This window comes from Vigna unguiculata, chromosome 1, assembly GCF_004118075.2.
Source record: "Vigna unguiculata cultivar IT97K-499-35 chromosome 1, ASM411807v1, whole genome shotgun sequence".
NCBI lineage: Eukaryota > Viridiplantae > Streptophyta > Magnoliopsida > Fabales > Fabaceae > Vigna > Vigna unguiculata.
The window spans coordinates 36,180,393-36,231,491 of record NC_040279.1 but is presented as its reverse complement, the minus strand read 5'-3'; the positions used below and the strand labels follow the sequence as shown (position 1 = coordinate 36,231,491).

The following is a 51,099-nucleotide window of genomic DNA, read 5'->3' as shown; positions in this document are numbered from 1 at the left end:
GAATTATTCTAAATCTTTTACTTACCAAATAAAGAAACCATTAATTAACTTTAAAATATTTGAGTCATTAAATATATTTATTTTTATAAATAAAATAATGAAAATATATTTAATGTTCCGATTCTACATATTTTTGAATTAATTAAGGATAATCCAATTATAATCCAATACGATAATGGAAGATAAAAAAGGAAATTAAAATCTCGATTATTATTTAATCGCAGACCAAGACAACGCTTATTATGTTATCATGCGATACATGTATGGGAAGCGAAGGAAACGAGCTAAAGAGAATACAAACCCGAGTTTTTTCAAGAATTAAACTATTACTCAGAAAAAGGAAAAAAGGAGATCAAAGAGGTATGTGAACTTATATTTGAACAAACAAAATAGTAAACTTTTGAATCATGAAAAAGTTAATGTTATTTATGTTGTACGCATTTATACAAAAACTTTGAATTTCTTTTGCTGTATATCTTCAGCCCAACATTGTCATCACAACAAGAACTAATACTCAGCTTATTTCTATTCTGATGCAAAGAAACAATAATTGTTATATATTACTATTTGCATATAAAGGTTTGTGCATAGCAGAAAATGGGCGTGGAAGGATACCTATGGATCTGATCGAGAAAGAGAAGGCTCGAAAGACAACATTTCAGAAGAGAAAGAACGGATTAATGAAGAAAGTTTACGAGTTTTCGACTCTTTGTTCAGTTGACGTTGGTGTGATTATCTTTGCCTCAAAGTTTCTCGATGAACCTGAAACATGGCCACAAGACCCAAGAGAGTTGAAACGTGTGATTCAGAAATATCTGAACACCACCAGTGATAGGCGTCCAAAGGTGTATGATGTGGAAGAGTATTTCAGTGAAAGGATGAAAAGGATTGAAGGTGAGATTTCCAAAGTGCACAAAGGGAACATCCAACTCAAGTACCCAACCTGGGATGAATCTTACAATGTTCTTGAAGAGGAACAATTGAGGATGTTTGTTGGCATTCTGGATGCTAAGCTTGATGCTTGTAATCAAAGGATGAACATGTTCAAGCGTGATTCGAAGGGAAAAGCAATAGCAGAATCAGACTATGATGGTAGTCACCTCAGTTTTATGCAGAACATGTCTCAAACACAGAACATGTCTCAAACACAGGTTTTTCCTACTAATGATAACAGTCAAGTAACATCATATTCATGTCATCAGAGTCAAAGTTCTCTACCTACTTTGTTTCAACTAGGTCAAAACTGTACCCAATTGATTGAAAAAAGTACAGTAGTGGATTGGAGTAATCAAGTTGGTGCAAGTGATCACAGAATGAGTACACAAGAAGATGGATTAGACAAAAACCAAAACTCCTTACCATGTTTTTACAATGCAAATATTCAAACAATGCATCCATATAATAATGTTGCTTTGCAAACTCTCCCTTCTCAATTGCAGTACGATGCAACATTTCAGACCCTGTCAAATCGACCAGGTCCATCACAGGGATTTACGCCTAATGGCTATGATCATTCTACTATACTTCAACCTCATTTTTTAGACCATATACACAGAAGAAAGTAGGTTCTATTTATTATAGTGTAGTATGTTGGAGTTTTAGTTTTTTTTCTCTATTTTTTAGCATTTCTTGCTTACAACAGTTACCACAATAATTTTGTGACAGATTTTTTTTATTTGTTCATTTAGAAATATTTGCCGCAATGATTATTGCATGAAGATTGTGTCAAATTTGCTTAATGAATTCCTATAGTTAAATCAGTGAGAATAATATATTATTAGACAGAATAAATATGGAAAAAATTCTTTGAAAAAAAAAATCATTTAACATTACTCATAGGGATAAATAGTCATGAAAAAAAAACTTTTGTATTTGTAAAAATTTATTGTACGTTAAAATTCAAAATAATATTTTCCATCTTGTTCCTATATAAGAAAAATTATTGACGAAAATTCGCTGGTAGTAAGTTTAGGTATAATTTTTTGTACAAAATAAAAATTTATAGTAATATGTTCAAGGATAAACAGATTTTACAAAGTTAGAATTTCAATATTTTATAAATTTTGAAGTTACTTAATCTCTTTTTTGAATTAAGATGGTAAAAAAAAAACCCTTTATACTTTTTTTAACCATGCTTTTTATACTCTTTGTGCTTTTAAAAATAAAAACAGTGCTTCTTAACAAAACGCTCTTGAAAAATTAAACTACATAACCAAGAGTTTCACAATTACTGTGAACGATGGAACATGTTATATTATAAGTTTGTCAAATACATAAAAAAGAAACACTTCAAACAAATACATATTCATGAAGATAATTGTTGTTGTTGACATAAAATAGAATATAATTTTCCTTCTCAACAACATCAAGCATTTTTATACGATATAGTATTTAAAATATGTTATTATTCTTTACTTCTATTACTCATATTTGAAATTCTTTGAAAGTGATTGGTCAATTGACAACTTTTCATTTTTTTCATATATATTTTTTTCTAAATATAGAAAATGAGTGATAGGTTGCAAATGAGTGGTAAATTGAAAACTTATCATTTTTGCAAATCTCCTTCCTAAATATTTAAAAATAAGTGATCAATTAAAAACTTATTTTTTTCATAACTTTTTCAAGATAACTATCTTTACTATGATGTTGGGAGTTTAACTCTAGAAGTCAAACTCTAGTACCAACTAAAATACAAAAACACATTAGAAGATAATTTATTAGTATGACATTGAAAATCTTAAATCAATTTTGACATTTCTTCAAAAAGAAATATGATACAAATAGCGGGGAAAAAGAAAAAAAAAACAAAATTAATTATGCAAAGACAAAAAATTATTAGGATAATTTTATAAAAATAATATATATTCATGTTGGGAATAGTCCAAGTATGAGTCAAAGTCTCACATTTAATATAATAGATAAAGTTAAACACTATATAATAATAGAAACTCATAAAACTGGTGTCAAATACTTTATATGTGTAAGACTAATGTCATATAACCATAGAACCACAATCTCTCAATGACTATAACCATATATGAAAGAATACATAACCCAACAATTCATATCAATGCACTCACTAAAGTTATTAATTTATTTTATTTAACAAATTCAATAAGTATAATACGTTTATATAAATCTTAATATGATGGCATGAATTAAGAACGTACATTTGCACACAAATATAATGAATAAATGGATGAAATAAGAGTTTTTTTACTGCAAAAAAATTATAAAAATACAAAAAAGAATAATTTTTATTTGAAAAGTAAAGACTAAAAAGTTATATACATAGTTGGAGCAATAATAGTTTATTTAATTAATAACTTAGGATAGAAAACAATAAGTAAATGATTGCATTTATATATTCCAAATTTATATATTAAATTATTAGTAATTAATTAATTTTTATTTAATAACTTATTTGACTATGTATTTATTCACAATGAAATTTTTATATTTAATAAACATAAATTACATTTATTAAATATCTTAAATATATTATAATTTATAAATATAACTATTATTAGTACTTAAATGTTATATATATATATATAGATATCATAATTTATAGTTTTTCAAAGTATGGTCACTACTAAAAAAACTTATATTTTTTATCCATTTTGTTTTGAAATTTTTTTTTAGGAAATACTTGCAAATTTTGTTGTGAAAAAAAAAATTGTAAGAAATTGTTACCAATTTTTTTGCTAAATATTTTGTATAAAACACTTTTTGCAACAAATTTTGTAAAAAATACTTGCAAATTTTATAATTTTGTAGAAAATAATTACCCACGAAAAAATTACCTATCAATTAAGATTTTCAATAAAAATGACAAAAAAAAAATTTCTTGTAAATATTTTTAATAGAATTACAAGAAAATTATCATATAATATAAAAATTTCTAGTATTGGATATACTCACATGAAAATTACACTAATATCACTAAATACACATCCACGTTATGTTATATGTTTAATAAGTTGAATAAATATATATATATATATATATATATATATATATATATATATATATAGATATACAAATATTAATTATACGTACAATACACATATATATTGTGAAAAACAGAATAATAAAAATATAAATTATTAAATTTTAATAAGTAAATTCTAATGATATTTTCTGCTATTTTTTCAGTAGCATTTTTTCACCATCACTATGGTCTGCTATACTAGATGTACAAGTATAATGTTTTTAAACTTAAGAGAATTATATGTGTAATGTAATAATGTAATTTAAAACAAAGGAAAAGGTTGTAGAAAAAAAATCCGGAATGTCAGTCCTGAATGTTAATGTAATTTAAAATTAAAAATTAAAATATATTTTTAGTAATAATGTATTTAATTAATAATTTAGGATGGAAAATAATAAATAAGTCATTGTATTTATGTATTTAAATTTATTAAATTATTAGTAATGAATTAAAATTTATTTAATACAATATTTGAATATGTATTAATTTTTCATGAAGAATTATGTCTTTAGTAAACATATAGTTACATTTATGAATTATTTTAAATACATTGCATTCAATAACTATAATAATGCATATTAAAAATATTATTTATATGTTATATTTAATAATTTCTATAAATACAATATACTCATATGAATATTACAGTAATACATGGAATGCTGACGCATACAACTTGCTTTGCTTGTATATGTTATATATATATATATATATATATATATATATATATATATATATATATATATATATATATATATATATATATATATATATATAAAGGTAAAATAAAAGTTTTTTTTTTCAATCTTGATTGAAATATAGTCTTCACTTAAATAAAATGTGTTTTTTTAACAATATTGAAAAAGTGTGATGAAGTTATTGAATCTTGTTAATATATTTTTTATACATGATTGAATAGTCTTATTAAAGACTATTGACAATATTTTAATATTATATATTATAATATCAATCTTATATTTCATAACATTTTATAAATATTGTCAAATTATTGTAACATTATAAAAATATCAAAGTGAATTACACACTATAAAAACTTCCACATATTATTAGAAGATAAAATATCCATACAAAACGAATAATCAGTATTCCATGATGAATAAGAAGGTTGAAGATGTAACTTCCAATCAATGATGAATATTTGTATAGAAATGTAGACTGAATGACCATGGCATGACCAAAATGAGAGTCATAATTATGATCTCCATGCCCATAATCAATAACAACAACGAACCATATCACAGAAATATGTTTTTGAGAAGATTAAAGACTCTTGAAAAAATGAACTTCATAATCAAGAGTTTCACAATTACTGTGAAAGAAAGATGAAAGATATTATATCATACGTTTGTTAATGGACACACACCTTGATTTTCAACCTCTGCTCCCATCAAAGTTTCATTAATGTTGTCTTGAACATCATAGTTGAAGGGAAACATCATATAACTCTCACTTATGTCTCCAAAACTTTCATAAGATGACTATATGTCATTGCCTGTAATTTCACCTGAAGAACTCCCATGTAAAAGTCCTAAATCACCATTATCACAAAGATCTATAAAATTATCTTGAGGCAATATCATCCCAAATGCCAAGTCATTATCATCAATCACATCATTAAAATTTCCAGAAGGTAACACCACATCAGTATCATCCAAATTCAAACTTTCAACACTGACTTGAGACAACCCCTTATTATCAGAATCACTGTTCATTGGACCAGTTTCTTTCGTTGAATCTAATGATGATTGTTGTTGAAAAACTTGTTCATCTATGTTCGCACAAGAATCAATGTCATTCTGCAGAGGAAAAGAAACCAGTGGTGTCGGAGGTTTATAAGTTGATAACTGTTGTTTAGAAATGTCAACTTTTACTCCACCACACTTCAACTTTCCCTCCACATAACAAAGTAAACGAGATATATCGCTAGCATCAAGATCCGATAAAGACTTACCCTCATGTATTTTGTACAAGAAATTTGACATGTCTCTCTCATCGTTCTTCTTCTTCAGTTTCATGACTTGTCTTTCAATCTTTCTGTTCATCTGCTCGATATAAACTTGTGGAGTAACATTTTTTTTTACCCTTTCTGGCAATGGAGCATTCTCAAACTTGTGGAGCAACTCTTTAGCAATATCATGGGATGGCCACACAGTTGGCACGTTGTCCCCTGGGCCATAGATGATTGCACATGCATTCACATCACAAAGGGTGGTAATATCTTCCATCTTCTTCAATAAATTTTCTCGAATTTTTCTGTAACGAGCTTTTCTTGCCACAAAATTCTCTATCAGTTTTAGTGTCACTTTCTTTCTCCTTGGCATGCTTTATGGCTTGGACTGGCGATGGTTCTCTCCTCTTTATCAAATGCACCTTTTTTGGCACTAAACTTATATATAGATTACATAACAAATGTTCACTGAATAGGAAAAACAAAAAGAGAGAAAGATGAAAGAATACATGTTAAAACAAAAATGACTAAATTAATCCCAGTCTCTCACGTTTCTGGAAATTGCACGTAACCCTCCATTTTTTAACGGGTTTATAACTATCTCCTTATAGAGATACAATATAACATAATGTTTTCCGTACAAACCAAGGGGTTTTGTGTAATATATGAAAAATGTAGGTGGAGAAATGTTAAAAGAAAAACAATTAAGAGGTTTATTGTAGGTCTTAGAAGGGGATATAGCAAGGCGAGGAAAAATTAAAATGGAAAGCAGAAAAGGAAATGTACTAAAACTAATAAATAAATATTAATAATCAAATTTTAATTATTTGGTAAGTCATAAAGAAATTCTTTAAATGCAAGATGCACCGAATTTTTATCAAGATACATGAAATATCGGATTTTGGCAAAAAATGTAAAACTAATATTAATTTGTCCAAATCACTACTACTGCTACTTTTATCTCTACGTCCGAATTAGTAGCACTAAATGGACCCATATTAAGGGCTGTGAAATATCAACTTCGCATGCCATTTATTAAAAATATTGCTCCAATGCTAATCAAGTTTCCTCATCAATATTATCAATCAAATTAGTAAAGTATATCTGAAATTAACCGATATAAAGATATTATTTAATCTCAGAAGTTCCTTCCATTTATCTTTCTATTTGCATTGTTTGATTTCTTAATTAGTAAAATCCTTTTCCAAACATTTTTCCTAGATAGTTAGGATTCTGTCACAACCTAATAAACACAGAATAATGGACTTTTTAGATTATATGAAGCCCAATGTATATTTAGTACTATGGAGGCTTTTCCCTGCACCTCCAATGATTTCTCCTGTACTCTCAAAATTTACTTTAATTTCATCTTTGGCCATGGTTAAAAAATGAGTTACTATTCTTTTTACTGCAGTGCACCCCAAATACCCCGCGCCTCACCGCACTGCATCCCCAAAAGCAGATTCCCTGCACTCTCTGCACCCCCTACCCTTGGAATCTTTGACCTTAAGCTTTTTTAAGGTGCAGGGCCTCCATCCTCCACACACTATCCCCCTTCTCCCTCTTCTCCCTCTTCTCCTGACGCCATGCTTTTTTTTTTTTTTGGAAACGGATTGTGTAATCCGTTTCCTTTTTTTTTTATTTTTTTTTCAAAACGGATTGTGAAATCCGTTTTGGCTTTTTTTGGAAACGGATTGTGTAATCCGTTTCTTTTTTTTTATTTTTTTTTAAAAACGGATTGTGAAATCCGTTTGTTTTTTTTTTTTGGAAACAGATTATGTAATCCGTTTCCTTTAATTTTTTTTTCAAAAACGGTTTCCTTTTTTTATTTTAGGTGAAACGGATTGTGGAAGTCGTTTCCCATACTGCTGAAACGGAACCTAGAATCCGTTTTGGCTGTGTTTTTGGTTTTGGAGTGAAATGTGAAATCGGTTTTATCATTTGATTTACTTCTTTAATTTTTATTTAAATTGTTCTTCAATTTGTGAAATTCAACCTACACTTACTTACAGTTCTTGTTTTGTTTTTGTTTTTACGAGTACAAAAAAAATGGAAGATAAGGGCGAGTATTTCTTATTTAATAATATAATTTGTATTTTATTTTATTATAGCTATGGTTAGGACACGAGGAAATTTATCTAGACGTGGTTCAAATGATACCCGAGAGTTCCACACAAGGTGGTGCACGCACATTTATGGGAAACGGATTACAGAATCCGTTTCATACACTGTGAAACGGATTCTGTAATCCGTTTCTTAAAAAAATTTGCAAATTTTTTTAGGAAACGGATTACAGAATCCGTCTCATACACTGTGAAACGGATTCTGTAATCCGTTTCCTAAAAAAATTTACAAATTTTTTTAAGAAACGGATTACAGAATCCGTTTCACAGTGTATGAGACGGATTATGTAATCCGTTTCCAATAAATTTTGCTTTTTTCGTCAAACGGGTTTTCTAGTTTATGAAACGGAAAACACAAGCAAACAGAAAAAACTCTAAGGGACCACGGAGAAGAGAATGAGAGCAAAAGCACTGGGATGGAGAACAACGAAACGCGAGAAAAATACTAAGAGTGAAGTTTTGGGGGTGCAGGAGGTTGGTGACGCAGTAAATGAAATTTACTGCGTCCCAACGAATTTCACCCACTCACGCGAATGATAAATAAGGGTATAAAGGTCTTTTTTGGGGGTACAGAAGAACTGTTGGAGGTGCAGGGAGAAGGCCCCTAGTACTATTTCATAACGAGCCCAGACGATGTACCTTAATAACTAAAATAATGGGCCTGATATTTTTTTAAGATGTTAAAATATTATTTTTCTTTTTTAACATGTTTGAGATGTCCTATTACTATAATCAAGATGTGGGTAGTTTTCTTCCTTCTTTTAGGAGTACAATCTTCTATTTATGATGAGTTTATGAGGTTCATTTATGTTTTGAAACGTGTTTGGAGGGAGATCTTTCAAAAGTTTTGGTTGGAGAGTATTTCTACTTTACTTCTCATGGTTTGTTGGATCAACGAGCAGTTTTAGAATCTTAAAAGAATGACGTCAGTGTTTGTATTTTTGTAAACATATAGAGTTTAAAGTTACTCATGTTTTTTTATGAAAGGAATCATTATACTGATAAGTTAGCTAATTTAACTTTGATTCATAGTGAATAATATAAATAGTCTAATATTTTACTTCCATGTATTTATTTAGATTTGTCTTTTCATAATATGTATAATTTGTCTATGTTCTTGAAGTATAATCTTTATCATAAATTTTGTGTGATATCCCTCATATTTTTGTATTATTTTATTTTATTTTTCTAATAAATTTGTATGTAATGACAAATGATTAATGAAATTTGAGGTATCAGAATATGTCAAAGTTCATAGCAATAGTTAAAATGACCTTATTTGGTGAATTGAGAATAACAAAAATAGCTTAATTATTTATCAATGAAGTAACATGATCAATCATGTAGAAATAATTATAAATTCTACCGTAATGTTTAGAAAACAAAACAAAATGGTTTTTTGTGACAAAACTTTAAGAAAACGTAATAAAATAAGCTAAAAATTAATATAAGAAAACACAATTCATTTGTATAAGTTTAAATAAATTATAATCCATGAATTTTTTTAAAAATGATTTTCCTTCCTAAATTTCGCATGCTCATATGTGAAATTTAGTTGGGCAGTCAGGAACGATCATTTCAAACTTTCACTTAAAATCAGTGTCAAAAATTGACTTAGTTTGTGTTCCTTTGTACCTGTTCCAGCCTTGCTAGGGTTTTTATTCCAAACTCCACTGCCTCTTTACATTTTTTTTTATAACAAAAAAAATATATTAATTAATGAGCATACACAAGAGTTACTTTCACCTTCTTATTATACAATCATTAATCACATGACATGATCTTTGCATCAACATGTCCCCTTTTATTATGGACTTGAAAATTAACTTGTCAGTAATATCTATATATCAATCACATGATATCATGTTTGGTAACCAAGTGAATAGTTCTAAACTCAAACCACTTATGGCATTATAATTATTATAAATTTGGTAATGGTGTGGATATTTCTTGTGTAGTTTAACTTTATAGGTATTCATGCATGCATTTTTTGAAAGAACTTTACTTAAAAACGGAAAGAAAAAGTTGAACCTATTCACTTTTGCATTATGACCTCATCCGAGTAGCATTATTTGTTTCAAAACGTAGACCAACGAACACCAGAAACCATGGTTAGGGAGAAAAAGGTTTTCAAGGTTACAAATTTGGGTTGTGCTTTTCGTATATGATCACTTTTAGTAGAAAAGGAAACCAAACAATTTCATATTTACCCTTAAAATATTATCCAGGGTAATCTTTTTTCCCTTCTGACGTCTCAAGATAATCTTTGAGTGCAACCAAAGGTTGATGTTAGACCACAACGTAATAAAAGTAGAAAATGATTTCACAATATCGTGCTAAATGCACTTAATTTTTTTTGGATATATTTGTTGAAAACATCGATGAGATCTAAGTTCAACCACATAAGATATTGACACCACTTTTAATCTAAAATTTTAAAACAATAGATTTATGTGTCTTTATCTAGTGTTCTACCTTCTCATTTCTATTTAACATAGGACTTAGACTTACACTTAGATTTTTAACAATATTAATATTTCTCGTTGTGAAATATATAATTTAATTTAATAATAATAGCTAAACAATAATATATTGCAATAATTAAACATTCTTTTTGTTATAAAGTCAGTTTTCTCACACACCCATTGAGTCAAGGACTAGTTAAAGAATAATTTCATTTGTGGTGCTTGTGATTATCCTTGATTCTTTTTGTATATATGATGAGAAGTGAATATGAAGATTGTACTATATGAAACATGTAGACATTTCACTCACATACAATTAGTAAAATTAATTAGACTTATGTGATTTGCATATAATATTTATATATGACAAACTTTGTTCATCTCATCATCAATCTTATCATGTATTACTATGCTTTTCTCTTCTTTTAAACGTTATACAAAAGTAAAGCACAACCAACATTAAATGTTGCGCAATATAAGATAACATATGTAAAGCAACAAAAACTGTTATACATTCAATACAAGGTATGATTCTAGGGATAGAATCAAAAGAAACAAACCAAAAACAAAATGTCTTACGCATAAGTAGTATAAGTAAATAGTTTTATACAAGCAACATTATCCATTTTGCTTAAACAACAAGAGAGATGAATGGTGTAACCCAACTGTTTTCATCTCCGTATATTAAAATTATTTATTATAGATGGTTGATTAAATAAAAAATTGTGAATGGTGAAAATAATAATATTATTACTTTTGCATATATATAAAAGTTGAAAAGTGAGAAGTACGGGTAGGGACAAATTAAAGGTAGAAACAAAATGTTATATATATTTCCACTTGAAGCGAAAACTTTTAGGAATGGAAGTCTCTTTCTTTCTCCACAACACAATCTGTTTTGGATTTTATTTGAAGAGAAAAAAGAAAGTAAGAAAAGTTGTGTTGGGGTATTGATAGTGGAAGTGTGGTGAATGGTAATCTTTTTAGGAAGTGCAATAGCTGTGGATCACTTCCCACGTGGAATGCAAATGTAACACCAAAATACAAACACTAATCTCTTTTTTCTACGTGCCATTACATTAGATTTCCACTTGGAACTTCATTGTGCTTTTCTCTCACAACACTTCATTTTGATTACGCTTTTCTTTTTTCCGTAATAAAGCGTAGAGCTTAAAAAATGGGTTGGAATCTGTGAGCTGATTTATCACGGATTTAGATCAGGTTGAGTTGAAATTTTTTACAAATTTCAATATGGGTTGACTTTTGACCCGGCTTATCTGGGTTAAATCCGTGATATGTCGGGTTGGCACACCAACCTGCAGATAAAAGGATCACACAAGTGTCTTTTACTAAGTTGAGTTTTATATTCAGATCATGTTAGGTTTTTTTTTTAGCATAAATAATTTGTACTTTTTTTTATTTTGGATTGTATTAAAATTTATTTAGATTTTAATTAGAATTATAATTTAATTTTGACTTAAGAAAATAAAAAAAATTGTATTTTATTTAATTAAGTGAATCTGTGAGCTAACCTGTTTAACCCGCCAACCTGTGGTGGGCTGAACTTGGATTCGAATTTTTTTGACTCATTAAAAAGTAAGTCGAATTGGATTGATTCACTAAATGATCAACTCATAATAAATCAAGTCAAAATAAACCGAATTAGACCAGATTATCCATTTTGACGGTTGTAATACAGTGTTAAGTGTGAATAATACATTATTTACGAGAGTTTAAATACTTACTTTATAATAAATGAAAAGGTTGAGGTTAAGGCGGATTTGGATTCCTCTAATTACTGGATTGATGAATATTCGTTTTTTGTCGTGGGGCACTTGGGATACTGTGATTGGGTGTTGTACTCTATAATTGCCTTTTCATCATAAGTAAAAGATCTACTAGATCTTCCTAAATAATCAAAATATAATAATATATTCATGCAAATGTTCTTGGTTTGGTTCAGTATTGGATTTATTGGATCTAACAACGCAATCACTTCTTTCTCTAAACTTATTGCACACACATCTCTACTTCATCAACTCTTCTTCTCCTATCCACGCCCATTTTTTTTTATTCCACACTTTTCTTTCCTATTATCATTTTCTCACTTATAAATATTTAAATTTTTAACAATATACATTAAAAGCAGCATCGTTTTAGTGCTTTTGAAATTAAATGATAAAATATGTAATTAGGTTTATTTGTTTTGGACAAATTCAACTTTGAGTGTAGTGATATTATAATAACCCGTACACACTAGCGTTTTGTCTTCTTTTTTTTTTTGGGTAAAACACTATTTAAACGTTCCAAAAGACGATTACACTAATATGGAAAAGGGGAACAGCATTTTGATCAATTCCACGAGTGTTGTATTTTAATTATGTGCATAACACCACAAATCCTATCCAAAAGCTATCCAACTCCAGTGATAATCATAAGAACTCATCCAAAATAAATAAATAAAAATCACAAGCATGCATCTTAATTTTCTTAAGCTTTTTCCCATTATTAAATCCCGTATTAAAAGAAAATAAAATTTCTTTCAAACGATGCTTGCAGAAAATTATTAGCAACGACGTGATTGGACTATTTTTTTTTCGTAAAGTGCATTTTATTAGTGATTGAAAGCAGAGCATGCATGGTTGTTTCTGTCCCAGTTTTTGTTTGGTTAGATCTTCTTACATTTTCACGATTGTGTAGATAGGTATTGTGTTGTGATGTAATTTGTTTTTATTTTTATTTTTATTATTATTGGACATTAAGTTCCCGAGGTTTCATCATTGGCTCGTTGGATCTTATCTTCAACTATATATGTACGGTGAATGGATTATTTGAGATTTTATCTTTGATATAATCATTTTTTTTTCGTGTGATACACAAGTTATTTCTTAATTAAAGGATCAATTCAAAAATAAATAAATAATGATTGGGTTGATGAAATAATTCTTTTGATAATGATTGTTATTTGACAGGTTTAGTTTAGTAGAATATTGATAATGTCTCTCTGTATGTTTTTTTTATTGTAAATTTACAAGAGAAATAGTGAGATAATGAGTCTAAAGAACTGAATCATCTATTTAATGTTAAAATTTTAAATTTAAGTCTAAGTGAATAAAAATTAAAAAAAAGTTAAATATTATACAAGAAAAAAAATTATAAATTTATTATTTTAAAATTTTGGATTAATTCTTTATGTTTTTATATATTATGTTTTGAAGTAATTTTTTGAAAAACTGATCAATGAGGTTCTGCGTATTAAAGGATAAAGTCTAAAGAAAATATACATATTCTTCCCTTATATGATTAACCATAATTCTAAGATGTTATTTAAGATATTATATAATTGTTAATTATAATAATTTTACATTTATATTACGCAATATAAACAATTTCTTTTATTAGCACAAATAAAGTCACCCAAAAAAATCTAAAATTTATAAGTGATATATTTTAAATATTCAACATAAATATTTTATTTTATTCAATATATAACAAAATTATAAATCTTACCATAAAATTTTACAAGAATAAATTTACAACTTCCTTAAAATGATATATAAGTATCCCAATTTTTTATTCCCACAAAAAGTCTTATTAAATTAAAAATAATAACGCTTAAATTAACTTTTCATTTTTTATAATGATTTCTTACATTTTCTTTTCAAATATGTAGCATAATATCGACTTAATCGAAAACAAGTTAACTATAGAACATGATAAAACCTTGTCTGATTATCATTGTATTTTGTAAATATATTTGAATATCATAGATGTAATGAATCACTCTAAAGTCATATTTCGAATATAGAGGTTAAGATATTTATCTCTCCTCTCGTTTTATAACACTATTCCATTAAGATAAACTAATTAAAGTAATATGAATTTGAATCTGGAACATAAAAGCATAAACAGGATGGTCAAGAAAAAAAAGAAGAAAAGAAAGAGCGTGTAAAATGTAATATGTTGACTTTATATAAGAGTTGGGTAAAACTTATGATATTTTTTGTAATGATTAATAAATTGCTTAATCCTTAATATTCGAGAAAGAGAAAAACGACAATAAATTTAAACTAATTTACCATAAAGTTTAGATCGTGTCTAGTTGTTCTTTAATATAATAATATGGGAATGACAATAATGCATCAAGTTATTCTTAAATAAATTTACTCATGATTATATGGTCATTATTCTTTAAGAATTACATGTATTATACATGTTCAGTTAGTTACAAAGTAAAGATAAGGTGAAGTTAATGGAAAATCTCTTATAAAAAAAATAATAATGACATGTTCTTAAGAGAAGTATTACTTTACAAGTGAAGATAATTACAAATTAATCTTCAAAAAGGAACACTCCTAAGTTTATTTGTGAAGATTGATTTAGGGCCTGTTCGTTTGTGAGGATGGTACTACTAAAATGAATTAGGGAGCGTGGATTGTTAAATTTATTGTGTTCCATTGTATGAATTGAAACTGATTAGAGAGCCCATATTTAAGAGATGTGCGGGTTTTTCCATCCACCCTTTTATGAGAAGATTACAGAATAAAGAGGGTTATTTCTCCATTTTGCCCTCGCTTTTGACATGCACGCACATGACAATATTCGTTTTGCTGAAATGATTCCTGAAAGATTCCTGCACCTCCTGAAAGATTCCCGAATTTATTCTTCTTCCAGCACGATTTAAACTGGTGCACACAACGAACTGCTCCAAGGCTCCAAGGGCTGTTTGGTTTGGCTGTTTGGTTTTGTGAAGCAGAGGTTTTGTGAAGCTCCGACATGTGAGTTATTTGGGGTGTGGTGGTGTGTTGTCTTGCGGGAGGGCGGTCAGCAGGGTGGTGGAGTGAGTGGTGTTGTAGGTGGAGTGAGTGGTGATAATGGTTGTGAGGGTGGTGAGGGAGGCACCGGTGCCCTCGCAGCTTGGAGTTTCTGAATGCATCGGTGTGGGCACCGGTGTTGGCAGTGTTGGTGCAGCCTGGGTGGTGAGCGGATGGCACAAGTGAGGGTGGTGAGTGAGGTGTTCAGTGGCGGTGCGGTGGTGGTGAGGTGTTCTGCTGTGGGTTGGCACCGGTGGCACCGGTGTGGTGCTGTGTTCATGGAGTGATGGCACCGGTTACGTAACCGGTGCCTTGTTTCTAAAAGGGCGACACCGGTTACAACACCGGTGTCGTTGGTTTTTTTTTTTTTTTTTTTTTTTACCTTTTTCTTAACTTCTTTTGACTTTTCTTTTAAATTTTTTTTAACTTTTTTAACATTATTTAACTTTAGTTTAAAATTTAATTATATAATTTCTTAAAAAGTTTAATTATATATTTTTTTTACATTCATAAAAATTTAATTTTTATTTTATTTTAAAATTTTATATAATTTTAATATTTTTTTAATTCGTATTAATTAATTATAATTATTTTTATAACATCAAATTACAAAATCATTCTCTTTTTTACACAAGAGTATTATGGTAACTTAATAAATATATCTATTTTAACATATAATTTTATCTATCACATCAATCAAATCTTTCACTAACTTTTATAAAAATTATCTCCAAATTCACTCACTTTACCCTCTAAATCCACTCAAAAAAACACAAATATCCATCCACCTAAATCTACACAAATTCATCTTCACACTCTCCCCTATATCCATCTACACAAAGGAACACACCCTTAGGGAGGAAATATGATAGATTTGAGTGAATTAGAGATAAGGGTTGTGTTGTTTTTTTGAAGGAATTTAAAAATGAAAGTGAGTAAATTTAGAAGGAAAGACTATAAGTGATTTGATTGATGTGATAAATTAAAAATTAAGTTTAATTGAAAGAAAACAAGATTATCAAATTGTCCTTGATATTGAAGGTGATCTAAAATTATATTTAGATGAGTTGGATTTATTTTATAAAAATATTTAAATGAATAAATATGAAAAAAATAATTATTTTAATAAAAACATAATAAAATACAATATATTTAAATTTTTTTTGTAAACAATTTAGAAATTTGGAATATTAATTATTGTTGTAAGCATAATTTTAAAAGTTATATTTTTATATTATTATCATAATTATGCAAATTATTAGTGATGATTTGCGTCATTAATGTACATAAACTAAGAAAACATGGGCGCGAATCCACTTGAGTTAAAAAAACAAAAAAACAAATAATGGAGGGTATATTATGATAATCTTACACAAATTACTTTCAAATATTTGTATGTGAGAGAAAATGAAAAAATAATGGAATCTCTGAATCCCTTAATTTCTTTCTATCTCTCAAAAACTTAAGTTACTCTCAAATCATTCCTCTCTCATACCTTTAAATAGTAAATACTTTCAAATGAACACAGTATAAATTTATAACACTTCCTACATTATCGAACTTTCACAGCATATTTTTGAAAAATAAGTCACCTCTAAACTTTTATGAAAGCTTATTTGATAAAAAAATAGTTAAATTTTATACTATTAAAAAAATAAATAATCAAACTATTCTATTTAAGTAAATATAAATAATAAAATATTGATATTATTATTTTAAATTTTCTGTAATGCGTTAACGTTACTTATTTATTTATTTTTCTTAATCATTGAGTATGATGAGCTAACGTAGAATTTGCAAAATTATTAAAAGATAAAATTTATCTTAATTAAAAAGTTTATAGAAATAGGTTTCGAAATATGGAATTTATTATATTATAAATACATGCATAATTATACATATATATATATATATATATATATATATATATATAGGGATGACAATTAGGCTTGGCCCGCAGAAAAAACGCGGGCTGGGCCAAGGTAGTGATCCCGCAGGCCCGTGCGGGTCCGGCCTGCATAAGCCGGCTCGGGCTAGCTCGCGCGGGATGGCCCTAAGCCTGCATAAAATTAAAAAAAAAAACTTGCACTTGTATATATTAATTACTTCTTTTATGGACTCTTGCATTAACGTTTCAAATTCTTGTATAACTGAAAAAGACAAGTATTATGTAATTTTTCATGTGCTAAAATTTAAAGAATACATTGTGGATGTCATAGTATGAATATGATGAAAATGTTAAATTATCAATTTATCATCTAATTTCCCAAAGTCTTTACTTAATTTTGTGAACTTCTTAAAGTTTCTCAATTTTTAAACATTGAAAGTTTTATCATAAAAATAAAAAAAAATAAAAAAGCGGGCCGCCCCGCGGACCCGCGGACCCGCGGACCCGCGGACCCGCGGACCAAGGAGTATGCGGGCCAGGTCGGGCCTAAACGGGGCAGGCAGCCCGCATTGCCACCCGTAATATATATATATATAATATTATGCTTACTTTACATTATAATATTAGAAAAAGTTAACTATTAATGAGCTTATTTAGACCAATAATACTACAATAAACTCACTTGTTTTTTAAACATGATAATAATAAAAAAAAATAATGTAGACTAATCATATTTTTAAGAATGACTTACGACAATTCAATCTTTCTTAATTAAACAAAAGTTATGTTTAAATATATCAAAATCATTCATTTTGACGGGTTATATCTTTTCATATATATGGTTTACAGTCATAGTTATTGAGAGATTGTGATTCTATAGAATTATATGACATTAGTCTTACACATATACAAGACCTTTAACACTAATTTTACACAAAAACCTTAAGACAATAATGTTATAGACATTTATTCTTATACAGTGTTTAACTTTGTCTATTATATCTAATGTAGGACTTTTGACTCACATTTAGACTATTTTCGATAATCTCTCCTCAAGATTGAGTCCCTTGTTTTTTTTCTTTAGATACTCTAACGTGTACATATTTTGTAAAAATAGTTTTTGGACTCCTTGAGCACTTTCATTCTAAAACAGCAAACAAAAACAAATCAGAAACAATCGACATAGTAATAAGTGAATATTCTTATAGGGAGGGGAAGTGAGAGAAGCCCCAACAAAAGGTATTAATTTGTGGTCCTTTCCTATGTACTTGTTTTCTCTATGGTTTTTCCCTCCTTTCCGCTTCTCTTAACATGTGTCTTTTTAGTGAGTGGTGCACTTAAATAGTGTGCAATTATTTGTTGACAAGGCTCTTATCATAAAAGAAGGGGAAAAGTAAGAAAGGGAGATGAAAAAGAAGGTCTTGCTAAGTAACAGTTACCTTAAATAGAAAACATGTTTTCATGAAACATGTTAAAAACAAAAAAATATAGCCGGCTAATGAAAATGAAGTTGAATAAGGTGCAGGGAACAGAATCTACACATGTGCCTAAGATTCAAATGGCTTCTTCACACAACTCTTCACTATTTATAAACCCTTTATTTTCCCTTTAACATATTTTAATACTATAAAACTTCATGTACTTAAACAAAAGGAGATTACGGATTGAGTGTTTTAAGAACTAACAGTGGCAATAGTCAAATATTCATCATCACCACTTAATCATGAAATCCTGATAAGAACGTCAACAAAATCAAATATGAATAATTGGTGGTTTTTTTCAGCAGTGCCAGCTAAGCAAATTGCAATAGTTTCTATCTAAAAATCTATTGAAAATGTAACAATGCTGGTACGAAGTTGTTATGGTGAAAGCTAAATCCAAAGAGACGAGAAAAGTGGAAGAATATTCAGTATAAATAGGATTATGCCTTGTTCGCGTTGTAGGTGGATTTCTAGATGTGTGAATGTTTTCTTTTTTTAATGTACACACTCTTTGTACCATGCCATTTCTGAACCATCTGGTTTCATCGCTGAAATCGAAGTTTTATCCACTCATCTCTATGTTATTTCTAAAAACATAGACCAAGATTTTGTCAAATCAGTAAAAGAAAAGCTTAGATTGAACCAATGTTTTTAAACTTAATTCATTTTTTTCTAAGATAAAGATAAAAATGAGATATTTCGAGATATGCTAGCATGATGCACTGTCAAATGCAAAATCATAGAACATAATATTTTAAAAGTGATAAGAAACTCAATTATTTAAATATTAAAATATTTTAGTATAAATAGTTTTGTTATAAACGAGTTTTATTGTTTTAAAACATATAATTTTCTTAAACTACTTTTTTAGAGTTATTTGACTTCTCTCTAAGGATTCTCATCACACTTGATTTTATATCTGAGACCGTATGAGTGTTCCTTGTGGCGAACTCTTCAATTTGGACCAATCAGTTTCTCTGTTCGTGTAAGTAAGTTTCAATCCCTTTTTCTCAGTTTTCTTCTGTTTTCTGTTGCATATGAGACTTTTTTCACTTGCATGTGTGCTTTTAGTCTTTTATATTAGACTTTGTTGATCAGTGACACAATAGTATGTCCTGATCGTTCTTGTGATGTTTCTATGTGTAGATAGAACATCCAGTCGAGTTTGAAACAGTTTGGTGTTTTTAAATTTGTTTAAGCTAGATAATAGGTAAGGGAAGCTTGTTGTTACCTATATGCATGAATTTGATATGTTTTGATATTTTTGCATGCCTGTGTTTGATGGTGATTTGGTGATGAAAATGAGTTGTATGGTAAAACTTGTTGGTATGTATGATTTCAGTATTTTAGATTGTTTGATAAATGATGAAATGTTGTTGTTTGATTTAGTGATGATCGGGAGAAATTAGAATTTTGAATCTTTAATCAAATTGGTACCAACTATAATGTTTTAAAACCATTTTGAACCAAGATCATAAGAGAAGAGTACCAATTTGAATAAGGAAAGAAGATTATAAGAGAAGAGTACCATTTTGAATAAGGAAACAGGTCTAAAATCCCCAAATTCACAAAAAGTGTTGTCATATAATGTGGCGTTGAGCGACAGATTCACTGTTGAGTGCCACATTTTTTCGAGGTGATTGACATTGAGCGTTGGCCAAGTGGCATTGAGCGTTGGTGACCACTATAGGTATGGGAGCATTTTAGCTTTAAGACGCTCAGCGGTGGCATGCTGATGTTCGTTTTTACGAGACAAATGCCAGATGCCCTTAATTGTTTGTTTTCATGTTTAGTTAGTTTAAATGATCTATCGTTTGGTTATAAGCATATTCTATGACTTTTATTATTATAATTTGAGGTGAAAACATTGTTGTGGGTATGAATGATGATAATTGGTATGGAATGATGTGTGAACATGTGAAGTTATGATGCTTGAAGGGAATTCTTGGTTATGATATTGATAGTGTATGCCTTGATATAGTAGATGTCAGTAAGGAATATACCTTAAACTCTAATAATCATTCACACTCATAGAGTAGAATGAGTTATGTGGTGAGAGTAGCAGGAGATCCTAGTCTTGGGACGTATTAGGCCTTAGGTGTGAACATGATTAACCTTGTGTATTGAGGCTAGACTTTGAAGAGTCTACGAACCATCACCGGTGCACATTTTTAATGAATTTTATATCAAGAACATGTATCCAGATAATTGAGTTTCTTGTCAACTATTGGATGAATTTAGGTAGTGATATGATTTATACTGTGTTTGAATGCTTTTGGCATGAGTTAATTATATATATATATATATATGAATATTTTTATATATGAATATTTTTTTGATACATTAGCTTATCTTGTTTTGTGATTGTGTTATTTGGTTTTGTTTTCTTCTTTTGCGATGATCACCTTATTGATGTGAGCATATGAAGATATAGGTTTAGAGACACATATGGAAGATGAGGAGTTATCAGTTAGAGTAGTGAGAGATCTCAGAAAATTTTAGTATTGGTTAGTTTTTATATAAAGCTTGTTGGTTTAATTTGAGTATATCAATGATATATTTTCATAGTCCTAATTTTTGGTAAGATTCTATTAATATATTTTATACACTGAATTAACTATTTTGAATATTATGGAAAAACGTTTTATTTTATTAATTTTAAAATGTTAAAATGAGATGTTATAACTGATATTACTGTGTCAATAACTTTAATTCAAAAGTATCATAAATAAATTTACATATTTAATAAATATTTGGTATAAAAATCTCATTATTTTTTGTAAAGTACCAATTAGCATTGGTAACTTTAAGAGATTTTAGAAACTTATTTGACTTGTTCATTTATATGGACTTGTTAATATTAATAAATATTATTATTTAATAACAATAAAATTTAAATCGAAGTAATAGAATACAAAAACTCAAATTACATTGATATAACTTCTATCAAATATTATATTATTAATAATGTTATATAAAAAGTAAATTTTGTTAACCTAACTATTTAATTATAATTTTTATATTAACATGACTATTCACGCTAAATTATAAAATTGATCGATAATAACAAAATATTAAAATTATCAATTTTTTAGTGTATTTTGAAAAGTATACATTATGTTGATTTTAATACACAAAAGCGAAATATAAAAGAATATTATATTAACATAGTTTACTGTAAATAAGATTTATGTGGAGGGAATTTATAATCTAAGAGTTAGTTTTGGAAAAGAAAAATCCAATTAAACATTTAAACAACGTAAGATTTAATAAAAGTTACATAAATGTTATATGATTTCTTCCATCACGTATATTTTAATATTTTAATATAATAAATATTTTATTTAACTTTGAATGTTGTGAAATCATGAAAACATATTTATGTATCATTTATTTAAGTTGCTTCACTGGCACCATTAAATTTTGAATTAGATTCTTAATATTTTGAAGTGATTCTAGAAAGATGACCAACATTTAAGAAAATACGACAGAGTGCATGTATGAGTAAAATAATGGTTATGTTATAAAGAAAACAAGTGTTTTTAAGAGCAGAAAAGGGTGATTGAGAGTGTCCCACAGATATGCATAAAAGTAGTGCAAGAAACGAAAGTGATAGATAACTTTAAGGTAGTTAAGTCAATTTGATTTTCAAAGGGCGTGAACGGTTAAACTTTTTGAGTGTTGGAAACAACAATTCTGTTCACTCTAGACAATTTTCTTGAGCAACCAAATTTTGTGAATACGAAAATGGTGCAATCAAAGGGTATGTATGTGTGTGTGTAACTAAAATAGTATAATGCTACCCACCCCTCTCATCATCTAATGGGCCAAACCACACCCTAATTCACAACTCAAGACACTCAACAAACAGGACCACATTGCCTCCTCAACTTGCATTACTCAGAATATTAAATGAAGGGACATTGCCACAAATGGAGAGGGTGGTGCTTAAAATATTGCCACCATCTTCTTGATTTGCACCATTCTATTTTGGGTTTTGGAAACTGAGAGATGAAGAGGAGAGTGAGGTAGAAAAGCATGTATAATCAATGTAAGATACTACAAAAGATCAGTGGCAGTTAGTGATGTTATAATTCATTGAAAAATATAATAATATTAAAGAAGGGGTCACATAGTACTAAAAGGAGGTGGTGGAGGGACCTTGGTGTGCATGAAAACCGAAGCTCATTGGCGTCTTATTTTCCATTACACTTGTACGCTTTCATCTCCTTTCTTTCCCTTCACTTCCACTTTCTCTCTCCTTTCTGTGCTTTTCTGCTTCATATTCTGCCGACATCGCTCCAACCTAATGGGGTTGCCTCTATTTCTGCGTAGGATTCCCTGTTGTTACTCCCTCTTCACTCTCTATAACCACTGAGTTTCACACGTTAGTCTCTCCCTTTTCTTTCTTCTACTTCTTGGACTTAACGGTTATTGTCAACTTCACTTTTCTGTTTCTTGGTCTGTCTCTGTCTTTTGTTTTTGCTTCTTCTTGTGGGAAACTCAGAACTTCGGTTTCTGGGTCTGTTGGTTTATGTATATACTTCGTATGTATGCTCATATCTGGTTTATTGTTTGTACTTTTCTGTTGGGATAGTTGTTGGGATGTGCTTTTCTTGATTGTAATTCCCATCTTACTTTTGTCTTCTTCTAATTATCTTCACTTTTGTGTCCCCTTTCAACCTCTAAAGTCTTCTGTTATTATTGCCATGGCTTTCTAGAATACTCTGATTAACTCTTTTTTTTTTTGTGTTATTAGTATTATACTTGATTATTGGTAAGGCATGGAAATTGAAATTGTTTTTTGATGTATATTTCAATTCAGCTCCTCTCTCTGTTGATGTTTATGCTGAAGACTGAATATAACTCTGAGGTACATGCTATTTATGTACTGATTCTCCCTCTTTTTCGATTTCTCTCTTGGAAAATTTGAGATTTTTGGAAACTGTATATTTGTATCTTCCCCTTGGCCTTATTATTGGTTGTTGTTCCATCCTTGCTTACAGGAAGTTTTTGTTTTTTTTGTTTTTTTCTACACACCAATACGATTAACTTAGAAATCATCTTGTGGGGGCGCATATGGCGATGCAAACTGTTTATCTGAAAGAACATGAAGGAAATGCCGCGAATTTTGTGGGGGCCTTGTCATCTGCAGGTTCAGGACCCTGGTGGGGTGGTTTTGGATCTCAAGGTGTTCATGGGGTGAGTCTTGTGGCCAAATGAAACCCTTTTCATTGGAGCTTCCGAACTGCATAAACCATCATGCTGCCAATAAGCCTTCTGCAAGAGGAGCTGAACAAGTGTTGGGCAAAGGACACACAACTCAGTTTACCATCTTTCCAGGTATTTAATTGTGGCTGTAATTTAGTTACATGTGTTTTCACCAAAATAGTAATTCGAATTATTAACTGTTGATGGAGTTCTGAGTAACACACAGAGATATATATATATATCACTACAGCTAGTTCCTGTGCATCTTTTTGCGATAACATTTTGGGAGATGATTGTCATGATAAAGGAAAAGTTAATGATATCATAACTATGCTGGGAAAATCTAAAGGGAGAGGAGCTGCATATATCAGTTTAGGAGAGTGTTTATGAAAAATGTTGAAAATTCATTCAACGTGTCAATCTACCAAATATTTCTAATAAGGTTTGATTCCTCAAAATGTACAAACACATACTTTATTGCACATAGTCTGAGAAATCAAAGAAAAAGCAAAAAGTTATTCTTTTCTTCTTAGACTTTGGATGCAAACAAAGGAAGCTTGATGTTCAGAATGGTGGGTCAGGATCACCACAAGGAAATAAATTATACATTTGAAAGATCTAAGGACTTCAACTTAATTTTTCTTCTTGATTTACTAACGTTAGAGTGTGGTGAGTTTTGCTTATTGATTTGAACTGGTGAAATTAAAATAGAAAATTGCTTCACTGAAAACATTGCAGACGAGACTTTAGAGTTTACCCCTATTCTCAATGAAATAAAAAGGTTAACGTACTCACACCGTCTCCGTAGTATAGTATATAGTATCTCTCCGAACTCAATTAAGCTTTTTACAGTCCAAATTCCTTTAAAAAGCCCCTTATAATATTCTAATAATGCAAAATGGTTCACACTGCAGTTCAATAGTTTCACTCGAAATAAGGAATAAACCCAATTGACATGGTTGATTACCATTGTTGGAAAACTGTAGGGATTTTCTCAAATGGTTTTAACATTTAACAGTGGGAACAAACCATTGATTTGAAAAAGATTGTGTACAGTATTTCAGTACTTAATTAGCTTCAATTTTGAGTAAACCGCTTTCCACAGGAACCTCAAGAGATTGCTGTTGTATTTCGTAAGCTAAGATAGTCAATATGTTTAGCTGATATGGGTTGAAAAGGAAGACCATCAATAAGATATATCAACTCAGACTTTTCATACACCGTTGGAAGTCCCACATCGACTAGAGAAAAATCCAATTTACAATATATAAGTGGGTACAATCTCACCTTACAAGCTGGTTCTGTGGGGTTGAGTTAGGCTTAAAACCCACTTCTAATATGGTATCAAAGCCAAGTTAGATCCTAACGAGTTTTCTTTAAATATTTTGTTTCACCGGATATCAGGTCGCTAACAGACTACCCCATGTACAATTCTCACCTTATAAGTCCGTATCCTTTTAGGTGCATGTGCTAGCTTCCAACGCGCTTGAAACTGGATTTTTGTGGCTTAAATTCTGAAACTAAAATTATATCACGGACTCCAGTGATTGTTTAGAAAACTACTCTGCTTTTTGTTTTTCATTTGTTAGAAGTGACAGTGTTTTGTGTACTTGACACATAAACTTTCCTTTGGGTAACCATTAAGACGTTTCTTCCTCAGATGATTGTAAAATGTCAGATGATGCGCAAACGCTTCAGACAACCATATCACTGCAGCCATCACTAGCTGACTCTCACTCTCGTTTTGAGATAGGATTTAGTCAGCCCATGGTAAAATCTTCTCTCACTTTGATATTTTAGCATTTCTTATTTGTGTGATTAAACATATTTTGCTTCTGCTTGGTATCCTTCCCTTTGTAGATATGTGCAAAATATCCTTATACGGATCAATTTTATGGGCTCTTCTCAGCTTATGCACCTCAAATTTCGGTCTGTCTTTTACTTCAGCAACCTTCTTTATACTCTCATCTTGATCTTGCCTTTAGTTTTCATTTGGTAGTATAGTGTAATCTTTCTCTGTTTTCTAAATCATCTGCAACAATTCAGGGACGTATAATGCTGCCACTTAACATGACATCTGATGATGGACCAATTTACGTAAATGCTAAGCAGTACCATGGAATCATTAGGCGTAGGCAGTCCCGTGCCAAAGCTGTACTTCATCACAAATTGACTAAACGTCGCAAGGTAACACAAATATTTTTTCATCTTATACTAATAATCAACATTTTTTAGCCTCAGCCTCACTGGCCTTGAAACAAAGTAGATATGACTTATGATAGGGTCGCTGGCCTAACTTTTGTAGAAAGTGATGAATTGTTTCTTTTAAGTAACAAAGGCCATATATAGAGCATTTGTTAGGTACATTCTGCAGCTATCATAATTTTTCAAATGTTATGATTCACAGTTCAAAACCTACCATTCGATTGGATTTGACTATTTATCAGTTTATATCATAAGATGAACCTTACGTGACTTTGTATCACAGTAACCCTTAAGGTGTTTCTGTAGTTATTTGATTAGTAAATCTGTCTTACAGCCTTATATGCATGAATCACGCCATCTCCATGCAATGCGGCGACCAAGAGGATGTGGAGGTCGCTTCTTGAACACCAGGAAATCTGGTAATGGAAATGGCAAAACTGACAATGAAGTGCATGAAACTGTTGGTGAACAATTTCATTCCGGTGGTTCTCAGAGTTCTGAATTCCTTCAGTCTGAGGCTGGAACTTTGAATTCATCAAAAGAGACTAATGGCAGCAGTCCAAATATTTCTGGCTCAGAAGTGACTAGCATGTATTCGCACAGATTTTCCCTCAATCATTTTGGATCTTCTGTCCACACTCTTGTAGACATGATAGATGGTGGGCGTGGAATGATCATACCCCCCAAATGGGCTGCAGCAGCAGGAAACTGCTGCAACCTTAAAGTCTGACAGAAAAAGAAAGAAGGGTGGGTTTGGTTCAGTGCTGCATCAAACCCATCCTTCATGAGACCAGATGAAGAAGCTTTGTTTCAGTTGGGTGTGTTGACTGTGACAAGTTTCGTTGTGTAGGATCGTCCTAACATCTGGTCTAGGCAATCCATCCTTGGCTCATATACTTTGGCAATCCATCCTTGGCTCATTTAGGCAACTCATCCTTGGCTCAATGTACCTGTACTAATTTGTCTTTGTGCATGGGAGTAGAGTGTCTTTGGCATGCTACAAACTAAAGACTTCATACCCTGATGGAGAAGACAACTGTGTGTCTTTGTGTGAAAATAAAACCATGAAACTCTAGTTATGTGTGTTTCTGCCAAGTCTAAACTTGGTTTTGTACTTTGTATTTTGTATTTAGGAACTATGTATTTGCAGAACTTTGACCTGTGGTCTTTGTTAAAACAAGGCACTGGTGTTGTGATAAAATTTCCATCGTGACTTCTGGTTCGGTTCAGTGTTTCAAGATTTCCTTTGAGAAGAGAAAGAAACATGGCTTGTTAGATGCAACAGTAAAACTTGTGTTTTGCTCAGTTTAATTCGATTTTCATTCTTGTAATGATTTTTAGTTTAAGGAAATTTAGCTGGAATTTTGACTTTCTAATTTTGGGGACGTAATAGTTCAGACTTTGCTAAAAAATAGTTTTCCTTTGCTAAATCACCACCTCCTACGCACCCGCCAAACAAATTACTCCCACAACTTCCTTTGAGATTTGAACTATTCGTGCTTTATTGTTTTAATTTATCAGCTAATTGTCATAATATTTATTATTTCATATTTAAATTTGTTTTCAACCATTACATCCAACTACTAAGATTATCTATCAAAGGCCATATATTGTTCAAATTTTAAATTTTTCATAATTCTATTATTTTTATAGTAATTATATTACAAAGAAATTCAAAAAAATTTTATTAGTCAAAAGTATAAAAATGAATGATAATTGATGCATAAAACTTGAACTATAGTACTGACATATTACATTTTTCAAAGAAATACCTAAATCAATTCGGAAACTAATTTCATAAAAACATTGAATATTCCACAATAACGAAACCATGCAAAATGGAAACAGGGATCTTTATTTTAATTTTGAAGTAAAAAATTAAAAAAGAAAAAAAAAATGGATGAAAGGAAGTGAGAGTAACATCTGGAAGTGTCCCCAAGCAAAGGAATCTTATCCTGCTAAGTAACTCTGCAGGAATAACAATAGGTGTCACTTCACTTCCAATTCCATACTCAATTCTGAAAAAGCAACCATTTTTCTCTCTCACACACTAAATGGCTGCTGCAGCTTCTTTTTCCTCTTCTATCTGCAACAGAATATACAACCTTTCCCTCACCCACTCTTCCATTTCACGCACCTCCAACTTCCCTCAGAGACCCATTTTCCAAAAACCACTCAATCTTAACCACAAGTCCCAAAATTTCAGTCTTTCATTTCTCCCACTTCATCGTCTGTCCCCACCGTCCGCCACCTTCGATGGGTCGGAAGTGGGTCAAGACATCACAGAGTCCCGACAAGACGAACCGGTAACAGAAACCTCTGAAAAAACAGAACAAGAGGCAGAGCAAAAGGTTTCAGACTCGAACGATAACGAGGCCGGGAGGCTCTATATTGGAAACTTGCCATATTCAATTACTAATTCCCAATTGGAAGAGCTCTTTGGAGAAGCTGGCACCGTGCTGTCTGTTGAGGTTTCCTCTTTTCACCATTTTTATTGTCCCTTTTTTTCATCCTTTGTGCTTATTTTTCTCCTTGATCGATGGTTTTAAGGTATTTATGGTGCAATCTAATGCTGGTCCGTACCATGTTTCTTTTGATTCAATTTTATAGATTGTGTATGATCGTGTCACGAGTAGAAGCAGGGGATTCGCATTTGTTACAATGGCAAGCGTAGAAGATGCTAAAGAGGCAATTCGAATGTTTGATGGCTCTGTAAGTTTCAGTACATTACCTGCTATATAATTTTGTTATTGAAAGATGCTAGTAAAACACCCTCTACACTCCAATTCATGTAGGTCTTATTCTCCATTTAGCAGGTTTCATTCCCAAACTAGCGAACACTTGAATTACAATCAATAGGTGAAAATATGCTGCAAAGAGTGTTAGTGAGAGTGTATCATTAGAATTGCTGAGTTGGTATTAGCTCTTGCATCCTTATAAAAAGCAATACTCAAATTATTTTATTAAAAGCTTTGATCACATCTGATCTTTCTAATATAATTATGACCTGAATGCTAATATTGATTTTTTTTATCAGAAAAAAATGAATAAATTAAAGAAAATAGAGTACTTGGAGTACTCTAACCTTCTACAAAAAGAGTTACATATTTTAGAGGTACCTATATTAACAAAGGGTTGAAGAAGAGACCAATATGTTAGTCTAATATTACAATAATCTATAATTGCATAAATGTTATAGCATGACAGACATATTTACTAATGGAATAATTTTTCAAACCTTGCCATTTCATATTAATCTAGAAGAGAGGTTACAGAATCACAGAATTATGCTCCTCATATTCATATTAATCTAGAAGAGAAGTTACAGAATCACATGAAATTATGCTCTTAATATGATATTATGCTAACGTAATGGACATAATGGCATTTTCCTATACCTTGTTTAACCTGTTGCAACATTATCCCCTATATTTGCATATGCTTTTTGTCATCCAATTTTATTCTTGCAGTAGAGGAGTTGTATTATCCTTTTGTCATTCCATATCATTGATTAGTGTTTGGTTGAGCAGCAAGTTGGTGGTAGGACTGCAAAGGTGAACTTCCCAGAGGTACCGAAAGGTGGGGAAAGATTGGTAATGGCGGCAAGAGTGAGGAACAACAACAGAGGCTTTGTAGACAGCCCTTACAAGATATATTGTGGAAACCTTGGGTGGGGAGTGAACTCACAGAGTCTTAGAGAAGCTTTTGCTGAGCAGCCAGGTGTATTGAGTGCCAAGGTCGTCTATGAGAAGGACAGTGGAAGATCTCGAGGTTTCGGCTTTGTTTCTTTTACCACTGCCGAGTCTGCAGCAGCTGCCTTGGACTTCATGAATGGTCTGGTAAGAACATTTTCGGTACATCAATTTTGCAATTTCAACTTCATCCTTCTGATGTAATGATACGTTTTTCAGGAAGTACAAGGTCGCCCTTTGCGGTTGAATATGGCTGAAACTAGGACAGCATCATCTCCACCAGTAATCGGGGAAGATTCAGGAATCAATGTTGAAAGCTCGGAATTGGTCTCGAGTGCCAGAACATAAGGAAATTTAATCGATCAAAATTTTGCCCGCAAAATTCACTCGGCAAATTTCCTGTCAATTTGCCAGTCATATCGGTATGAAGTAAGTAGATCCTCAGGCAGTTGTGAAATGTATTTTTTATTGAACGAGTAACGATCATATGTGTATGGTATGGGGGTCCATGTTAATTATACAGTTTGTAATTATGAAAGTCTAGCTTTCAGAGTTTGGTCAACTAATAATTTATTCAAGCGAATTCTTTTTTAAGTCCTAAACTGTTTAACATGGAAGCCAAGGCGACAGATTAGAGCCACTAATTCGCTACGAGTGCTAGCTGAAAGCAGGAAAGCATCTTGGCTCCGAATGTTAAAGGCAATAACTCTTCGCACCAGCTTCCATTTAAAGCAAGTGATTAATTCAAGTTATTTCTATATCGTCATTACTTTGTTCATAATTTTTTATAGCACCAAGACTGATGATTACCAAGTAACCCAGATGTTTGGCATGAGAATGATTCGCAACTTCTTTAGGGTAAACTTTATAATCAACTGTAGTAAAATTTATATATAAATGTATAAATCCAAATGAAAAATAAAATACTTGATATTAAAGCTATTAAAGATGATAAATGGATTTGTTCAAAACAAATAACCTAATTGACCCGAATTCTCAATGGACTGTTACTTTTAAATATGATATACAGTCCTGCATTTGAATCAAGATTTTGACCTTTTTAAGCAGTAAAAACAATTAAAAGAAAAATTAAAATTATTATATATTTTAAAATTTTAGTAACATTAATAAAATTAATTTTGATTTTAGATATAATGACTACAAATAGAAATTATAATTATAATACATACGTATGTTTAAATAAAAGTACAACTTTTAAACTTATTTTTTAAAGCGATTCAACCTAAATCCATTGAGATTGTGCGATACAGGAAGCAGATAAAAAAATGATGTGATTCGTTTTAAGCAAGATTTTTCTAATCTGATACTGATTCATTCCCTCTTGATAGCTCTGCTCGATATCACATTTTCAGACGAAACTCCATCATTGTCAACAACAGGTTTTATGCTTAGTTAATTTAATAACTTTTTGAAACAAAACATGGTATGACGATGACAGTGACTGTTGCATCATCTTACACCAGGCTTGAGCAGTTGAACTCATACTGACTTTAAAAAAAATGAAAAGCAACAAAAATGTTTGGAGGCAGCACTTAGGGGACTGCAGACCCACCACCAATCAGCCTAATCAGCCTCGATTGATTTACTTCTTGACATGAAATCCAATAAAAACATATCCACTACATACGGCATATAGAATCCAATTGGCTTCTGGTTTAGTACCATAGTTTCTTTCTTCAGATTATAAGCTCATTAAAATAGAATGCAATAATTTGTCATACACTCTCATCAGATCGACCTCTGGGAATCAGTTCTGATTTGTCACTTCCCAAAGAGGACTGGAATTTCAAGGACACTTAGCTTTCTCAAGAAAAATGCAGATATGGGTTACCAAACAGCTCCGAAGAAAAGCAAAGGTCAAGTTACTAGCAGGTCTGTTTAAGAAGAATTGCCGCCAGCTAGTAGAGCATCAGCTGCAGAATCCAAGTCATGAGGGAAAAAAATCCTGCAAAGCAATATTTTTATTGGAGCTCCACAGCGCATATTACGAAAATATACACATGCACACGCACATCCAACAGAATAACAACATAGATAGTCCATATGGCAACGAGTCACGAGCAAATTAGGCAAGCAGCATGGCATTCAAAATCAGTAGATGGTATTCTAGTACTTGTCCGAGACGCTTCCCATCAATCAAGACTTTAACCATCTAACAACTTAGCAATAAGTTAAGTTCAATTTTTTGAAAAAGAAAAATATGCATGAGATCAATCGACCGAGACAAATTTGGCCAAGTCTAATGTAAATGGATGACCTAGATTTTTATTTCCACCTTCTTCCTATGATTACCATTCGCATACAATATGAGCATCAGATACAATACACAATGAAATACCAACAACATACTCTCTAACACAATCTTTTGAATATGCCATCTCCCATTTACTGGAAATTATTGAAATCATGAGTTTTGATGGGTCTCATCCCACATTTAATGATTCTCTCTCCCAACTTTTGCGATTGTAAATTTTTTTAACTACACAAGTGTGCATGTTAGAGAGTATTGCTAGAACTTTCCCTATATATATTTAATACGATGATATATCAATTCTTAAGAGATGTAAAGTTTAGAATACATATTCAAAAATCTCAAATTAACAACATACTTCATTCTGCCATTGCAAAAGAAACAAGTTAAATCATAAAATTGGTTTATAAGCATTTTTATTTTGAAAAGATGAATTATACGTTCATGGAAGTACTGAGACATTGGACACTGGTGGAGTCATGGATGGATACACACGACATAACTTTGATGCTGCTAGAAATCTTGAAATGGAATCTTTGTTTCTTGAAGAACCAGAGATAATTACAGAAGTTATCCCCTTTCTAGATGATGCTCAACGAGAAAATAAAATTGATACTATTCTATTTCTGGAAATTAAGAAATTACTTATAATTTCTGTTTTATAGTTGGTAATGTATAAGTATTTTTTGTTTGGATTTTCGGAAGACATTTATTTACAATTTTTATTTTATATTTACCATGTTTAAGAAGTATCTCTTAATTTGATTATTTTCAATACGAAGTACTATACATATCATATCCTATACTTTTCAAGAATTGACATATTGGTGTATTAGATGAGTCATATCTGATACAGTTGTATCTGTGCATGATCAAAGGCTAGTAATTCCACAAGTTCTTACTTCCATCAGTAACAGACCCAAGTCTAGAGACAAGCTATGTTACCTGCAAGTGTTATGGTATATTGTTCTGCTGAGGTTAGCCACGTCATTGATGCCTTTACAGCCAGCGACAACTTCAAGAACTTGCCTGGAAAATTGCAATCATGATTATTTGAAGAAGAGGTATAATTCTATGCATAATGTTAAATTCATTTAGTTTTAAGTATAGGATAGTCTTAACGTAACAAGAAGGACAAAACTAGCAAATCATGCCGAGGGTTTCAATTCTAGCAAACTTGAATATTGATTTCCTAACTACAGTTACATTCAATAGAAGATATTCCTTGCGACTATGGTACCAAAGCCATATTGAAGCAGTTAATAAACTAGGAAGTTGTCACAAGCCAGCTTAAACAAAACCATGCCACTTACTTAACTAAACAAGGTTCATTACGGCCTTTAACAATGCACTCCGGATCATACTTCTCTTTCTTCTTAGAAGGCCATGTAGATTTAACAAAACCAATTCCTGCATGAGTATTCTTGATTTCACAGTATGGTGAGTCTGTCTCAATCATCATTCTCTCAATAGGTATACCCTTAACAACATCAAGGTTCTCAGTTGTCTTCAGAGAGCACCCATTTATGCCTGCCACAGAACCAAGGTAATATTGATGAGATTTAATTGGATTTCTAGTACTCAATCACTCAATCATCACAATCCAATATCTGAAACAGAAATTTTGTGCAACTTTTAACCAAGGAAAGTTAAACACACCAATATCCTCCACAGAAATACGTAATTAGCCTTTACACATTGCACTTTTTACGTTTATTTTTATGTTTCCTTTTCTTTTTTTAGTATCCAAATATCAGAACCAATGATGTGAAAACAGAAATCTTTCTCAAGGTATATTCATCTTTTTATCTCAACAAAATTGCAATTAGAACAATAAAATCCTATCTTTGAAAAGGAAAAGCCTAATATCAGTATCAGACATATCAAGGTAACTTCAAATTGGTCAAAAATAATCCTTCAAAAGGTGGACTTACCTATATACATTTTATCAAATGAGAGAAGCTTAATGCTATCATCCATACTACCAGTAAATGAATGGGTGACTCCGGCGGTGAACCTGATGTACAAGTAAAAATGGTTAGTACAATTTACATTTTGAATTGCTTATCTTATAAAATACAAGCTATAGAATAAAACACATGCTCTGACGTATATTAAGCTCAAAAATATGGGTAAACAAGATAAAAAAAAATTCAATGTTATTTCTTATTTTTTTGCGAATAATGTTTGTATCATGTTTGTCAAAGGCCTCAATGTTGCAAGTTGCCTATAAGGGGATCTTAAACCGTTTATATCTATTTTCCCCTTCATTCCTGAAATTGAAAGCAGAAATACAACAGCCTAGGATGGGAATGGTACCGTCAACTCTCAATATTAAATTCATCTTCACAATATAAATAGAATGATAAGCTAACCACAAAATAAACTAAAGCAGCGGGATTAGAACATTATTAATTTCAAAACCTTGAGATCCAGCAATCGCACCTGTCCTTATTTTTCTCCACTATTTCACAGAAATCTGCAGCAGCTTCTCGCATGTGCAAAAACATAGGCAGTTTTGTGATATATGCTAATTCAAATTGCTTCTCGAAATACCTTGCTTTCACAGATAAAAAAAAATATATGATTTGTTCATGATTTTAATATATTACAAAAATCAATAAAAGAGAAAAAGAATTGGACGCATATCTAATTGAGACTATGGTGAGAATGCATACTTCTTTTGAATCTCTGCTGGGCAAAAATGAAGCCTATCATAGTCCAATCCACATTCTCCAATAGCAACCACCTTGCATATGAAGAAAAGTAAAAATAATATGACAGTTATTTCTAAATACTTGGGTAGTTTCTGAACTAGAATAGAACACAAGTCCTGCAACTATATGAGAATAACATACACAATGACAATGTTTAGTGAGCATGTTTACTACAAATGAGACGGAATTCAACTATGAAGATCTGAGATATCTAGTTAAAAGTTAGAGATGTTTGATAGTTGTCTTACCACAAATGTATAACCATACCTTTCCTTTCTGAATTCCGTCTTTAGCCAAGGACAAAAGAGCTTGAAAATGCTTTTCTGGATCTCCACTCTCCTCAAATTCCTGAACCAATACACTAAGTCAAGTTTACAAACACTTCCACAGAAGAGTTCCTAAAGGTGAAAAACAACCTTGCATCGTGTTGGATGCACACCAACGGTGCAGAAAAGTCTTCCTATACTTGATCAATAAATCATCAAATTAGTGAAAGTCCACATTCTTCACTTGAAAGTCATCAAGAGAAAGCAATGTTAATAAAACAAACCATCTGTTTCTGCAATAGCGAGCGCTTCCCTTGATTCTTCAAGAGACCCACCAGTTACCTGCAACACAAAAAGCAAGTCCTAACTAACCATAAACTATTCAAACATAAACACAGTTCATATTGTATGTTATCAAAATGGTGTCGAAAAATCCTTTGTCCAATCAACAGCTTTAAAATACCCAAAGCATCTCTCCTTGTCCCAATTGAAACATATAATATCTTCTTCAACTTTCAATTTCATAAATCTGAATTTCTCTTAATTTGATCAAATAATGATTAAAGCAAAACTAACATTCGTAATAAAACTTGACATTACAGAAAGGTTGGTTGAGAAATGCGGCACATTACAATAATTCGGGTAACACCAGCAGCCCAAGCCCTGTTCAAAACGGTTGCAATATCGGAGACGTGACATTGCTTGCCATGGTATATTCCCTTGAACATGCCGTCTGCAGTTTTTGGAATTAGATAGAGAATATACGAATGAAGAACATAAAATGTTTGATGAAATGCCTCACCGGTGAAATTGACGGCTATATCTGGATTTGAGTTCGTTGGAGAGAAAATAAATTGTTAGTTCATTTGAGTTAAAATCTGAATCGAAAGCAAAGTGCGGAAGCGTGTTAGTTACCTATCATTCGAATGCCTGCCATGGTTGGTTGGCTTGCCTCGCTCAACAGTGAGGTGCAAGTGGAGTAAGTACTGGTTCGTTGATAATTGGGGCTGGCGGGCTGCCCTTTTATACGCTGTGCCCAATTTCCATTCTATCACTTTTTATTATTATTATTATTATTATTATTATTATTATTATTATTATTATTATTATTATTATTATTATTATTATCATAAATACATCTTTCTATTTTTATTATCGTATAAACATTTGTATCTATTATTTAAAGTAATTTAGTAATGGATATTATATTTTAACCCTTTATTTTTATCATTTTTAATTTATTATTTCAATTATTATTAAATTATTTATTTTAATTTCTTTTAGTGATATGATAATCTAATAATAATTAAAAAATAAGTTAAAAATGGATAAAAAAATTGATTAAAATACGATTATCCTCTTGCAATACTCATTTAGAAGTTATCATTTGTGTTTTATCTATACTTAAATGTCCTTCCTTAAAATAACAACCAGTAACATGATTTACTTTAAAATATCTTATAACAAAATATATTATTTAAATAGTTTTAAATGAAATTAAAACTTTATAAATTTATGAAAGTATTTTTAAAAATAGAATTTTAATTTATTTTAAAATATGTAAGAACTTGAAATCATTTATTCTCTTCTACTTGTTTTGTACTTATTTGTTGTTAACTAGTTTTTTTTTTTTTTTTTACTTTCTTCTCATTCAATCAAAGTTTTATTAATTAAGATGGAACTTAGTTAGATTTGATTTTAGTCGGAATGATATAAAAGTAAGATGTAATATTAAGATTCATTTAAAATTTATAAATTGTAATAATATTGGATATGAAGAGAGAAAAATTAAAATACATTCAATTTAAATTGATTTTTCTTTAATATTTCGTTCAAATATAATAATTTAATTTACCGAATTATTATTAATTAAAATATTTTAATTTTCATCATATTTAAAAATATATTTTAATATTAAATAATATTTAGTTATCCAAAAATATTAGTTAGTATTTTTTAAGTCGAAATTGATTATTCTTTTGCTAAATTTTGTTAAGATTTTTAAGATGATGATGACAAGTATTTTTTAGACTGATATCAGTTAAAACTTTTTCGATTAAAGTTGACTGAGATTTCTTTTGGTTACAATTATAGTAAGAGATGACTGAAAAATTCTCTTTAAACACATTGAAAAAGCAAGAGTCCTTATATATTGATCTTAAGTAAAAAAATGTGGTTAATGTTGATGGGATAAGAACTTTAATTAACGTTAACAAAAAATAAATTAGTTTATATCAATAAAAGATTGTATTTAATAGTAGTAAAATTAAACATTAATTGTAGTTGATTAATCAAATCATGACTAATGCTAATCGAAAAATAAAATAACATTATTATAGCTGATGAAATCTTGACCAATATCAAATAACATTGTCTCAAGGTTAAACCAATGATCAATTAGAGTAAACCAATGATGAGAAAATGTTATGAAAAAAAAATTATAATAAGTTTTAAATTTTTATTTTTTAAGTAAGATTTTAAATTTTAAAAATAATTACATTATTTTGATAACTTTTTAAAAATTTAATTTCCGTAAAACAAGATACCCATACAACCTAATTTATTATAACATTCCAAAATGTACATAAATTATCCTGTGAAAAACAATTAATCCATATATGACGGAAACGGATAAGAAATTTAAATGGAAAACGGATAACATCACGAATTTGAATTTTCTGTTGCTTTTTTTTATTGTTTATGTTGTTTTTTTATTGTTTATCTAATATGTTTTTATAATACATTAATTATCATTAATTAATTTTTAACATTTTAAAATATATTAAAAAGAATATTTAAAATATTAATACATTATATTTGTATTTGTAATGTTTAACATATGACAGAAAAGAAAAGTAGAGAATCTAAACTCCAATGTCACCCTCTCCCGTTACATATTTCGTGTTCTGCGATAACCAGACAAAAAGAATTAAACAAAATTCAGGAAAACAAAATGATACATAATCTTCCCGTATTATACAACCAAATGAAAAACAACATTTATGAAGTTTTAATATATATATATATATATATATATATATATATATATATACACCTACACCACATGAAATATATATCCAAGGTAAATTATAGGTCACGCCTACAATATATTGCTATATACACTTGTTAACATGAACAACATCCCCGCCGTAACCCTTGCTTCCATTCTCTTCTCTTTACCCTACTTTCATAGATGCCATGAAGAGATAAAACTGCTTTAGCTTCAGTCTCCATATGCAAGTAAAACTTCCATTGTCGGAAAATTCCTCAAACAGTCGTTAAACAAAGACAAGGAAAAAGTTACAAAACGTTACCAAAATACATATACGATCACAGAATGAAAGCCATTTTCACATGGGAAGAAGGTCAAATGAGCTTTGACTTCTCTTCACCTTGCCACCACTACAAATGATAAGACATGAAAATGTGATCAACTTCTGAAAACAATGGGGAGAACTATGACCAAAACGATAATGAAGAGGAGTATGGCGAAACAGGTGAAGTTACGGGTGTTCTTCTGATGATTCTTCACAACCTGCAAATGATGCACGCCTTTGATGACGGAGGAACTTGCAAGCGCCATGTGGCTCTCTATGTCATCCAAGTGTTCACCCTGATGTTGGACCAGCACCGCCATGTCCAAGAACACTTGGTGCAGCTCATGTAGACTTCTCTCTATCTCTTTTACCGTGCCATGTCTCTCCTGAATCTCTTGGATGGTGTCCATTATGGTGGCTCTCCCTTGCTGTTGGATGGCTTTCTGTAAGAAACTTTCACTCTCACCTGCTCAATCAATACGTGTGTCATCGTGCCATCAAATTCCGATAAAATAATATACTTCAAAACAGAAATGTGAATATTGGTTACCCGTAGAGATGAGGAGATCAATGGTTTCAGGATCAGGGTTCTCTCCGGTGACAGCGTAATATCTACGTTGCACGGTGTCTCGGTACTCGTACGATATCTGCTCTCTCAGCTTATTGAAACTGTCCATGGAGTGTTTGAGATTCTTGGTCAAGGCTCCGACCAGCGCGATTCGGGTCCGGTGGGAGTAGGAACCGGGTCCGCAGTCGGGCAAGGAGAGGGTGGCTTGGTTGGCGCGGTGGAGAGCCTCCAAGCGAGTCTTCACAAGCTTGGCTTTGGTGAGAGCAAGAGCCACGTCCAGGTCCATGCGAGATCGAAGCTCCCTAACGCCCTTAGGGCTGTGAAGCGCTTTTCCGTTTTGGTTTGAGGCACGGAGACTTAGGTGGAGACGCTCTAGCTCCTTCAGTTCTTCCTTCACCGATTCCACTTCTTTGAAGAACTTGTCCATGTCCATGCCACCTTGTGTTATTTCGATCACGTGCTGCCCTTCTTGTTCTTGCTGCTGCTGCTGCTGCTGCTTTCCCTTCCAGAACAAACTCGATAGCAAGTCGTTCATTCTATTGATTCTAAACAAGAAAATCTTTCTTATTATCGAACTTTATATGATCGAGAAAGGTCCTTTTTCTGTTCTCGTAGATTCTGTGAATGATAAGGGCAAGAGAGAAAAAAGGTAACAGTATCTGAAACAAAAGAAGGAAAAGATCATTTGAGAAATAGCAAATAAAAGGGTTTTGTTGCGTTATATAGGGTGGCTAATGTGCCTGTGCTCACTAGTTTTTCATTGAAATTGAAGTTGGTGGTGTACTTGGAGACGGAGAGAAACAGAAAAGGATGATAATTATATGGTCAAATGAATGGATTATTTACCTGAAGCATGATTAAGGAAAAAAGATACTATGAGAGGAAGCACCCCAGAAATAGACGGAAGAGGGTAACGATTCGTTAATTATAGTTTAGAGAAAGAGTTATGATTTACTACTTTAATTCATTAACTAGTTATGTATTAACTGTATATAGTAACTAGTTTGTCTGAAACTAGGGTTGAAGTGTGGTGTTCTACGGCGTGTACCTGCTGAACATGAAGCTTCCTATGAATAGTTGGTCCTTGGTTTCATCGGTACAAGGCTTATCTAAAATAAACTTGTATAGATAATTTTTTAGTATTTATTCCTCTCTTTCAAGATAACTTTTTTTTTTACATCGTATAATTAACGTGGTGCTGTATATTATAGTACCAATTTCAAATCAAGATTATTAGAAATTAAAAAATAAGAACGATATTTATTAAATAAAAATTACGAGACTCTCAAATTTTTATAGTTTTTAATAAAATTTATCCAAACTAGGAGTTCTGTAAATTTATTTATTTTTAATTATTTTTATGTCATCCTTTTAAATATAACTTGAAAAGAAAAGAAAAACATAACAAATAAAATCATTAAAAAAATTATATAAATAATATAAAAAATTTTAGAACAAAATTGAATAATATATATATATATAATTCATATCTATATACAAACCATGTCGCACTTATGCGTTTGCTTTTAGCTTTTTTTTATGTATCTATATGTACAATATTGAGAATAATCAATGACAATTTATTATGGGTATAGGTAGATTGGTTGAAAAAGAAAACAGTAAATTATTAATTTGTAAGATTGTGTATCAACTGATATTTAATACATTTGATCAAAATTTGGAGTTAATGAGCTATATGTGATGAAGTCAATGGTAGTTATCTATAAATATACAAACTATTTTAGTAGGTGTCTATAAATATACATTCGTTCAAAAACTGAAATATATATTTACTACATACATGATGTAGAAAAAAAATTAGTAAATGAAAATATCATAGATTTACATTCTTAAACATTTCTTTATAATTGGGAGGCCAAATAAAGATTGATGTCTAGGATGTGTTCCAGCTTTCCTGCATTTTAAAAAAAGTAAATATTATTGTTAATATATATGCAAATAACAGAAACATTATGTATCAATTGAATTATGTATAAATAATAATTAAAAAATCTTTATTTACCTTTGAAGCAGTCTTCTTAATTCTTTGTAGAAGACATGGTTTATAAGTTGTTGAGTTTTAAAGAACTAAAAAATATCATTGATTATTGTTATTTACTTATAAGACATTAAATGTATATGTAATGGTATACAAATATTGAAGAAATAGTAATAACCTCATTGATGCATATATTTTGATAAACACAGATTGTTGTTGTAGTGAGTATGGATTCGCAATGATTTTTGTTGTTGTAGCAAAAACACATGCGTTTTTGCGCATGTCTGTTCGTATTTTTTAATATTTTATAGAAATTTGAGTTAAGTTTAACTCTCATGCTAAAAGCAAAAATATTAAAATATCTTTCATCGTTGAACCATGTCATTGCGGCTATTGAGCCTCCACATCCGTCACCATTGTCACTACACCTCCATTCTCCATTGTTGTTGCAATCCGTTTTAGAGGAAGCAATTAGAGAGAGTGTAAACCAATGATAATTTATGGGAAGCTTGTTTAAGAAAACACGTTCTAAATAATTTGTTTCGGAAATCTTGTTCTTGAAATCCTATTCCAGACTGCATCTTATATGTTTTCAAAAGTTTGTTCTGAAAAGTTCATCTAAAAAAGTATTTCATATGTTCTGGAAAGCTTATTTTGAAAATTCTGGTATAGAAAGCTCTTTACAAAATGTATTTCATATGCTTTAGAAATTCTATTTCAATTTTTTTTTTCAAAAACCCTATTTTGGAAATCATGTTCTTAAAATTTCATAAAGTTTGTTCCAAAAATCTTGTTGAATAGGTAATCTTGAAGTCCCTTTAGGAAGGGTAGAAGGTTGTTTTGAAACATGTGACTGTTGTTAGAAATCATAGGAGCACAAATTTTCATTCATCTATAACAATGTATAAAGAATAGACACAATGAGTCATCTGTTAACGTTATTTTAATACAGTAAAAAATGTATTTTTTAATTCTTCTTGTAAATATTTTATAATTACTTGTTGATTAACCTTTAAATGTATTAGAGATTTCCTTCCTTCATACTTATTGCATTTACATTGTCATGTGCTTACTGAAAAAGTCATGTGCTTCTTCATCTCTTTGATTTGATTATCTAGTTGTTGTTTATTAAATGAAAATTTCAAAATGGTTTATAAATTTTGGATCTTTACTCTTAATATTTTGCCACTGTAGAAGAGATTTGTAGTTATTTTAGACAAAATTTAACATCTACATTGGGATAGACTAATATCTCTCTCGTAGTAGACTTGATTACTTTTATTATAACATGGAATTATGTGTACACTCAATCATATAAAAATGTATCCTTAAAAGGAATTATTAAGATAAATCAAGATTGTAAAATGTTCATTTTGGACCTTTTGAAATAAAACGAAAAGTAACGAAAGATTAAAAAATAATCAAGGAATTAAAAAAAAAATAAAAGATATTAAAAGGAAGCATTAATTGTTTTGTAAAAAAATATTGATAAAATTGACTTGACCAATATAATAACGATAAGTCTCACGAATATTTTTGATATCTTCCTTTAGTTGTACGTTATTTTGGTTATTTTTTTGTTATGATTTTTTGTTTCTTCTATTTTCTTTTATATTTAAGAATATGTCATTCTTATAAAATTATTTTATCTTTTAGGGATGAACAAAATTAATCTAACTAAACTTAACTATAATTATCTTTATTATATTAAAGTAACAAAAAAAAACTATTTTTAATAAAAATTAAATATTAAAGTAAAGAAAATTAATTAAAAAGTAAACAATATTGGTTTACTGTTTATTTTTAAAAAGCTGAACTTCTACTGGTTAACTGATCACTAATTGAATTATGTATTTTATTTTCTCATTTTCTTCAATGGTCTCTTATCCTAAACACTGTGCACACTCCTTTTTTAGTTCAATCACCACCACTAAGACAATGATCGTGAGCTTCTCATCCCTGTCACTACTATATAAGGTCATATTGTCTTGCTCTCGTCGTCCCACCTTACCATCTTCACTACAATTCTAACATCTCACATCCCACTCCACTGGTATGTCTTTTTTTGAACCTTAATCCTAACTAACATTTTATCCTTATCTTATATGGTTTTTGCATTCTTCTCATTTTTTTATACTCAATGCTTCACTACTTCCATTTGCATTTTTTTTCATCGTCTTCTAATATTTTTCTTAAATATTTAGGCCTTTACAAATTTCGGAAATTTATAATCTCCACATTGACAAAATAGTTATTTGTATAAAAGGTGAATACAAATCAATTCAAGCTTGTCATTTGGATATTTTTTATTGAAAATATACAGTTTGTTTATGTTATTGTTTATATACTTGCTATATTTAATTTGGGAAAAAACATTATGTTTTAATTGTTTAAGAGGGACCTTACGATTGTGGTGTTGGTGTTGAACAAACTTTTGGGTATGACATTTTTTTAGCACATTACAAAGCGATTATCCTTTTGCTCTATATCAATTAATTATGAAATTGAAAAATTTTCCTCTAAATTTTCTCCTCTTTTTTTGGAGGTTTTTAAATTCAGCACAATTAAAGAGTATTTAATTTTGATTCAGTTTGGTTTGGTTCGGTCTGGTTTGGTTTGGTTTAGTACGGTCCGGTTCAGAGCAATTTGATTTAGTCTGGTTCGATTCGGTTCGGTTCGGTTCAGAGTGGTTCAGTTTGGTTCAGTTCAGTTCGATCTAGTTTGGTTCATTTTGGTTCAGTGCGATTTGGTTCGGTTCGGTCTGGTCCGGTTAATTTCGATTCAATTTGGTTTAGTTCAATTTAGTATGGTTCAATTTGGTCTGGTTCGTTTCGGTTTGTTTTGGTTCAATGTGATTTGGTTCAGTTCGATTTAGTGTGGTTCAATTTGGTTCAGTGCGGTTCAGTTCGTTTCGATCTGGTCTAGTTTGGTTCAGTTCAATTCGGATCGGTTTAGTTTAATAAAAATTAATTTTTAAAAGGTTTAATTACTCGGATCATACCCAGTTTGGTTCGAAAATTTCAAAATGGTACCCACTTTGAACTTTGTCTCAATTTAGTACCTAATTTTGATTATTGCATCAATGTAGTACCCTCTGTTAAGTCTTCACAAAGGGCGTTAACTACCTTGCCACGTGTCAGCCTTTGGATTTTTTAATTTTTTTAATTTTTTTTTTAATTTTTTTCTAATTTTTAATTTTTTTTTTGAATTTAAAAAAAAAAAAATTGCCACGTGTCAAATCCTTGATGTGACATGTGGCATTGTCAGTGACACATGGCAAGGTATCGCCATGTGTCAAGGTACCTGGCAAGTGTCATTGTCTTCATTTCAACTTAGTCCCCGCATGTGTCTATTTGTTTCAATTTAGTACCCATATATATTTATTGGTTTCAATTTAGTACCCAATTTATTTGTTTTAATTTTGTCTGAATATTTTTTTACAAAATAGAGAAATATTATGTCTCCCTTAAGACCAAATTTATTATTTATATAAATGTTGTATTTATATTTGTTATTAAAAATGACTTACAAATATGTTGTTCATGACTTTTACCATTAACTTTAATATAAATTTCAATCCTTAATTTTATAACTCATTTTTAGTAACAAATATCAATATAACATTTATATAAATAATAATTTTTGTCTTAAAAGAGATACAATATTTCTCCATTTAAAAAAAAATATTTGAATAAAATTCAAACAAATAAATTGGGTACTAAATTGAAACAAATAAACATATATGGGTACTAAATTGAAACAAATAGACACATGTGGGGAGTAAGTTGAAATGAAGACAATGACACTTGCCAAGTACCTTGACACGTGGCGATACCTTGTCACGTGTCACTGACAATGCCACATGTCACATCAAGGATTTGACCACGTGACAATTTTTTTTTAAAAAAAATTAAAAAATCCAGAGGCTGACACGTGGCAAGGTAGTTAACGTCGTTTGTGAAGACTTAAGGGACCAACAGTTAAAAGTAAACTATTTATAAAATACTTAGTTTTTAAAAAAATAATTAAGGGTAAATTTGGAATAACGAAATATGGACATTAAAGAGTATCTCTTTACATATTGTTATAGATGAACAAAATTAATCTAACTAAACTTAACTATAATTACCTGTATTATATGAAAGTAAAAAAAAAACAAAACTATTTTTAATAAAAATTAAATATTAAAGTAAAAGAAATTCAAAAAAAATCTAAACAATATTGGTTTACCATTTATTTTAAAAATACTGAATTTCTACTGGTTAACTGATCACTAATTGAATTATGTATTTTATTTTCTCATTTCTTCAATGATCTCTTATCCTGAACACCGCGCACATTCCTTTTTTAGTTTAATCACCACCACTAAGACAATGATCGTGAGCTTCTCATCCTTGTCACTATTATATAAGGTCATGTCATTTTGCTCTCGTCGTCCCACCTTACCATCTTCACTACAATTCTAACATCTCATATCCCACTCCAATGGTATGTCTTTTTTTGAACCTTAATCCTAACTAACATTTTATCTTTCTCTTATATGGCTTTTGCATTCTTCTCATTTTTTTATACTCAATGCTTCCCTACTTCCATTTACATTTTTTTTCATCGTCTTCTAATATTTTTCTTAAATATTTAGGCTTTTACAAATTTCGGAACTTTATAATCTCCACTTTGACAAAATTGTTATTTGTATGAAAGGTGAATACAAACCAATTCAAACTTGTCATTTGGAATTTTTTTATTGAAAATATACAGTTTGTTTATGTTATTGTTTATACATTTGCTATATTTAATTTGGGGAAAAACATTATGTTTCAAATGTTTAAGAGGGACCTTACGATTGTGGTGTTGGTGCTGAAAAAACTTTTGGGTATGACATTTGTTGAGCATATTACAAAGCGATTATCTTTTTGCTCTATATTAATTAATTATGAAAGTGTTAAATTTTCCTTTAAATTTTCTCCTCTTGTTTGGAGGTGTTTTAAATTTCAGCACAACTAAAGAGTATTTAAGTTCAGTTTGGTTCGATTTGGTTTAGTTTGGTATGGTTCGGTCTGGTTCGGTTCAGTTCAGTTCAATTTGGTCTGGTCTAATCCAGGTTGGTTCAGTTCGGTCCGGTTCAGTGCGATTTGATTCACTCTGGTTCGATTCGGTTTGGTTCAGTGCGGTTCAGTTTGGTTCAGTTCGATTCGGTTTGGTCTGGTCTGGTTCGATTCGGTTCAGTGCGGTTCAGTTTGGTTTGGTTCGTTCTGGTTCGGTTCAGTTTGGTTCGGTCTGGTCTGGTTCGTTTCGGTTTAGTGCGATTCGGTTCGGTCTTTTCCGGTTCATTTTGGTTCAGTGCAGTTCGGTTCAGTTCGGTTTAGTGCGGTTCAACTCGGTTCAGTGCGGTTCAGTTCGGTCTGATCCAGTTCAATTTGGTCCGGTTCGGTCTGTTCCGATTCGGTTCAATTCGATTCGGTTCGGTTCACTTCAACCAATAATATATAATGAATTTTTAAAATAGTTGTTAAACGAAAAATTAGAAAAATAAAATATGTACATAAGAGAAGTTTTTAAAACAAATATTGAAGACAAAAAAGATTTTTAGACTACCGGTTAAAAATAAACTATTTATAAAATAATTAATTTTTAAAATAACAATTAAAGGTAAAATTGAAATAACGAAATATGGATACAAAAAAGGTATCTCTTTATATATTACTAGCGAACACAAAGGTACTGTCGTGCCTTTGTGTTCGCATTTTTTAATTTTCAAAAAGTTTAAGTTAAGATCAATAACAAATATATAATTAATTTTTAAAATAGTTATTAAATGTAAAATTAAAAAAAATATATGTAAAAAAAATTTAAAATAATAGTTTAAAATAAAAGAGGTTTTTAGAATGAAGGTTAAAAGTAAATTATTTATAAAATAATTAATTTTTAAAATAATTAAAGGTAAAACTGGTATTATGAAATGTGAACACAAAAAAGAAAATCTCTTTATATATTACTAGCGTAACACAGCGCTATCGCTAGGGATGGCAACGGGGCGAGGCGGGTACGGGTATCATGATCCCATCCCCATAATAAAAATTCATCCCATCCTCATCCCCAAACCCAACGGGTATACAACTTTTGACCCATCCCCATCCCCACCGGGTAACGGGTATTTTCTTATACCCATACCCATACCCATTTTTTTATTGTTCCATATATCAATTAAATATTTTTTATAAAAAAAATTTAAAAATCACACCAACGGAATCATGATACTATCAAAATATTCAATATTAAAATAACATACTTTTTTTGATTTTCATGATGTCAAATATTAAGAAAAATATTATAATAGTATAAATCTCAAATTAAAGTATCAAATAACAACTAAATAAAATTCAAATAATTATATAAAAGCTAAAAAATTACACATTACTAAAATTTTATAATAACCAAAATATTTATTAATTTTACAAATGATCAGTGGTTTCATTTGCATTCGATCCACCTACACATAGAAAAAAAATGAAAAATTAGATATGATATAATAATTGAAATTGAAAATTTTAATTACTAGAATATTACTAGAAATTTTAATTAAAATTTTATATTTTAATTAGATATTATAATTGGCTGTCATTATTGGAACTTTGAAAGGGAGTTGGTTGTTGTGAACACTGTGGTAGACTTGGTACCTGCAAATCTTGATCTCCTGTGCTCATTTTCTCTAGAAACTAACATACGTAACAAAAAAAAATCAAACAAAGTAAAAAGGTTAATTTTTTTTTAACAAAATATAAAAGGAAAACCAATAATCAAGTTTAAAAATATTTCAAATATTTTTTATACTATTAAAAATTTATATTATACCACTGAAACGAAATAGCACAAATAACAAAATTAAATTAATAATAATTCAAATTTAAACATAGATTCTTCATCTTTTGATCTTGAATTAAATTAAGGATTTATGCAATTGAGCACTTAAAATTGAGAATTAAACATTATCATGAAACAAAAAATAAATAATAAATAAAATTATCATAAAGGAGTAAAGATAATTAAATGTGTGACCCAAATTTGAGAATATCCATTTGAACATAACATAACGGAAAAAAAAATGTATAATTAAGATTATGATAAAAGGAAAAGTACCTTGAAGATCTGCTTAAACCTTAAAGAACAAGCCAAACAATTAAAAGAGAGTAAAAAAGTGTATAACCAAAGTAACAAAAAGAAGAGCTACAAAATAAGAGTCAAACATTTTCATGAAAATAAATAAATAAATAAAGATAATCAAATGTGTAACCTAAAAATTATTTCATAGAATGAAATTGAGGAACACCTATTTGAACATAACCATGTACAGAGAGTAAAAATTATGTAATAAGAAGAAGAAAAATTACCTTCAAAATTAAATCTTGAAAAACAAACCAGACAATTGAGAGAGTAAACAAAGTGTATAACAAAAAACAAAGAGAATGAGAAATATGTTATATATATATATATATATATATATATATATATATATATATATATATATATATATATATATTATATTATATATTATATTACTATGTATATATATATTATATGTGTGGATATTTATGTTTATATATATATATATATTATTTATATATATTATATTATATTATATATTATATTATTATTATATTATGTATATATTATATGTGTGGATATCTTATGTTTATATATATATATATATATATATATATTTATAGATATATATTTATTTTAAGTATATATTATATTATATTATATAATAATATAAATATAATAATATATATTATATTATTATGTATATATTATATGTATATGCGTAGATATTTTATGCTTATATATATATATATATATATATATTCTTTTAAATTTTTATAAATTTGTAATGTTATAAATTTGTTTATAAAAGATCTCACTAGTTAAATGATTAATTTGTTTTATACGTATATATTATATATATTATATTATATTATTATGTATATATATTATATGTATATTATATTATATTATATTATATTATATTACATGTATATGTGTAAATATATATATATATATATATATATATATATAAGTATATTTTATTTATATGTATATATACTATATTATATTATATTATATTATATTATATTTTATGTGTAAATATATTATTTATTTATATATATTTTTTAGATTATTTAATAAATTATAAATAGTTTAGTAATTTAAGCGGGGACGGGTATTTGGGCGGGTATATATATCCCCATCCCCATCCCCATCCCCAGTTGAAAATTTCGGGTATTACCCATACCCATACCCATACCCAGTCAAAGCGGGGATTCCCCGTCAAAACGGGGACGGGTTCGGGTGATACCCACGGGCACGGGTTTATTTGCCATCTCTAGCTATCGCGCATGTGTGTATACATTTTTTAAATATGCGTGATATTATATTAATAAGTGATAATATTATAATGTTATTAAGTTAATATATATATATATATATATATATATATTAAAATTATATTTATTAAAAAAAAGTGAAATATATCAGAACAAATAAAAGAATAACCATTGATAAATAAAGAAGAAGAGAAGAAACAGAGACATGATTTTATAAAAAGTTTGTAAAAATAACGGTTAATTTTTAAAAATTTAATAAATTATTATATTTAAGGGATAAAATCGATATTTTAAAAAGTGGACACAAAAAGGGGAATCCCCTTTATATTTTATATATTGTTATAGATTATAGATTAAAAAATAAGAACCATATTTATAAAATAAAAAATTACGAGACTCTCAAATTTTATAATTTTTAATAAAATTTATTCAAACTAGGAGTTCTGTAAATTGATTTATTTTTAATTATTTTTATGTCATCCTTTTAAATATAACTGGAAAAGAAAAGAAAAATATAACAAATAAAATCATTAAAATAATTATAAATAAAGAAATTGTTGTTCCAAGCGAGTCCCCGCAAAATGATATTTTTTTAGAACAAAATTGAATAATATATATATATATATATATATATATATATATATATATATATATATAATTCATATTTATAAATAGAGAACTTTTATTCTATTCTCTGGTCATTTATATTCTTAAGTTATATTTTGGTAACATTGAAAACTCATATTTTCTAATTAAAATTTTGAAGTTAATTAGTCGCTATTTTTCTTCATTGTTATTTCATTTAGATTTTTAAGTTATTTTAATATTAAAATTTTATATCGTATCATTGTTTTATAATCATTATTTTTAATATCAACTAGAACAAGATAAAAATCTTGAGATTTACTTTATCGATTTGACTTTATTTTCAAAAGTCAATATATAATATATGATTTTTATAGTATAGAGATTATAATTAAAATGTTGCTCGTGGATATAATTTTGAAAGTAGTAGCTTTTCTTACTGAAAATAAAAAGAATATATGAAAAATGAAAAAAATAAATAGCAGATAAACAAAGAAGATGAAAATGTATAATATTGTAGAACTAAAAAGTCATTATTGGTCTCAATAATATTTATCATACATCAAAACATTTTGTTGAATTATATGCTCTATATGGTATTTATTAAAAAATAGCAATTGTATTTATTTTCAAGTACAAAATTATTATAATTAAATATTCCATATCATTATAATTAAATGTTAATGCTTTAACGGGATCTTTGAAACCAGATTAACTATAACTATTTTAAATTATAATATTTTAAAAACTACTTTTAATGATCTTAAGTAATAAATATATTGAAAATATTCGTTTTAATGTATTCTTAAAGAGATAATAATGTCAATATACTCCAACTTTAATGCAGAGGCAAACTCAGGTTGGATATTGTTAAATAAAAAGTTAAACCCATAAACTTAATTGGATAAGATGAAAATTAGATTAAATCTAAACCTTAATCATATCTTAATATGACACGTGCCATGTCCCTATTTGCCCACTCTAACAAAGGTACTAGGTTAAATGTGCATTCATACGTAAAACACAGTAACTAATGCATAATAAAGTATAAAAATAAAAACAAAAGTGGTTTGATATTAAACTTAAATTTTTTTTATACGATTGACAACTATAGGCCAAGCAGTCCTTACAGTAGTTAGTGATAGATAT

The 51,099-nt window shown here is 29.7% G+C and overlaps 6 protein-coding genes across 7 annotated transcripts; 3 read left to right on the top strand and 3 right to left on the bottom strand.

The window, feature by feature from the left end:
- Window positions 1-617: 617 nt before the first annotated feature.
- LOC114190991 (floral homeotic protein GLOBOSA-like) lies at window positions 618-1,565 on the top strand. The gene has a single exon (XM_028080102.1). The coding sequence runs from the start codon at window positions 618-620 to the stop codon at window positions 1,563-1,565; it is 948 nt and encodes a 315-aa protein (XP_027935903.1).
- A 3,931-nt stretch (window positions 1,566-5,496) lies between these two features.
- LOC114190983 (MADS-box transcription factor PHERES 2-like) lies at window positions 5,497-6,339 on the bottom strand. The gene has a single exon (XM_028080092.1). The coding sequence runs from the start codon at window positions 6,337-6,339 to the stop codon at window positions 5,497-5,499; it is 843 nt and encodes a 280-aa protein (XP_027935893.1).
- Window positions 6,340-23,775: 17,436 nt separating this feature from the next.
- On the top strand, window positions 23,776-27,499 carry LOC114178583 (nuclear transcription factor Y subunit A-10-like). Its single transcript, XM_028064586.1, is given in 6 exon segments — window positions 23,776-23,934; window positions 23,937-24,080; window positions 25,609-25,718; window positions 25,809-25,877; window positions 25,995-26,135; window positions 26,488-27,499. Coding segments are annotated over 6 exon segments (978 nt in total). The 5' UTR covers window positions 23,776-23,816; the 3' UTR covers window positions 26,884-27,499.
- Window positions 27,500-28,107: 608 nt separating this feature from the next.
- Window positions 28,108-30,447, top strand: LOC114178593 (33 kDa ribonucleoprotein, chloroplastic). 2 transcript variants are annotated; one of them, XM_028064606.1, is made up of 4 exons: window positions 28,108-28,624; window positions 28,764-28,865; window positions 29,684-29,987; window positions 30,065-30,447. In XM_028064606.1, exons 1-4 carry the CDS (start codon window positions 28,208-28,210, stop codon window positions 30,100-30,102), a joined length of 861 nt encoding a protein of 286 aa, XP_027920407.1. In that variant the 5' UTR covers window positions 28,108-28,207; the 3' UTR covers window positions 30,103-30,447. The 2 variants fall into 2 exon arrangements, with proteins under 2 accessions (XP_027920407.1, XP_027920399.1); XM_028064598.1 differs by having other exon boundaries at window positions 28,112-28,624; window positions 29,684-29,992.
- A 785-nt stretch (window positions 30,448-31,232) lies between these two features.
- LOC114175783 (putative deoxyribonuclease TATDN1) lies at window positions 31,233-36,098 on the bottom strand. Its single transcript, XM_028060585.1, has 12 exons — window positions 36,016-36,098; window positions 35,903-35,923; window positions 35,733-35,833; window positions 35,385-35,442; window positions 35,251-35,294; window positions 35,102-35,182; window positions 34,796-34,866; window positions 34,563-34,673; window positions 34,052-34,134; window positions 33,431-33,647; window positions 33,063-33,146; window positions 31,233-31,811 (listed from the first exon to the last, which is right to left on the bottom strand). Exons 1-12 carry the CDS (start codon window positions 36,035-36,037, stop codon window positions 31,745-31,747), a joined length of 960 nt encoding a protein of 319 aa, XP_027916386.1. The 5' UTR covers window positions 36,038-36,098; the 3' UTR covers window positions 31,233-31,744.
- Window positions 36,099-38,161: 2,063 nt separating this feature from the next.
- Window positions 38,162-39,650, bottom strand: LOC114164445 (syntaxin-121-like). The gene is made up of 2 exons (XM_028049124.1): window positions 38,968-39,650; window positions 38,162-38,883 (listed from the first exon to the last, which is right to left on the bottom strand). Exons 1-2 carry the CDS (start codon window positions 39,518-39,520, stop codon window positions 38,531-38,533), a joined length of 906 nt encoding a protein of 301 aa, XP_027904925.1. The 5' UTR covers window positions 39,521-39,650; the 3' UTR covers window positions 38,162-38,530.
- Window positions 39,651-51,099: the final 11,449 nt, after the last annotated feature.

Coding starts and splice junctions, on each gene's coding strand:
- LOC114190983 (XM_028080092.1), bottom strand. CDS start 6,339: ATGCCAAGGAGAAAGAAAGTGACACTAAAACTGATAGAGAATTTTGTG.
- LOC114190991 (XM_028080102.1), top strand. CDS start 618: ATGGATCTGATCGAGAAAGAGAAGGCTCGAAAGACAACATTTCAGAAG.
- LOC114175783 (XM_028060585.1), bottom strand. CDS start 36,037: ATGGCAGGCATTCGAATGATAG. Junction 35,183..35,250: donor TGCATCCAACACGATGCAAG/GTTGTTTTTCAC, acceptor GTATTGGTTCAG/GAATTTGAGGAGAGTGGAGA. Junction 31,812..33,062: donor ATATACCATAACACTTGCAG/GTAACATAGCTT, acceptor ATTGCTTTGCAG/GATTTTTTTCCCTCATGACT.
- LOC114178593 (XM_028064598.1), top strand. CDS start 28,208: ATGGCTGCTGCAGCTTCTTTTTCCTCTTCTATCTGCAACAGAATATAC. Junction 28,625..28,763: donor GCACCGTGCTGTCTGTTGAG/GTTTCCTCTTTT, acceptor TCAATTTTATAG/ATTGTGTATGATCGTGTCAC. Junction 28,866..29,683: donor TTCGAATGTTTGATGGCTCT/GTAAGTTTCAGT, acceptor TTGGTTGAGCAG/CAAGTTGGTGGTAGGACTGC.
- LOC114164445 (XM_028049124.1), bottom strand. CDS start 39,520: ATGAACGACTTGCTATCGAGTTTGTTCTGGAAGGGAAAGCAGCAGCAG. Junction 38,884..38,967: donor TGATCTCCTCATCTCTACGG/GTAACCAATATT, acceptor TTGATTGAGCAG/GTGAGAGTGAAAGTTTCTTA.